Here is a 72,089-nt window from a genome sequence, read left to right as displayed (position 1 = left end):
CAATCCATTGTTGAAAGAGCAAAGGTCCCAGGCCTTCCCCTCTCTAAGAAAAAGATCAAAGTTGTAGGAGTTACAAATAACGAAATAACAAATCTTGTTTCAGAGTCGCTTTGTGTGAAAACAAGTTCATATGAGAAAGATCATCAATTCGTAGTATGTGATTCAAGTCCTCTGAATCTGTTAGGAAGAGACCTTTTATGCAAGGTAAATTGCACTATTTATTGCACTCTGGATCATGTTGAATTACAAATGCATGATGAAGATGTTGAATTTAAAATGACCCAGCAAGGAACAGCTGTAGGACTGTATCCTGTGAGAAGAGTAGAGGATTTACCTTCTGATTTGAGAGATACAGTAAACACAGAAGTATGGGAAATTTGTAGGAAAATACATTGGAATAATCAAGGGTATAGAGCCAGTCCAAATTACAGCCTAATGCCATCTTTCTGATAACAAAACCATATAATTTTACAACAGAGATAGTGCCTGAAATAATCCCAGTAATTGAAAGCATGATGAAACAAGGAACATTAAAAGAAATGCTTGGAATTCCTTGCAATTCTCCTATTATGGTTTTGCAGAAGCCCAATGGAAAATATAGGACCATGCAGGACCTTCAAAAGATTAACAGCACAGTTGTTCCATTATGTCCTGTGAAACCAAATCCAGCAACAATAATTGTTCAGATTCCCTGCACAGCATATTGGCAGAGACTACATTAATTTTTTATCAGATCTTGAAAAGGAATCTTGAGGTACTGCAGATGCCTTGCAGATCAGTTCTTGTACAGTGCTTTGATGATCCACTTGTGGCACCAAATACACAAGAGGCTTGCAGAAAGGAAAATATTGCTTTATTAAACTATTTGGCTGAGACGGGACTTAAGATAGATGTTTTCAAGCAAACTGCAATATTGTCAAAAAGAAGTCCAATATTCGGGACATATCCTCAAGAAGGGAACAAGAAAGGTGTCACAAGAGAGAGTGGAGACTATCCTTACTGTGAATCCACCAAGAACTCAGTGAGAAATTAAGATGTTTTGGGGAGTGGTTGGCTACTATAGACAGTGGGCACAAAGCTATTTCCTAGTGGCCAAGCCTTCATTGAGGCTTATGCACAAAGATGTGTTTGATCCACTTCCATGGGACAGTGATTGCTTGAACACTGTCCTAGAGCTGAGAAAAAGTCTCAGTTTTAGGGTCAAAACGGGGGGTTATGACTTATTCAGGAACCCCACACACAATGGAGAATATGTGAAAGAACTTTTGGATGCCTTAGAGTTGTCCCAGGAAATTGGCATGGTTAAGTGTGCAGCACATAGATCCTGCAATGATTATGTCTCAGTCAGGAATAAATAAGTAGATGAAGTTGCCGGTATTGTGCACTTGTGGCCTTCACATTTAATAGAGAATATGCAACTGAACCTTACGAGGACATTTCTTTTTCTATGTTGTTGTCAGTAGCTGATACATGGAAAGAGATCAAACGATTTCAAGAAAAGGTTTCAGAGGAGCAAGATTGGATCAGAGCAGGTTGTGTTAAAAATGAAAATGGCATTTGGGTTTCAGCTGATGGAAGACCAGTGCTGCCAGACAGACTGTTGTTTCCCATGACATGACATTTCCATGGCCCTGCCTAAACAGGAAGGGATGCAGTGGTTAGGCCGATTAGGCAGAATTGGTTGAATCCCTCATTCAGAGTTCTAACAGAACAACAGTCACAGATGTGTGACCTGCCAACAGATTAAAGTAGGAAAGAGAACACCAGTAACTATGAGTCATGTAGTAAGATCAGGGGAGATGCCATTATGCAATGGGCTAAGCTACATCGTGGTTATAGTGTGCATTTTCTCCCGATGGGTATAAGCCTACCCAACATGGAGAAATTACAGTCTCTCTGAAGATATACTGCTGGTACGTGAACTCATTCTGTGGTTCGGATTTCCAGTTTCTCTGGAGTCAGACTGACAGACTCATTTTAACAATGAGGCCTTAGAATGCCATGTGTGGCTCTTCAAATGGGACAGCAATTGCGCTGTAGCTATCATTCTGAAGCTTTAGGGATAGTGGACCAAGTATACAGAACCTAGAAGTTGCAGGTGTGCATGCATTTCTCTGAAATGGCCAGATGCTTTGCCATTGTTTCTGATGAGTCTCCAAAGAACTGACAGGGGAAAGGACTATCACCTCCAGAGATTCTCATGGAATGTGCAATGGAACTGCCTGCTGTACCTGCAAATACATTTGTGAACATCACAGATGGCATGATACTCGAATACTGCAAAGGATTGGCTAATGTGATGCATTCTATTTCTCACCAGGTTGGAGGTGTCACTGCCAGTCAACATCAGCAGCAGTGTCATGACCTTAGTCCCAGTGACTGCGTTTTGGTGAAGAAGCACAAGTGGAATTAGCGATTGGAGCCAAGGTGGAAAGGCCCCTAGCAGATCATCTTATTTACAGACACTGCAGTCAAGTGTGCTGGTATACCAAACTGGGTGCAGACATCGCACATGCAGAGAACGAGGTGTCCATATGAAGAGATAGTGTTCTGTAAGCTAAATCGTGAAACACCCGTGACAGCACATTCAGAAATAAAAGAGCTGAAAAAAGAATAGCAAGATCTCACACCAATGCAAGTTCCTAACGTGTCAGAAAGTGTTGGTGAAACACATCTTGAAGAAGAATGGAGAGCTCAATATAGAGAAACTGTTGGAGTTCTATCAAAGCTCTCGAATGATCCAGATGAAGGAATGAGTGTGAGAAAAGAAGGACCTAAATGGAGATTTAAATGGCCAAGTGGTCGTAGACAAATAAGATCCAGTGTGTCAGTGAACGTATACCACCAACCATCATCGAAGAAACAGAATCAAGCAGTATAAGTGAATCAGAAGGCCTTTAACTGATACCAAGAGATCCAAAAGAGCAAGAGTACCTTGTCGAGCGTATTTTGCACCTGAATGGACATCCTGTGCAAGAAACAAATCAAATATTTAAAATAAAAATCCAGATGAATTAGGTTCTGAGCTGTTTGAGCCTCAATGATAAGCCACACAGGCAAACAGTATTGATTAATTAAGAAATTATTTTGAGACAATCATTACAATTGAGGATTTAGAGAACATTGTTATTTGAACTTGAGAATGAAAGCAAACTTTGCCAACAAAAACTGGACTGTTATTTTTACAATTATGATATAATTCTTTTGAAGGTTCCTCTTTAGAAGAACACAAATACTCATCCACGAGGAAAATAAATGGGTACCGCTTTGTATCTCTTTAGATCCCTAACAGTAACATAAAGAGTTAAGGCTTATGAACAGAATTTGACCTGCTTAATGAGGCCATTAGAGAAGACATTCATTCTGACATTAGTAGAAAGAAGGGAACACATTAAAGATAGTAATAATAAAGGGGAAGATGTTTTAAAGAATGTTTGGAAAAGGTAAGAAGATGAAATCAGAAAGAAGATGATTTACACAAAATTCTAAAAACTAGACAGATGACAAAAAGGGAAGTTATGTGTTTACAAAATAAATCAATTTTGAAAAAGACACATAGGGATTAGTAGTTATGAACACACAATTGAAGCTTTAGGAGGTCCATGACAAATATTGCAAAGAGAAGTAGCAGTCATTCCAGACATTTATTTTGATTGCGGACAAGATGCCTATATTAAGTTACCTACTGCCTGGGAGTTTTTTGGCTTTATTGTTTGTCCAGAATGTACCATGTAAATAGCATAGATGCTTTGACAATGACATCAACACATAGACATACATGTAGTGTTTTTGATGGAGTACAACTAGCTAAAGATATTTTTAGAGCAATCATATCACCAGTAATAATAGTTTTGAATGATGAGAAAATTAGAAGATTGCTAACAGTGGTGGATAAATTGGCAACTGGTACATCAGGTGCTTCTCTGGTTCCTAACACAGAATTAGAATCTACTAAATCCATGGTTTTGCAAGATTGATTTCTTTTGATATTTTGTTAGCAGAGAAAGGAGAAGTCTGCAAATGTTGAAAACACAACATTGCTGTTCATCTAATCCAGATTAGAGCAAAAAGATCGAATTTGCAAGAAAGATTTCTGACCTGATACTTGAATTAGAACCTTTAGAAGCTACTATTGTATTAGAGAATGGAGGTAAAGGAGCATCTGGTATTGGTTTGAAACAGTAGGAGCAGACCTTTTTAGAGTCATTCTGAAACCTGCACTAAACATAGGTGTTTGTTTGATAACTTTATACGCTTTATATATATATATATATATATATATATATATATATATATATAAATAAATAAATGAGGAGAAAAAGAACAGGGAATATAAAAGGTTGAAAGAATTTGAAAAACTGAAAATTGCAAAGGATGACTCAACAGAGAGTAAGAGTACACTCTAAAGATTCATTTGTGAAGACAAGGTGGTTTTTCAAACTACCAGAGGAGGAACTGCTAACACAAATACAATTGCTGTCAAAATACTTTTATTAAATAATTAAAATGGTGTGCAGAAGATATGTTTGAATACTTAAATATGCAAAATGCTAAATTTGCAGTATGCAAATGTACTTAAACATTTTAGGCTTATAACATAGAAAATAAATGTTTGCTTTAAGGTTAGTCTAACTGACAATGTCATGCTATTTAATGAATATGTCATTTTTTTGCATTGAATATTTGCTGTGCAAGATGTTTTTCTCTTTGCTGCAGATGTTGCTGTTTTCAGAAGCTACTGTTTAATTAGTCAGTGAATAAACCTTTGTTTGTATTAGAGGACTGATAGTGAGGTTCTCACCCCAAAAGGATCAGGGGACAGGAAGTATGATTCATGGGTAGAAGACTGTGAAAAACAAGAATCATGTACTGCAACATTCAAGGACAGATGTTTGAAAGATGGTTGTATTCTTGTGGGAAGATGGGGAGTAAACCTGTTCCCAGCAGTGTGCTGAAGTCCTATTGGTCAACATGAACAATAAAAAGTAGAAATGTTTCAAAAATAGAATTTATGTGTTTTTATTAGTGTGAGTTCCTAGAGTAGTTAGACAAATCCTAGGACTCCTTTCTTGACTCTCTGACCAGAGACTCACTCTTTGATTTTCTGATGCTTTTCTTCGTGAGAAGTATGTTTCCTTAGATTTTTGCTTTATGATTGCTGTTATTTAGCTGAGAATACTTTCCAGCTTTTTCACATTCTCTGTGGTTTACAAACATTTAATTAAAGAGGTGAGCAAACCTCATGAATTCCAGGTTTTCAGACGTTTGGCAAATGTCAAAAGCAAAATGACCTGCAATAATAATGCCTTTTCCATGTCTTTTTTGTTTTGTTAATATCTGAGAGAACATATTTTGCTGAAGTTTCATGCTTATTCTATTATTTCTCTCATCAGATCTCTTTTATGGGTATCTGAACTGACATCATTGATTCCTTCCCACATTTAATTCTTGTTCATTGAGAATAGGGAGTTTCTTCATGAAACTCATTGTTTTATTATTGAGATACCAATTGCATCATTGATAATTAATCTGAATTAGCTTATTATTGAAAATTAATTAATTATATTAACATTTAATTATGAAACTGAAAAAAATTAACTCTTTTGATAAAATAAATGATGAACTAAAGGACTAAAAATAAAAACGTTTAACTTGTCATAACCCTCTTTTTGACTAAACTATAAGAAATATTATTGTATTGCTTTGTATATTGATCTTAACTTCAGCCTTCCCTCTCGAAATCAAAATTCCATTGACCTGTCCGTGGGATATGATTAAAGGATTAAGGTAGAGGAATCACCATGGTCTTGAACTGGTAGTAAATAAATGTAGGAATTCAGAAAGCAAACATACACACAGAAAGTTACCTGATTCAGTGATACTCAAACGTGGTGAGATGCAAGAAAGAGTGGATCCACCAGCATTCAAACCTGTGACCATGAGGCCAAACATAAATCCCTCCATTGGATGTATTACAATAGTAAGCCACAAGACTCCTACAAAGCAGCCATTTCAACACTATGTATTAGGGATAGATTTAGATTTTGCATTATGGCAACATTTTACAGATAAAGGGCATCTTAGGTTTGACCCCGTCTGTGGCCGGGGTCTTTTTTATTATCTTCCTTGTTATTTTTGTTTTTATTTACCATTCTGTTCATTTTGTTTACTAAAATCAAATTAATTTGGTTAACTAGTTTATCACTTATTGGCGATGGATATGTTTTATCGCTATCTTCGCTAGGTGGTGCACCCTTCTTTTTATAAGTTGGAGACTGTTGTTGTTTATCGGGAGCCAATTTAGTTGATCAACAAGTTCTTCTGGGCTGCTTAAGAAATCAGACCGATTTAGAAATGTTGTCATTGTATGTTTAGAACTGGCCTTTAAAACAGCTTTCAATATCTCTTTATATTATTGTTTTTCAAACAATTTCATATATAATACATACTTAAAAGGGCTCAGGTGGTCATCCATTGGTCCGGTAAATTGCCATTCACATTGTGATTCCTCCCATCACGGCAATGTGTCATCCCACTTTATCCATAGGCTCCCTTCACTTTGAGTGGGTGCACAAAACCTGTGCACATTGTTCACAGCCACCTAAAAATTGTGCCTTTCTCTTCAGAGACCATTGCTTGGCTTCACCGTCACTCTCATTTGCTAGTTTCTTCTTCTTCATTATTGTCCTTTAATCACCTTACCCGGTTTCTTAACCCAAATCCAATCTCCAATTTAAATATTCGTTTTTTTAACTCCATGAAGTTCATCATAACACCTCTTCATTTCAGAATGCCTTTCTTTCATTCTGTCTTGAACTGACTCCAGAGACCAATGCACTACATTAGGCTGATACAACCAATTTAAACTAAACTTGGAGCTAGGTTCGCATCCCCTCATTATAACAAATGGAGACAACTCTGGGACTTCATTCTTCATTACCCTGTATGCCCATACTGCCTTATGCAGTTGTACCTCCTAATCCATGCCACTAGCAAAAGCTGACTGAATCACTCCCTTTGTCACCCTGTTGAACCTTTCCACCATGCCGTTGCAAGTAGGATTACAAAGGGATGTAGTTTTATGTTGCACTCCAATCCTTTTAAAATAGTCCTTGGACATTCTTGACAAAATCTGAACCCCATTATCACTTAATACTACCTTGGGCAAGCCCTCAGAGAAAAAAACGTTCTCCAAAAATTCCAAAATACCCTTCGTATCTGTTCTTTACACAACTTCTAAAACAGGCCATCTAAAATAGGTCCACCAAAACAACTACATACTTTTGTTCAACCCCTAGCGGACCAACAAAGTCCATTGCTACTATCTCCCACAGCTGTTTGAGTAAAAAGTAGTCTCAGAAAGGTGGTCTCAGGGTTTTCAAAGTTTTATCAGTACTGGCACATTTGGAACAGTCTCTCACATACCTTTCCACTTCAACATCCACATTTGGCTACCAAAACTAATTCCTCACTACACCTTTGGGGCCGGATGTAGGTAGAAATGGGTTTGCGACTCGCAAATTGCGAGTCGGAGCGACTCGCAATTTGCGACTCGCAATCCCATATGCAGGATGGTGTCCCTGACACCATCTGCGAATCGCAAGGCGGTCGCAAAGACCCACCTCATTAATATTAATGAGGTGGGTAGCAATTTGCGACCCCCTTGCGAGTCCCTGCACTCACAGGGATGGTAGCCTGCTGGAGACAGCAGACCACCATGTCTGTGACTGCTTTTTCAATAAAGCAGTTTTTTTTTTTTGGTATTGCAGCCCGTTTTTCTTAAAGGAAAACGAGTTGCAATACACTCGTGAAAATGAAACCATTTGGTTTCATTTTTTCAGAGTAGGCAGTGGTCCATAGGCACCACTGCCTGCTCTGAAAAAATATTTTTTGCGCCATTCACAAAGTGGAAGGGGTCCCATAGGGACCCATTGCCTTTTACGAATGGGTTAGCACCCACTTCACAAAGCAATTCTGCGTAGCGATGCGAATCGCAAATAGGATGGGGAACACCCCTTCCTATTTGCAAGTCGCATTCCCATTTTGCGAGTCGGTACCGACTCGCAAAATGGGAATGTGCATCACGATGCGCGTTTTGCATGGTGCAAACTGCGAATTTCGCAGTTTGCACCATGCAAAACGTTTCCTACATCTGGCTCATAGTTTTTACTATTACAAAATGTCCTTCATGGCATAACTTGACCATTGTTCTCCTTGACCCTTTCGGAGGAACAATCCATTCTTCCCTCATAATTGTACCGTTCTCCACGGGCAACTGAGTCTTTGCTTCCCAGAAAGGCTTGACATCCTTTTGGAATTTGCATTTATTCCTTGCAAGAATTCTTTAATTGCTGTCAGTGTTTCATCCTTGTCAAATTCAGATTTCTATTCTTCCTTACATACAGCATGGCTAAGATCACCATGTACACAGGCTACTTGAAAATCGTTCCAACCTTCATTCTTCCAATTTAGTGGGCATTCTAAACAATCTGCTACTTGGTTGTTTTTCCAGGTACATACACCAGTGTATATACATAGTCTTGCATCCTTACTCATAGTCTAGCAATTCTTGACGAAGCATTCACAGTACCCTCTGTTGTCAATAATTTCACTAGAGGTTTGTGATCACAAAAATCGTTATAGGTTATCCCCATACAAAAGCTCAGAAGTGATCCAAAGCTCAAGCCAATGCCTCTTTCTCAATTATAGGATACTTTTCTTCAGTTGGCGACATCGCTCTGGAAGCAAAAGATATGATGAATGTCCTTCCTTCCTTGTCCTTCTGGCTTAATACCGCACCCAAATCTTTACTGCTAGCATCAGTTGTAATATAGTTATCCAAATTTGGGTCAAAAGACTGTAAAGCCTGAATCTTATTGATTTCAGAAGTAATGTGGGCAAATTCTTCTTGGCACTCCTTTGACCATTTAAATTTTACTTTGTTTTTTTAACAGCTGCCTGAAATGAAAACTTTTATCAGCAAATCTAGGAATACATTTCTTACAGTACTCAACCAATCCTAGGAAAGACCTGACATCATCCTTAGAACTCAGGAGCGGAGCTTCCTTTATGGCGTTCACAAGAGATGCTTTTGGTTTGATCCCTTGAGCTCCAATGTCATGTCCCAAATAAGTAACACTGTCTCTGGCAAGCTTGCATTTTGAAAATTCCACATTTGAAACAACTTTTTTCCAGTAGGTTCATCACAACCTTCAATCTAGAATCAAGCTCCACCTTGTTTCCTCCCTAAACCAGAATGTCACCTTGGAAAAAATTGATGCTGGTCTTATTCCCCTACAACTGAAACTGAGTCTTTGCAAAACTGCTGCAGCAGATGCCAAACCAAAAGGCATTCTGTTAACCTGGAAACACCCAAAAGGTGTAATGAACACTGTCAACTTTTTGGAGTCAGATGTCAATGAAATTTGATGATATAAAGCTGACAAGTCTATTGTTGCTAATATTTTTGCACCTTTGAGAGACATCACTATTTCATTTTTTCTTGGTAAAGGAAAATTATCAATAACAATATTATTGTTCAAATGGCGCAAATCCACACATAGTCGGACCTTACCATTACTACGTCTGGTCACCACCACTAGTTCATCCAATTCTTTTGACACTTCATCTCTAATCATAATCTGAACATTCTTTACCTTATGCACCTTTGGAACAGCATTGGTTTTTAGAAATACACGGTGTTCAGATCCCTTCAAGTTACCCAAAGTTGTGTTAAAAACAGATGGAAAGTTGCACAGTAACTCCTCAGCGGCATCCACTACCTCATCCACCACTTTCACCTGTTCGTCACTATTAGGATCCAAAATAATGTGCAATTTTCACTGATCAATCCAACCCAATACTGGTGGTCCCTTCTTACTTATATATATACAATTTGGCCTGTGTACACCTATTTTTGAATTGAAAGGTCAACCATCTATATCCCAAGATATCAATCTTCTCTCCACTATACCCTTGTGGTTGTATGTCTGGTTCACATTGCTCCTCACTAATCTTTCCTGTACATTTGCTCCTTCATATTCCTTCATTTATGATAGTAGAAAGGAGAACCATAATCTACACAAATCTTCATTTTAACACCATATATACTTATTTGACACTCTGGTTTATTGCAAATACACTCTTCATTAATATTTAAAATCAATTTGTTTGAAGAACTCGCAATACAATCACACCCATTCACAACACTCACATCACTTTCTCCATCCATATCCACTTGCTCGTAATTCTCGAATATGCACTTAACATTACTCTGTTTTTCCCTGCAGACTTTTGCAAAATAACCAACTAATCCACAGTTGCCACTCTTCCTTTGAAGTGCAGGACATTCTTGCTATACACTAGGTGATCTTTGCTACCACACCTGTAACATTTATTTTTTTCTTTTGTAGAAAAATTTGGATTGGGCATTGAAAGTCTTCCCTATAGGTTTGGGAATCACCTTACAAATTGTTTCAGCTCCGTTTTCCTTAGCTAATAACTCCTTAGCACACCTGTCCGACATCTCTGCTTTACGTACTATGTTAATAACATCTTCCAGTGGTGAATAACCATTTACCCATAAGCGTTCCTTAATATTCTGATTGCAGACATGCATTACCACTTGGTCCCTAATTAACTCATTCTGTAATGCTCCAAACCTGCAGTCAATAGCTATTTTTTGTTAAATCAGCCACATAATTATCTACTGACTCATCTTCGTTCTGCTTATGCTGGCAAAACGTATAGCTAGTAATGCCGATACAAACTTTAGGTATGAGGTAGATGTCAAGATCTTTTAATGCCGCCTCAAAAACATTAAAATCCCCCAAAACAGGGGCCTTTAACATTTGATTATAAACTTTTAACCCATGAGGACCCAAGGAATGTAACAAAATTCTCTTCTTTTGTTCCGCTGACATATTGCCAGATTCATCCACAGCTGCTATATAATTTACAAAGTTCTCTTTCCACTCCTTCCATTTAATGTTAGGGTTAGTACCTGCTGGCCAAAATGCATGTGGTGGAGATATACTCAAATGACTGCTAGAATGTGCTTTTGGTAAAAACAACAATGTGGATGCTTCCAGTATACCAACAGATTCACACTATCATTAGAATAGCATCCTCTTCATGTTACTTTATGGAAATCCTCCCAATGAATAAAGATGGCCGTCGCACACGAGGGACGTTGATATCCACAGTAATTTGACCTTTTGCTAGACTTTAGACTGAGCGTTGATTTGTCACCCACGTCAACTCCATGCACGTTTCACCATCACCGGCACAGCTTGTGCTGAATGGTGCTTGCTCACAGTGAGTACGTGTTTATCGGTTACTAAGTAATGCTTGCGCTGACTTACAGGCACGCGTATAAGCTGTTGCTTGCTCCAAAACAGTGAGAAGACTCCTCCACAATTCTCTTCCTTCTTCTTTCTAGCGCTACCATGATAACGTTAGGGGGGCGCAAGAAAAGTGGCACATCATTGTTGATGCACCACTTTCTTCTTTGCCCCTCAAACACTCCTCAGCATAGATGAAGGATTACACGCAAATAGATTTTGAGTGCTTTTTTGCAAAAATATTGTTGGGCAAGATTTAGCTGAAAAATTATTCCTCAGCAGGGGCGTACCTACCCATTGGTGCAGCAAGAGCAGTGCACCAGGGCCCAGAGCCCTGAAGGGCTCAGTGACCTCAGATAATTGCTGTACTTTAATACCCTGAAAGCAGTCAAAGGGGACTGCTTGCACTAGGGTTCATGGCATTCTTGCTACGATAATTCGACCCTTCAGTGATATTACTCCCATCTTCAAAATTATTATCTATCAAAAAATCTGCTTTTTTTCAGTTTTTCAAACAACTCTTCGCATTTATCTAGTTGAGTGAACCAAATCTTAGAAACCCCTGCCGCAAAGGGTAAGTAAAAATGAGATTCTGGACTCCTGCCTTCTGCAGGCATTAGTCTCAATACAAGAAGCATCTTTAATTATTGCGGACACGTTGCATACATTTGCAAAGACATTATTAATATGTCTTTGTGAATGTGAATCAGTTTTTGTCATGGGTGTATGATGTTTCAAACTTGATCTGCAAAGATGGGCGCCTTCACATTTCACACACATTTGGTTAGTTTCTCAGCAATCCCAACTTCAAGAAGTTTGTTTCAAAAATAATCTTCGCTAAATCGTTTCTTACTGGAAATTTCCTCTCACTAAAATTGTTTGTTTTAATCTATCGTCCGCAAATCGTTTTTTACACAACGTTAATCATTATAAGGGTGCTCGGGATGCACTTTCACAATTTCTTGCACTTCTAGGTGATAAATCTGCCTACATCTCAAACAAGAACACAAGAAAAACAGACCAAATCAAACTGCACAAATTGCAGTCTAGTGGCATAAAGCTATCACTCCGGCAAATCAAGACTTGTTAAATTCATAGTATGATTCCCGGAACTTTTGCATCGCCGTTTGTCGGCAGAACGCCTCAGGGCACACAACTGACAAACTTAAAGAGGAGCTATATGCAGCTATATGGAGGTACTGAATAATTTACAGCAGCGACGAGCTACGGAACATTCTGCATATTCATTTTCAGGGGTATCCAATTTTCTGGCAGGTAGCTCCAGGCTGCATACCTGTCATAGGCAAATGGATTCATGAGGTCTTATTCCAAGGCATTGTTGCCGACTTCAATGTGACAGGAAGGGGGCACAGAACATGACACAACTTCACAAGGCATTGGACAGGAGAGTGAGCTTGACAGTACTACAAGAAGGACTAAGGGAGTCAGATATTTCATTTCCAGGCCATCAAGGCTGGTATTTATGGAGGAGTTGCCAGCAAGGACACAGACAAAAGGAAGGGGATCCAAATCACTGAAAAGAGTGAAATTCATGTAATTTGATTTGTGTAAGTCTACAGAACTTCTGTAAAATTACACTAAATTATGCAAAATGCAAATCTGTCATGTAGTGCTATATGTTAGTGCAAAATGCGTTCTTGTGTCAATTTCTGATACATGGATGCATGTTGCGCAAAATATAGTACAACAAACTAAGATGTTATGTTTGTAGAGGTGTACAGAGTTCGAAAATAACTGATCAGTGTTTCTAGTGATAACGACACTCCTCTTTAAGCTGCTAAAGCGGGACTCACAACGCCACTGGGCTCAAGTATGCCCAATGTGGCTGCGGAGCTCACAGCGCTAACTAAATTTGCATCTCATTGATGACACTCAGTAAGGACAAAACATTTCAACGATTCTCCAGGTGGCTCCAGCTTGACTCTGTCTTTTGGAAACAAGAGTGATTTCTATATTGTAAATCTTACAGTAATGATGCATCAGTAGAACGATTACCCAAAGAATAACGGTTCTGATTGAGCCAAACATTTCCATTTATCACTTTATTGCTGTCTAATTGTTTTTCACTGTATACAAGGCTTATTCATTTGTGGCCCATGGCTGGGAGACGTGTGAGATGGCTATGTTTAGCCAGGATAAGGTGTTTTATTTCTAGAGGGATTGAAGGTTCCAGAGTATGTGATCTTCCTATTCATCCAAACCTGTAGTTGAGTTATTCTACATAACAAGAACATTGTGCTGCGATGCACCATGTCTGCCCAGTTTAAATCAGCGGTAATGACTGTCTCACTGGGCCAAAATGTACTATTCTCATCTTTGTGAAGCTTTTCAGCGTTCCAAGGATGCTAAGAAATGTAAATTATGCCTTATCATAGAAAAGGACCCAGGGATCAGGAAAGAACAGTGCACGAATGAATCCACAAAAGCAGGGATCAGGAAGGAACGGTACACGAATTAATCCACAAAAATGTTAAGAACAGTAGACATTATCAATTACTGTTTCTTATTCAAGCAGAGAGCAGAAGATATTAGGAATTACTGTTTATTATTCAAGAAAACAGGTTTCAGTGACTTAAATGGAAATCTGCTCATCCTTTTCTCCTGAATTAGTTTTCTATGTTTTGCTCGTTTTTGTTTTCCATGTCGTCTAACCTGCCATACTTTGTAATTGACACTATGATATGCTATTCTTTGGATGAAAGGGACACTCAATGTCGTTACGTTTTCCGTACCCTTCCTTTAGGTACATATTTTTTTCTAGGACAACGACATGTCTCCTTTATCTGATTATCTGATTCCTATATTGTTGCTGTTTTATAGGTCTCTCACATCCACTCTCTTGCCTTTGGTTAAATTGTCAGAGTGTCAGTGTCTTTTTCTGACTAATTTCTTGAGGTCCTCTATGTTGAGTATTTTATGCTCTCGCGCCATCTCATTCTTTGCATTCCAGATCGGAATGTTAAGATTTGAGAAATTACAATTACACCGGAGCGCTGGGGGCAGGAGGACGTGTATAGTAGATGGTGCTGAGTGAAATAAAGTTGTACTTGTACCACTTTATTGGTGATTCTTACTTTGCAAGTGAACCTTCACGCGAGTGACCGGCATCCTCAGAACTGGGTTTCCTTCTGCTCCAAGCCGCCTTCTGAGTCGCAATCTGGCATAGCGTTCCGGTGGCACTTATTACTGTGAGTTCGTTGGCTTTTGTCTTCACTTATATGGCTTTACTTGGAGCGAAGTTTGGAATTTGTCTTTTCCGTCATTTTGGATAGTTGGAACTGTGTGCAAGCTTATTTTCTTAGGTGCCGCTTTCCGTTCCTCCAGCGCATTACGTTAATTGTTTATCTGGCTACAGATGCTTATTTGTTACGCTCACACGCACGTCTCGTCGGTATTACTCATCAAGCAGGACTCTGTCTACACGTGCCTAGGTAATACCCTTGCACACAACATGACGCCACCATTTTTCAGGTCGAGAATAGCGCTGCTTTTCCGACGTGTTGGTATGTATCTGGGCTTTTAACAGTGCCCACCTGACCCCCATCACTATCACTCTTTCATGGGCTTGCACTTCAATCTTTGATAACATAGGTAAATCGTTCACGTCTGTCCCTCCTTGAGGAGGTTTTGTTACCCCATTGGCTATCGCCCCTGTTACATGGCTAATTGCACTTTTGCCGATAAGTTTGACTGTGAGCGAACTTCCTTTTCCTTTTGTGTCTCTCCTTATCGCTGATGTTCATGGCGGCTGTGGCGCTGTGAAGGGCTCGCTTATGTCAACTGTTTTACTTTTGATTTTAAAGTTATTTTGCAAGAAAAGTTCGATTTGGAGTTTACAGCGCTAATATGTCTATTGTCAGGGAGGAACCTGGCCTCCCATAAACCCCCAATATGTGGCTCTCTTGAGGGGGAAAGGTCGATTAGATTTGGAGCTCTTAATGATGGAGACCTCAATACTTAGATTTTGGGAAACTGCTGAGACTTTCACTTTTGCCTAGAGGCACATTTTGTCGATTTTGGGAGATAAGCAGGTTGTTAGGTAGCGATCCCTGGTTTAGCTGTGAGATGTTACTACTGCTAGGTGCCTCAGCATTTTAACCATGTAAAAAAACTACAAAGACTTTGCAACTTGCAATCGTTATGATCCAAACAAATTGGTTTTTCCTTCAGGTATTGACTTTTTACCTTAAAGGAATTTTACCTTTCTTCAGTTTCTCGAGGTTGGAACGTTTTATTATGAGATGTGATTATATTTTTAGGACTCATATTTCAAGATAACGGGACCAATTAATAAAAACATAAATCTCCCACCATCTATTTCTTTACAGATTATTTTGACTTCACAAAGAATTCCAGAAATACTAGTTGGAAAACCATTTTCAGTTTCTATAGGATACACACAAGCATGTATTTACTTACTCTACATTTATGGCTGAGTAGATGTTTAGTGAAACTGTTTTCCCACAAGCTAATTCAGTTGTCTTTTTTTCGCTGGAGAAAACACTTTTTCACTCAGAGAAATCACTTTGCCTACTCTCCAACAATGTGTCCTATTTCCATACATATACAGAGTTACTACTGCCCTCGATGGGCTTAAATATTTGATTATATACAAGGTAGGAGCATTTATGAAAGACAGCAAATTAAAAGTTTGTGGGTGTTCACCCATTCTGGAAGACGTTTCTGCATTGGAATGTTTAATGAACGCCATGGGAGTAGATTTAGCATGCAAACGAAAAATCAATTTTGTAATTACTCATAATATGTGCAAATTTGTATACCTAAGTTGACTGTAGGTACGCGAATGGCTCTATGAATCAAGTCCGACATTTCTTGATAAAAATTGTTGAAAGTATTATCACCTTTTCCATGTGGTAGATGGGTGTTTCTCTGTTTTCTTTGCCCACAATATTTTTCAGTTTACTTTATTTTATCCAAAGTGCCCCATTACTCTGCTTAAACATTCTTTATGGGTTGAAACACCAATAAAAAGCATCACGGGCCAGTCTGTGAGTATTGTGGGCTTTTACCCATGGCCAATGAAGGCCCATCACTTTCACTCATTCGTGGGCTTGCCTTTCAAAAATCCTTTATCATCATTGGTAAATGCTTTACGTTTGTCTCTCCTTGGGGCGGTTTTGTTACCGCCTTGCAAACTGCCCCTGTTTTAAGGATAATTGCACGATTGCCAATACGTTTGACTGCATGCAAACTTCTTTCCTTTTTGTGTCTCTCCTTCGCGCTCTTGCTCATGGCGGCTTTTGTCAACTAATGTTTTACTTTCATTTTCAATTTATGTGGCAAGAAAAGTCCTGTTAGGAATTAACAACTCTAATAACTCTAACGCGAGCAAATGCGTGGCCCATTGCATGGCAAATGCTTGTTGAGGAAGTTACCCATCTGCCCATTATTCATCTGTATGTGTTTTTGGTGCTTCCACTTCTGCAGTCTGATTATATTTGGAAGCTATATTGCAATTGTGCCTCGTTTCATGTAACTTTACTGAGGGATGAAGATTGGACACTCTTTCATTGAGTGAGCTATTCCCTTGGGCATATATATTAATTGAGATTATTTTTGTTTGAAGACCTATTATGGATGTGTTTTTTTTTAAATCTTTATTTTGTTGAATACTCGTGGGGTGAAGGTTGGACACAAGTTTATAGTGAACTAGTCCCTTGCGCTCATATTCCTACTGATACTATTTTCAGAAAGGATTTACAATGTGTTCACAAAATTTTTTGTTGCCTGCTCCACAGCCCTTTTGGCCTATTGGAAGTGTTCCTTGCATGAAATGGCTTGAGTGGAAAGCATTTTTCCTAAACTACATTGAAATGGTTGATGAACAGGGTGATATGTCACCAGAACAGAAAAACACATTATTTTACATTGTGTGGGTCCCGAGGGATTAAAGGTGTACTAGGTATTTTTAGGTCTTATCTGCCCCCGGGGGAGCGGGGGGGCAGAAACCCCTAGACACCAGGAATATATATTTGTTTAAGTTTACTTTTGTTTTTTATATGTGGGGAGCGACCTCTTACGCAAGGGTGGCTCCCCTGGGGGCCAAATTATATTTAGGCCATTTCTGCCCCCCTTGAGGGCATATCGGCCTATTTTTGTTAGGCCAATCTACCCCCAAGGGGGACAGAAACCAATAGACTCAGAGATCTTTATTTTTTTGCGTCAATTTCATGCAAGGGGAGCGACCCCTTAGGGAAGGGTCGCTTCCCTGGGGGGGGGTGGAGGGAATTTATTTTATGCCATTTCTGCTCCCCTTGTGGGAAGATTGGCCTATTTCTATTAGGCCGATCTGTCCCCGCAGTGGGGGCAGAAACTCCTTAGGTACCAGGGATTAGTGTGTGTGTGTATGTGTGTGCTTTGTTTGCGGGGTCAGCCACTTGGGCAAGGGTCGTTCCCCATGGGGGCACATTACTGTTGGCCATATCTGCCCCCCTTGGGGACAGATCAGCCTATTTTTGGAAGGCCCACCCTCCCCTCCTCTTATGGCAGCCGCGGCCCGATAGCAGGGAGCAACCGTTGACCCTGCTTCTGCAGACAGGTCGCTCCCCGCTCCGCCTTCCGCGCCACCTCCATCCCGTTTCCTTGCTGCTGTTTTTGCTTTTTCCTGCCGCTGAGTCCCCTGCGGCCCCTCCCCCCTCCTTCTCACCGCTTATTGGTCAATTTCCCTGCCGCTGCGTTCCCCTGCGGCCCCTCCCGCCTCCCCCTCCTTCTCACCACTTCTTGGTCAATTTCCCTGCCGCTGCGTTCCCCTGCAGCCCATCCCACCTCCCCCCCGACCTTCGCAAAACCAAAGACCTACTGGTCTTCAGAAAGAACCTCAAGACATGGTTGTTCGATCAGTGACCCTCCCTGACCCCCCCCCGTTTCCCCTCCCCCAGTGCCTTGAGACCCTCACAGGTGAGTAGCGCGCTCTACAAATTTTTTGATTGATTGATTGCCCCCAAGGGGGGGCAGAAAGCCCACCAGAGACCAGGGAAGATTTTTTTTTCAAAGTATGTGGCCATACCCCCACCCCAAATAAATGGGGCCAAAGTTGTTCTGCCCACCAGTGGGCAGATGCGGCAATTACCCCCCCCCGATCCACACCCCAGGGGGGCAGAAAGTCTACTAGATGCCAGGGAATAAAAAAAAAATAGTGGGGTGGGGGCTACCAACCAGTATGGGCCTGGTTATGCCCCCACCCCAGCTGAAGGGGGTAACAGTCTTTCAGCTCTCCCCCCGCACATTAAAACATCTTATCTCACAGCAAGCAAGAGGACATTTGATTATTTTAGGTTTTGGTTTTACATTTGGGCCATGAGAGCTTGGCTAACTCTCAAAATCGACCCACTTGGAATGGTGAGGGCTGCACTTTTTGGACTTTGGGACGCTGCCATGTAGAAAAAGACAAAGACACATCTGAAAACGAAACATCTGGGTGATTCCAGGGTGGTGCGCTTCACATGCACCCGCACCATTTTCTTACCCACAATGCCATGCAAACCTCCAACTTTGCTGGAAATCACACATTTTTCCCACATTTTTGTGATGGAACATTCCGGAATCTGCAGGAATCCACAAAATTCCTACCACCCAGCATTGTCTCATCTATACCGATAAAAATTCTGCTGCACTTGTCAGCCTATATTTTTTTTATCCAAACTGCACTTTTGGACCCACTTTGGTTCCCCCTCAATTTCAACATGTTTTTGGCTCTTCCCAGCCCACCTACACAAGTGAGGTATCATTTTTACCAGGAGACTGAGGGGAATGTTGGGTGATCCCTCACAGAAATGTGGGAAAAATGTGATTTGTTTTACCTAAATTTGAGGTTTGCTGAGGATTCTGGGTAAGAAAACACTGGGTGATCCACGTAAGTCACACCTCCCTGGACTTACTCGGGTGTCTGGTTTTCAGAAATGTTTGGGTTTGGTAGGTTTCCCTAGATGGCTGCTGAGCCCAGGACCAAAAACGCAGGTGCCCCCCGCAAAAACACGTAGTTTTGTATTTCAAAATTTTGATGTGTCCAGATAGTGATTTGGGGCATTTCCTTTCGCGGGCACTAGGCCTACCCACACAAGTGAGGTCCATTTTTATCGGGAGACTTGGTGGAATGCTGGGTGGCAGAAAATTTGTGGCTCCTCCCAGATTCCAGAACTCTCTGTCACCGAAATGTGAGGAAAAAGTGTTTTTTTGGCCAAATTTTGAGGTTTTGAGGTTTGCAAAGGATTCTGGGTAACATAACCTGGTGAGAGCCCCACAAGTCACCCCATCTTGGATTCCCCCAGGTTCTAGTTTTCAAAATTGCACAGGTTTGGTAGGTTTTCCTAGGTGCGGGCTGATCTAGAGGCCAAAATCCACAGCTAGACACTTTGCAAAAAAACGCTCTGTTTTCTTTGGGAAAATGTGATGCTCCAAGTTGTATTTTTGGGGCATTTCCTGTCGCGTGCGGTAGGCCTACCCACACAAGTGAGATACCATTTTTATCGGGACACTTGGGGGAATTCTGGGTGGAAGGAAATTTGTGGCTCCTCTCAGATTCCAGCACTTTCTGTCTCCGAAAGGTGAGGAAAAAGTGTTTTTTTGGCCAAATTTTGAGGATTGCAAAGGATTCTGGTTAACAGAACCTGGTGAGAGCCCCAGAAATCACCCCATCTTGGATTCCCCTAGGTATCTAGCTTACAAAAATGCGCAAGTTTGGTAGGTTTCCCTAGGTGCCGGCTGAGCTAGATGCCAAAATCTACACCTAGGCACTATGCAAAAAACACGTCAGATTTCAATGTAAAAATATAATATGTCCAGGTTGCGTTTCCTGTCACGAGTATTAGGCCTACCCACGGAAATGAGGTACCATTTTTATCGGGAGACTTGGGGGAACACAGAATAGCAAAACAAGTGTTATTGCCCCTTGTCTTTCTCTACATTTTTAACTTCCAAATGTAAGACAGTGTGTAAAAAAGACTTCTATTTGAGAAATGCCCTGTAATTCACATGCTAGTATGGGCACCCCGGAATTCAGAGATGTGCAAATAACCACTGCTTCTCGACACCTTATCTTGTGCCCATTTTGGAAATACAAAGGTTTTCTTGAAACCTATTTTTCATTCTTTATATTTCAGCAAATGAATTGATGTATACCCAGTATAGAATGAGAACCCATTGCAAGGTGCAGCTCATTTATTGGCTCTGGGTACCTAGGGATCTTGATGAACCTACAAGCCCTATATATACTTGAAACCAGAAGTGGCCAGCAGATGTAACAGTATATTGCTTTCAAAAATCTGACATCACAGGAAAAAGTTACAGAGTAAAACGTGGAGAAAAATGGCTGGTTTGTTCACCTCAATTTCAATATTTTTTTATTTCAGCTGTTATTGTCTGTAGGTAACCCTTATAGGATCTACACAAATTACCCCTTGCTAAATTCAGAATTGTGTCTACTTTTCAGAAATGCTCAGTTTTCTAGGATCCAGCATTGGTTTCAGACCCATTTGTGTCACTAACTGGAAGGAGTCTGAAAGCGCAAAAAATAGTAAAAATGGGGAATGTCCCAGTAAAATGCCAAAATTGTGTTGAAAAATGTGGTTTTCTGATTCAAATCTGCCTGTTCCTAAACGCTGGGAAGATGGTGATTTTAGCACTGCAAACCCTTTGTTGATACCATTTTCAGAGAAAAAACTACAAGCCTTCTTCTGCAGCCCCTTTTTCCCATTTTTTTTTAAAGAAACAAAATTGTTGTATTTTGGCTAATTTCTTGGTCTCCTTCAGGGGAATCCACAAAGTCTGGGTACCTCTAGAATCCCTAGGATCTTGGAAAAAAGGGACGCAAATTTGGTGTGGGTAACTTATGTGGACAAAAAGTTATGAGGGCCTAAGCGCGAACTGCTACAAATAGCCAAAAAAGGTTTGGCACCTGAGGGGGAAAAGGCCTGGTAGCGAAGGGGATAAGGGAGCAAGCTTTTTCACCACAAAAGACCTTTCTGCAGCATATCACCCGAATGTATTACAGGAAAGTTGCAAGAATTTCACTGCTTTTATCACACCTATAGGCTGCTATCAATATAAAAGGATGCCGTTTGGACAGGCATCAGCTGTTGCTGTATTTCAAAGACTTGTGCATTAATTATTTGGCAAGCTAACCAAAGGCCAGTGTTTTCAGGATGACATCCTAATTTATGGGAAGGACAAGGCTGAATATGATCAATCGTTGGAAAGTGTTTTAAAAATTCTAGACACTAGGGGGCTAGTGGTAAAATGTTTCAAGTGCAAATTTGCTGTACATGCTGTCACATATTTAGGGCATGTTTTGAGTGCAAATGGGGTGAAGCCTAACACTGAATTGGTAGAAGCAATACAGCTGGCTCCTGCACCCACCTGTAAGGATGATGTAAGGTCTCACAAAATTTATGCCAAGTACGTTAGAACTTTTTCATGTAGAACTTTCCATATAAGAAAGTTACTCAAGAACAAAAACAAATTTAACTGGTGTGAGGAGTGTGGAAAATAATTTGAAAATATTAAAACTGCTCTGGCAAGAGCTACTGCACTGTCAGGCTTTGATCCCAATTTGACTAGTAACATCACTCCTTATGCCAGCTCAAAAAGGTTGGGTGCAGTTTTGTCCCAAAAATTGGAAGGAGGAGGAGAATCTATCATAGCTTATGCTTCTAGGTCTCTCACAGCAGCTGAGGAGAAATATTCTGTAATAGGAAGTGAAGTTTTAGCTAATGTGTGGGTTCACAAGCATTTCAGAGCTTTTGTGTGGGGCAAATTGTGTGAAATAAGAAGTGATCACAAACCATTAGTTAAGTTACTCAATACTAATGGCATGATCAAAGCATCTGCATGCATAGCTAGGATGTCCATGAGGCTCCAAGATTTCATATACAGAATATTGGCCCTCATTATGACTTTATAGGGTGGCAGAGGCCGCCCACTAAACTCATGCCACCATCTGACCGTCAGTGCGGCCAGAACACTGCTGGACCTATTACTAGTTTCTTGCTCGGCTGGCGGGCGGAAACAGCATTTCCGCCTGCTGGCCGAGTGGGAAACAGGGCCTTAACTTTGATTACCAGCCAGCAGCAATGTGGCAGTGCGGCGGTGCAGCACCTGCCGAGCCTTCCACTGCCCGTAATTCGAGCAGTGGAAAGCACGACCGGGCTGTCCCTGGGGGCCCCTGCACCTCCCATGCCAAGTGCACCCATTCTGCCAGCCTTTCCATGGCGGTCCAACCGCCATGAAAAGGCTGGCGGATTGGGGAGACGTAAGCTTCAGGGCAGTGCTGCATGCAGCGCCACCCTGGCGGATCACAAATGCTGAGACCGCCAGGCTGTCGACTGGCGTCAACCTGACGGTGTCGGCAGTCGGACCGTGGCAGCTCCGCCACGGTCGTAATGTGGCAGTCAGACTGCCACGACAGCAGCAGTCTGACCGCCACCACCAGTCTGATGGTCTTAAGACCTACAGACTCGTAATGAGGGCCATTATGTGTGCCTGGTAAGGACAGTGCAAACATGGGAAGAAGAATATGTTAAGGACAATAGAACACAGAAAATACATCCTTGAGGGATGATCTAAAAAAGGTGTGTTATAGTCTGAAATGAGATATTTTTGGGAAGTCAGAAATAAATAATCTCAGGAGAATGGTATTCTATTGAGAGGAGAGAAGGCAATACCTCCCACAAACGCAACAAAATATAATACACTGCAATGCCATGAAGGGCATGGAGGAATTGTCAAACCCAAACAATCAGTCAAAAATGTTTTTTTTGGTGGCCATGTCATGATATTTGCGTTGTAGGTTGTGTCGGGAACTGCTGATAAAACTTTTACAACTTTAAAACGCAATATGGGAACACCTTTTATCCTGAAAAATCTGTGGGAAACAATTGCAGTAGACATAATGGGTCCTGTAGGTGTCAAATGTGATTATATTATTTCTGCAATTGATGTTTTTTCTAGGTGACCTGTCATTAAGACAGTCAAAGTAGACAAAGAAACAGTCCTTCAATTCCTTGACAAGATATTTACAGACCAAAGAATACCTATCCAAGTGATTTCTGATAATGGTGTACAATTTTTATCAGGCATTTCAACAGAGTGCTCAAGGAGGCCATGCAATCCTCAGGTGTTGAAAATGATGAATGGGAATTACAAATACACAAGACTGTATGGATGTATCATACTATTATTAATGAGATGACAGGGCGCACCCCTTTTGAGATTATGAGAGGAAGAGTTGCTAGGACTAAAAGAAATCCAGTATGGTTAGTTGAGAACCCCATTGTCGTCATGGATTTAGATACATGAAAGACAGATGGGAAAACACTCATGATAGTTACAAATCCATGTTTGAACATAGAAGAGGCCCGGTAGGGGGAACCAATGTCAAAGTAGGAATGTTAGTTAAAGAAAAGAAACCATGGAGAGTAAAGAAATGAGAAAGTCAATTTTCAGAACCTTTTGAAGTGGTGGAGGTTTTCAAAAATGCTGTGAGGTTAAGTAATGGTAAGATTTGGAACCTGAAACTCGTTGCCAACTTAAATGGAGAAAGGTGGGTGTATTCTAAAACACATTTTAATTATGTGGATGATTTTGACTATGACACAGATTGAACTAATAGAAACAAGGAAAGAGATAAAAATGTAGGTGTCAAAATTGATCAAAGAGTAATTTTGCAAAAGTTGATTAAGCAGGGTGAAGTTTCTGGAGTAGGAACTAGTGCTAGGTTAGATATTGAAGGTAAAAGAATCAGGAAAAAAACCTGTATGGATGTCTGATTACACTGTCTAAATTAGGTCTTTGAATATTCTGCTTTTATTTTTTTTGCTTGCTTTCTTCCACTATTTTAACTTACTAGAATAGTAGGTTATTATTCGTTATTTTACATTTGTCAAGTTCATATACATTATTTTCTGTACAGTAACATATAGTATATCAAGCATTATGTAGAGTTTTTATAAAGGGGAAAGATGTGTTGTGTCTTTTATGCTCTCATACCCTATCATTCTTACATTCCAGATTGGAATGTTAAGAATTTGAGGACTGACAGTTACACCGGAGCTCTGGGCGCAGGATGACATATATTGTAAGTGGTGCTGAGTGAAATAAAGATTGTACTTTTACCAGTTTATTGGTGATTCTTACTTTATACTCTGTTACCATGGCCTCAAAGATATAAATTGTGTTATGGTTAAGTTTAGGGTTGAAAGTATAATTGATTTAAAATGTCTTAGGGCAACTCATTTCCAAAGCAATTTCCATATTAGCCAGGTTTAGAAGTTTATCGTCTGTGTGAGTGGATTCTGGATCGGGTTCTGCTAAGGTGAACAGTGTGTCAATGTCATCAATGGTCAAGTTGCTGACTTTCTCTTTTTTGGGGGGGTTTGTGTTCCGAATTTCCCTTCAAAACAACCATTTGTGTAATTTAAGTTTCTGTGTAAAATGAAATGTCAAAGCGGCTACATGCATAATTCAATTTATTAGTCGACAAAATGATAATCCAAGGTTTAACACCTCAGTATTATTTAGAATACCAGTAGAGAAATTTACCATATTAGTAGTGTCATCCATCACTGGCCTGCCTGTAGTCCCATTGTGACAATTTTAATGGGGGATGGTGTTCCTGTTCTGTTTTCCTCTTCTGGTTTTCTTCCGACTTTGCCTTTACCTCTGCCTCTTCCTCTTACTATTTGCCTTCCTCTGTTCCAGTGTTGCTGGTTTCTTTCCTTTCTGATTAATCTGAATCCTCCCAAAAATGTGTTGGCTTTTTGGCAACACTACTTGTTGGGCCGCTGTCTCCTTCCTTAATCACATCTCCTTCGCTAAATTTGCTATTTTCACTTTTCACTGTGGTGCTCTTTGACTGAAGGTTATGCGTTGTTTTCTCGTTCCATCTTATTTTTCCATATTTCTGACTAAAGGTGAAAACTCCTTCTTGTCACTGAGGAATTCTTTTTTGTTTCTGGAGTTGGATGTCAGTCTCTAATTTTCCAATTTTCTCAGCAATTTCCAGCATCTGTTTCTGGTTGGATTCCGTGCTGTCTGAGTACCATAGCCCTTGTTTTAGCAATTGCAGTTCCTTCAGGATACCTTCCTGATCTCTTCATTCTTATTTTATGAGTATCTCTATCATTTTAATGGAATTGTTTGTACTATTTGTGGCCCTTTCCTTTAGCGTCTCTGGATTAGGGCATTCATAATAAGGGGCAAATAAGTATAAGGAGGCCTCTAGAAATGCAACAGCATTCCAAATATTTCATCAAGGTTACAGCTTTCCACCACTTAGTTATTTCTTGGAGCATTAGGGTTGAGATAAAGGGGGGTGAAATTTAGTGCGTTTCCAATGTTAATTCCCATAGGGAAAATTAAACAGCAATAGCGCCAAAACCACTGGACGGCATTACAACAAATTTGGCAGAAAGGTAGATCTTGGTCCAGAAAGAGCCCTTTCCATTATTTGGTGTAAATCCAATCGGTTGTTTTTGAGAAATTAAAGGAAATCCAAATTTGTATATATAGGGACGAGAAGGATTCGCAACCCCTCCCGATCTCATGCTGAGATCTCATTGGTTGGAAACACTTCAACAAGGAAGTGGTGGCAGCCATGTTGGGACTCGGCTTGAACTAAGTCCCAGACCAAAATGTAAAAATAAGTGGAATAGGGGCCAGGGTATACACCCTGATCCCTTAGCTCTGGTGTTTCTGGTGGTAGGGTCCCAAAGTGACCCCCCAGGGTAAAAAGCATTTTTTAAGCATTTTTGGAAGATCTACTGAAAAGTTTTTAGAAAATGAAGCACAGGCTCCTGCGCTTCATTTCCTTGAAGCCCCAGGGTGGGCCAAGTCCCAGGGCCATTGTTTTAAAGTAATGGGGGCCACCCCGTAGCCCTGGGGGACACCACCTCTCCGGGGCAATGCTCAAAATATGTATGTGGGGGCCTCTCTGCACCCCCACTCCCCGGGGACTACAACCTCCCCAGGGGAAAATGTTTTAATTCTGTGGGGGAGGCCCATTGGCCTCCCCCACAGCCCCAGGGACCACCACCTCCACAGGGAGATGCTGAAAATATGTACGGGGTTGTGCGCCCCCGTGCCCTGGGGACCACCACCTTCCCAGGGCAAAATGTTTTAATTCTGTGGGAGGCTGATGGGCCTCCCCCAAAGCCCCAGGGACCGCCACCTCCCTGGGGCTTTAATCAGAATTAAAGGTAACCCCCCCACAGCCTCAAGGACCACCACTTCCCCAGGGCATTCATAATATTGTGTGCAGGGGTTGTCAGGCACTCCGCAGCCCCGGGGACCACCACCTCTCCAGGTCTATATTAAAAATATTCATAGGGGCCCCCCTCAAGGAGTCACTGATGGCCCTGGGAACAGCCGCCCCCCCAGGGCCAGCTCGTGCTATGTCCCAGGGTACCCACGTCCAGGACATAGATGTTTGTTGTGGCTTGGCTGTAGTTTTAACAAGTGTAGACAAGTCACAGCAAACACTCCACTTTCTGACAGCAGGACCTGTCAAACAGGCAGTGTACTGTGCAAGGATGGGTGCTTATAGAGGGTTCTCCTCAGGGCCATGTAATGATAACTACTTTACATTAAAAAACATAGAAATTCATTAAATAAATCAAAGGTTACAAGGATGTTATAGTTAGGAAATAGAATTAAAAAAGCACAGAAAGTCACTTAAAAAGCAAATGTTAGAGAGGAGTCATAGTTAGGCTCACATTTTTAACATACAAATCCATGGAATTTCACCAGTTATAGTTAGAGTTATCTTAAATAACTATAGCTCGTGCCCTAAGGTAACTATAACTCACACTCTCAGCATGCACTGCCAATTACCCCACAAATTACGGCAATCGTGACATCTTTGATAACATCTTTGATAATATCACTGTAATATTTGCAGTAAAATGTTTGACAAAAAAACTGTGCATGGCAAGAATGCGAGTTATAGTTACCTTAGAGCATGAGTTATGATTACATGAGAGAGCTCTAACTGGTGAATTTCTAGGGTTTTGCACGTTTAACATGTGAGCCTAACTATAACGTCCCTATAACCTTTGGCTTTTTAAGTGAAAATATATATATCTATATATATAAATAAATATAAGCTATTGGGGGTCCCCAACAGGTATATTTAGGACCATGTTTCCATAGAAAAAGGTTTTTTTTAGTTGCCTGTATCTTTGGCACCGTTTGAGGACTCTTTGTGATTCTTGTTGCACATGGACATTTTCAGGGTGATCCATCAAGTGGGGGCTGAGAAAAAGGAGGAGTTGAAAAAGGTATGTTTCCCAAGTTAATTAGCATCGGAGTTTTGAACATGACTACCGCCCAAACCACTGGATGAAATTACACCAAATTTGGCAGAAAGGGAGCTTTGGTTGTGGAGATTGTGCATTTTGTTATTTGGTGTAAATCCATTTGCTAGCTGTTGCGAAATTAAAGGAAATCCAAATTTGTATATCTGAGGTCACAACGACTTCGCGAATAATGATGATCTCATGCAGAGATCTGCAAAGCTCTGATTGGCTGCTAACACTCCAGCCAGGAAGTGTTAGAAGCCATATTGGAACTCGACTTCAGCTGAGTCCCACCCAAAAAATGTGAAAAAAAAGAAAAGGTGCCAGGGTAGGGACGCCCTGACCCCTTAGCTCTGGTATTTGTCTCCCAGAGGGCAGAAAAATACTTTTTAAATTTGATTGTTGCTGCAAATTTGCAATGATGTGAGAAATTCACGGCAAAAATTGTAAAAAACAAGTGGGGGTTCCTGAACTTTTTTTACGAAGCTCCTGGGTGTGCCAGGTCCCATGGGCTTGATGAAATAAATGAGGGGGGTGCACAGGCCCCACTTCTAGGGCATTCAGATGCCCCAGGGACCGCCACCTGGGGATTAGATTATAATGCATGCAGGGGGTAATGTGGCACCCCCACAGCTCTGGGGAGGTGGTGGTCCCTGTGGCTTTAATCAAATATTTCCTCATGGGGAAAATCAGCCCAGGAAGGGGCCACAAGACCCCCTCCCCCTTTAAATAATTGACAGGCCCCAGGGGATGAGATCCCTTGGGCCAAAATTAGCTGGGGAGGGGAGCCGTGTTGCCCTACTCCCAGGTTTACAATTTTAATAGGCCTCAGGAAGGTGGTGGTAACCGGGGTCTGGTGGGACCTTGCGGCCTCTCTTTGGCAAATGTTAAATTTAGCCCTGGGGAGGTGGTACTTCCTGGAGCATGCTAAAGCCCAGGGGCGATCCATGTGGCCCCCCTCCATTTTTTAAATAAAGCCGCAGTGAGATGATGGTCCCCGGGGCTCATAAGAGCCCAAAGAAAGGGGATTTGTGTGGCCCCTCTCCAGTATTTTAAGAAAGCCTTGGGAAGGTGGTGGTCCCTGGGACTCCAATGAGTCCTAGAATGGAGGACCAATGTGACCTCTTTTTTTTACTATGGTGCACGCCCCTAGAACCTGGTCCACCGGGAGATACTCTGAACAAGAGTGGGAGACCGCACTTGTTTTTAATTTTTTTTTAACCAGATTTGCAGATCCTCCATGATTTTTGGTAAACATTAAAAAAAAAAAAAGGTTTTTGGCCTTAGTATGGTCCCTTTGGGAACCAACACCAAGGTTAGGGGGTCAGGGTATTACTACTCTGCCCCCTTTTCTTTTCTTCTCCAATGCTGTGTGTGGCACGGGGTTCGCTGCTTAATGGGATTTTGGCTGCAGGGCCTGGCCACAGGCCAGACACTGGTGCCAACCCATTCTGCTCATGGTACAAGTGTAGGGGGTAGGCTGCAGGGCCTGACTGCAGACCAGGCCCTCTGGCCAAACCCCATCATGCATTGTGTGGTTAGGTGCGTCTAGGGTGTAGGCCGCAGGGCCTGGCCGCAGGCTAGGCCCTGAGGCCAACTTCCGCCAAACATGGCCAAAGACCATTTGGGGTGAGGCATTGAGTGCTAACAGGGGGCAAACCCCCACCCCGCACAGCCAAAGGCCGTTTGTGGTGCATGGTTCAGTGCTTATGGGGGGTTGGCCGCAGGACTTGTTGGACTCATGCCCTAAGGTAACTATAACTCGCGCCCTCCCCATGCACTGCTAATTAACCCACAAATCACATCACTCATGACATCTTTGACAGCATCATTGATAATATCAATGTAACATTTGCCGTAAAATTATTGAGGAGAAAAAGGTGCATGGCGGGGTCGGGAGTTATAGTTACCTTAGGGCACGATTTATAGTTCTTTTAGATAACTATAACTGCTGATTTTCTGTGGTTTTATGGGAGAAAAATGTGAACATGATTATAACCTCCCTTTAACCTTTGTTTTTTTAAGTGACTATATATGAAAGCTGTTGTCTGTTGAAGTAACAGGTCACAGTTCTTGTATCACAAGAGACTGTATCATATACTTCAGAAGGTAGCTTTATTTTACAATATGTAGTCACTCTAATACATACAGTTTTTCAATACTAGATCCTATTTATTGATTTATTTATTTTTGCAGTTTTATATAGGAAAAACATGACCCTTCACAATAAGAGGACAAAATTACCAAAACAGCAAACTAAGGGCTAGGTATACTAAGATTGTATTCGCAAAAAGTGGTCCCAATTTGCACTCAAATCTTTTGTGAGCCCTATGTTATTTTTCAAACTGAGCTTTGTACTAATGGGTCGGTTCACAAAATACTTAATCACAGTTGGTCGCAATTCAAGCTATGTCATGAATATGAATGAGTTGGTTGCAATTTGTGACCCACTATGGGTTGCTGCCACCAAAGGGATGGTGCCTTGCTAGAGTCAGTAGACCACCATGTCGATGACTGCTTTTGAATACAGCACTCTTTTTTAAAAAATGCAGCCCATTTTCCTGAAATGAAAATGTGATGCATTTAAAAAAAAAGAGAAAAGTTTTTACATTGCCTATTGCAGAAATGTTTTTTACCATACACAAAGGGGAGGGAGCCCCTTGGTGACCATTCCAGTTTGTGAACTAGTTACCACTACCTTTAGCAGTTGGTAGAATATTAATGTCTTGTGATTAGATTTTGTCGCAGAACAATAATTCATACCCTAAGGAGTCGCTATTTGGAAGGAACGTCCTAAACACGTCCTTTCTAATTAGCTGTTCCTAATAGTTTCCAAAGCTCATTTAGTGATTTTGTAACATGTTATCGACATGTTATCAAATCGTTAACTGGGTTTCATACATTAGAAAAAATATATTTTTTAATGCAAACCCTCTGATTTATGGACTCACAGAGTTTGTGACAAAAAAGGTGTTCATACATCTGGCCCTAAACATTATTGGAAGAGTGAACTTTCTCATAGAATCGATATACATTGAAGATTTGATGAGAAAAAAGAATAGTAGGGAGGAAAAATAAAAGCATAGCGTCTTCCTGTAAAATCAAATATTTTCAGAGTCTTTCTGTATTTCAGGTGACAAGTTTCTTTTCTAAAGTTCATCAGGAGGGCATTTCAGTGAGAGGTAGCCTGCATGGTGAAGGTGTTGCCTTACTTTAGGCAACTTTGGAACACAAATTAATGGTCACTGCTTGATCTCAAAACATAGTTACATAGTTTGGAGTGCAACATAAAAATTTGTACTTATGAAAAAATGGAACAACTGCAATTAAAACGGGAGGCAAGACATATGCTACTCAAATCACAAAGATAAATTTATTAGTAGATTTATTGTCCTGCAAATTTAAATTTGCACCTCTTCAATGAGTAACTATATATACTTTTTTCTAGTTTAAATTTACTCCTGTGTGTAAACGTACTCTTTTCCACTCCCTTGTTAAGCCTTGTGGAACTGGACTTAGAAGTATACATTTTTTACTTATAACTTTTTGTAAAGTGTAGGAAAAGATTCAACATTTTAAAAAATGAATAACATATTTTATTATGAAATATTAATATAAAATTATTTTGCATATTACTTTTACATCTAGAATTATTCAAAGAAAATGCCACAGCACATTGACCTAAATGAGTATTATTATTTGTTTAAAATACATTCGTTAAAAATAATATCTCTAAAAGTTCATTTTAAAAAATCCTGCCTATAATAAAATGTTTTCATGTATTTATTCGTTAAGCTTTATGCACAGATTAAGTATATATACCAATAATTGTTTAACTAATATATTGGAGTTCTTTATAATTTTAATAATAAAATGATAGTATTATTATTAAATGTTCTAAATAACATAACAATTATTTATTATACATATTTTTTAAAACACAATAAAAGTACATCTACATTTTAAATGTCAAAATAACTGAATTAATTTAAATATTTTTTCCTAGGGGATTTTATTTTAGGTACTTAACATTATTTCCTACGAACGTGTGCTGTGGTACCTGTGAGTGGCCATGAGTTGTGCTGGGCCTATTCTAAGGCTGGGATGGAGTACAAATATAACTGTTTTGGAACCTTTTTGACTGTAATAATTGTAAATATGCAGTTTGTGAATAGCAATAGGTTTGCTGTTTCTAGGAATTAGGCTTTTATTTTTGCCTGTCCATCCCATTTATATGTAAGTACTCAACATATAAGAAACACTCCCTCTTGTCCCTCCTACATAGCTCTTAAAATGTAACTCTACGTATTCAGATATTTCTGCACTTATGGAGAACATCTCTGTATAGAAATGATAGGAGAGGTGGAGATGTTAGTATGTAGGTCTGTGAATCTCATTTTGTAGTACTTTGGTAGTACTACTGTAGTGCTATGAACCTACCACAAGCTTCAGTTTTTGAATCAGGGTTTTGGAAAGTTAATACACTTCTTTGCAGTGAGGCAGGCATAGACTAGCAAAGAGTAGAGACTTGTTAACATTTGTGGAGTCCCAATAGCCTTTGTGGAATCGCGTTTTGTATCAATTGACATCTGACAATGACCTAAGCCAAGCGTTCATGTAAATGCTTTTGCCTTAATTCAGTTCCAGTGCTGGCATTGGTAAATATCATTCAAGGGGGATGGTGACACTAAAGACATGATATATTTGAAGAGATTAGTCTGTTATGAATAGTTTTAAAAACATTCCCTATTGGAGACGTTAGAATTTGGAATCAATTTTTTTGGCAACATTTCTAACTAGGGTAATTGGAAGAGGACAGTCAGTCGCTGACTAGGGGCAAAGGTGGTGGGTGATGGAAAGCAAAGGAGGGCTTGTCATTAAACTCTCAGTTCCATTTGGATTGAGCTTCTGTATATTTTGTTTTAAATGATTTCAACAATCTGATCATGAATGTAGCTGACCTCATAGAGTGAAAGTATTGGTACATTTAGTCAGCATCATCACAATGTTCTTCTCATATGTGGTCATACAAGACCTTTACAAAGGTGTGGAATTAATGGATAAATAAAACAGGCAAAACAACTGATCAATGAGTGACACCCTAGATAACGGATCACTTCAGGACTCAAAAGGGAGAGTGTTGGCTAGCGTACAGTTGGAAATAAGTAACTCAATATATTCTCATGTTACTTGTTGGATGCCTACCTGAGCTAGTCATTTGAGGAGGCGTGATGGACTTTGGTGTCAATCGCAACTGACAGATTAAGGAAGATGGCTGAACAGACAATAGGTCCATCATTCTCTACCTTCAGCGTTCCATACACTAAAATGACCACCAGTATAGAGCTTATTCTAGAAGAAGGCCCTTCCTTGATGGAATCCAGTATACAAGTGGATGTTGGATATGTTTTAAGGTGAGGGGCAACTAAGCACACATGATGTTTCGAGGGTATGGTAATGGTAAATTGGGCAAAGGTTTCCCAAATCAATGGGATGTAGGAAGACTCTTTTTAAGAACTGCACAGCTCTCAAACTCTTGATTGCACAAAGGAGAATCTCTGAAATATGAGGACAGTTTTACACAATAATACAAATGTGGGTGATTGTTGGACCAACTTTCTTAACTCTTTTTATCAGACAAGGACCCAGAGGAATTCAGTGTGAAGGCTGGAACAAATCAAGTCTCAAACTCATTCCATTAAAAATAGTTCTGCATCACAAAATCAGACTTTAAATCACAATACAAGATTTTATAGCACAACATTTCACCTCAAATGATGATAACACACCTTAAAATAAAACAGCACAGCAAGTAAACTAAAAGTCTAACCTCACACTAGCAGATCTTACAAAATAAAAGGAGTTCATTTCTTCACTATGGAAGTCTATATTACAAAAGATTGTCTACATTAAAATATCAAGTCCTATCCCTCAAGACTTCCTGTATCACAATTGCAGGTCCTTTGTCCTCTAGTACAAAACCTCCTTCCATTACAACCGCTGAGGAATACATATCGTAGGAGAAGGAGGGCCAGGTCCAAAGTCAGAATTCAGGAAATCTACATACAATACATTTTCATACCATAAATCTAAACAGGAACAATTTATGTAGTCATTCGTTATCCTGAAAATCTGGCATAGATCTGGCCATCATGGCCTTAAGTTGGACAACCCTGGAGAATGCTGAGCTATAATTAGAGTACACAAATACATTCAGTAACACAACATCTGGTAATTTCTTACAATAGCTAGTCCTATATTCCAATGCTGGAACTTGTCTAAGAGAGAGTGTGCATCTTGCAATAGCTGATGATGTCTCACATTACTTCGTCTTGTCTTAAAATCACTGATCCTGTATTGCAAACTGGTACCTTGCTGCAGGAGATACTCATGCAAAAATGTAAGTATCATCTTTCACAATTGTGCCTTACTGAATCTCATCTTACAGTAGCAGATTGACTACTAAAATAGACCAATGGTTAGCACTTCTGAGCTGAAAGAGGAAGCATGAGGCGTTATGTAAGGTGTTACTGTAATTATTATTATCATTATGATTATTAATATTATTATTATTGTTGATGATGATGATGATAATAATAATAATAACAATAATAATAATAACACTTCCATAGCTGTTTTTATTATGTGTTTATTCATTTAATACAAACAGTGCACAAAGAAAAGAACACAACCGTAAAAATGCAATATTAGCCAAGACTAGGCACTAAGAGTTGGCAAAATACATTAAAGCCGCTATATGCTCTACAGAGCATAAATTGCAAAAAGATCAAATGATCATCTAAAGTTAGTATTGAGTACTTCATCACAGTACTCTGTAGCGCAGAGCAGGCACATACAGAATTGTGGAGAAACAGAACAGAGGATCTGTGATTAAAGACAGCGGGGGCATATTTAAGAGCCCCTAGAGCCACTGAAGCACCACTTTATGTGACTCTCCAGTGGCACTAACCTCTGCTCCATATTTACAAGGAGGTGTAACGCCACTTTTTGTGGCATTACACCTCCTTCTAAATATGGGCCCCTCTGACACAGTTTTCTGCGTCAGAGGGGCGTGCAATGGCCATTGCTGTGGGCAGTTTGATGCTGCCTCAGATTTACAAGATTTCATAAACCTGAGGCAGTGCCAAAATCTAACGCCACCCCAGGGGTGGAGTTAGCAAGGCACAATGAGGAGGAATACTTTATTTCCTCCTCGATTTTTGCTTTTTCGAGAGCAAAATGCCAGACATGATTACTTATGTGCGGGAAGGTGTTCCTTACTGCACATAAACAATCATTTAAAAATGACACTTAGGCACTTCTGTGTGTGCTGCATTCTGCAGCACACACAGAAGTGCCAAAACGCCATTAGTGATTGTTTATATGCAGGAAGGTACAGCTTCCCGCACATAAACAATCACACCCCTCAACGTAGACATCCTTGCACAATGGTGCAAGGATGCCTATGTTGCCACTGATAGCTAAATTTAGAGCCAGCGCACTGGATAACACAGGGGTGTGCCGTATTCAATTAAATATGGCGCATCCCTGCATTGTGAAACTGACAGAGCGCGGTGCTGCCAGTTTTGGAACAGCATCGCGCTCTGTAATTTTCCCATAAATATGGGCCCAGGCGTCCACAGTAGCGTTCACAGGTCTCTCCGTCAGTGGCAATATTACAGGTGCAAGCAATTAAATTGGTGTGGCTAGTAGGTATGTCCTCAACAGACACCATGAGGCATATTTAAGAGCTCCTAGTGCCACTGGAGTGGAGCTAACCTCTGCCCCATAGTTACAAGGAGATGTAATGCCACTTTTTGGGGCGTTATGCCTCCTTGTAAACATGGGCCCCTCTGATGCAGTTTTCTGCGTCGGAGGGGAGTGCAATCGGTGTTGCCGTCAGCGTGCCACAGCAACACCCATTGCATTTTGATGCTGCCTCATATTTCCAATATTTCGTAAATTTGAAGTAGCACCAAAATATAACACCACCCCAAGGGTGGTGTTCGCAAGGCGCAACGAGGATGAATACTTTTATTCCTCCTCGTGTTTTGCTTTTTCAATGGATGCTGCATTCTGCAGCACACATAGAGAGAGCAAAATGCCATACATGATTGTTTATATGTGGGAGGGTGTCCCTTCCTGCCCATAAACACTCATTTCAAAATGAGGCGTTGGCACTTTTGTGTGTGCTGCATTCTGCAGGACACACAGAAGTGCCAAAGCGCCATTAGTGATTGTTTATTTGCAGGAAGGGACACCTTCCCGCACATAAACAATCACACCCCTCAACACAGTCATCCTTGCACAATAGTGCAAGGATGTCTGCCATGGCACTGGCAGCTAAATTTAGCGCCAGCACAGGGGACAACACAGGGGTGTGCCATATTCAATTAAATACGGTGCATCGCTGCGTTGTGAAAATGGCGGAGGCAGGCTTGCCAATTTTGCTTCGCATCACGCTCCGTCATTTTCCCATAAGTATGGGCCCATATGTCTTTAAGCCTTGACGTGCATGACATTAACTCTGCGTGTAATTTAAACTGTTCATTGCAGTTTATTGGGGAACCCAACCAATGTTTATATGCCGCTGCTCCCCCCCTTCCCCAGCAACATGCCACAATCTTCTTGGCTAACAATAGTGCCAAGGCAGAACATTTCTTTTCACTACTGGGGATCTCCTCCACCCACCACAGAAGTGATATCTTAGGAGCCATCAGTGCCCCACAGTTGACCATTTTAGTCAGAGAGGATATTACCTAGTACCAATATATCCCTGCATGCAATGGCATGACCAGGCTAGGTGCAGAAAGTTTGCCACAGAGGCACGACAATCAGTGCAGTTTAAGTCTATCCTAAGCCTATATTTCTACAGGCTCTGGAGGGTGCTAGTGATTACATGAAGGACAGCAGGCTAGGCTGGGTGCCGCAGAACTTCAACATCTTATCTGTTATCGCCTCACCCAGCTCCTCTTCCTTCTTAATCTTAACTGGGTGGTCCACAACGGGTGCCTCGCCCGATCCAAATAATAAAGGAAGGTCTCGGATAAAAGCTTTTTAAAATTGCTAAGGATATTAGGCTCCACGGGAAAAGCAGGAATGCCGACTCACATGCTCAGTGAAGACAATAGTATAGGAAAATATCCAAAAAGATGCAGGACAAGCTAACTTTAATGTTTGCAAGTGTAAGGAAGCAGCCATGTTTATATGTCTCCCCATCTCAGGAGGTCAAATGAATACGAGTAATTGCCTTTGCTTTATGTGTCACAGGCAACCTCTGGTAGTGATGCAGGCTTATTAAGCCCTGTAATATTCCACATCAAGCAGGACAGGAACCTTCTAACCATATTCATCTCACATAAAGAGATTTAACTAACAGCATGCACTCATGGATAATCGGTCCAATATCATATTGGCCAGGATCACCAAGCAACTTTCTAGTGTGGTCGGTAGTAATTGGCATAATGCTCTCTAACGTAAGTACTGAAAAATTGCTGGTAATTATTCAAAGTTTTGTGAGAACCTTAATTCAGCATTTAGCTCTATTTTCATGGTGCAAACTGCACCCCTGCGTCGGAAATGGACCAGAGGGAGAATTTTGAGCTGAGAGAATAGCAATAAATTTTACAGGACATGAACAGCAATAGCCAGCAGGCACTCACTCTCTCATAGTTTATTGCTCCTCTGCTCCTGCTGGAGACTTTTCACCCCAAATTACTCTTAATTACTCAAGTTCGAGTAAGCAGGTAATTTTGGTAATTTTACATCATGAGTAATGTGTAATTACTGAAATTACTCCAGTTACTCTGTTGTAATTAAAATGTCCTCCAGACCTACTCGCTAGAAGACTATAAACTATCCAGATCTCAGCAGCCAAACTTATCCTCAACCTCCCACACAGAACTCACATCTCACTGCACATTAGGGAACTACAGTAGCTCCCATACACAAACAAGCTCAATTCAAACTCCTCATGCACACATTCAAGCCACTACATAACTCAGGCCATACCTACCTGAACAGTTGCATCTCTTTCCACCAAGAACCCAGACAACTCCACTCCAATAGACACCAACTCACACACATTCTATGCATACACAGAACCAGATCAGGTGGACAGGCTTTCACTTACATTGGTCCTAAAGTGTGCAAACTGCTCCTCTTTTCTTGAATTCCACAAGAAGCTGAAGACCTGGCTTTTCAATTAACCAACCTACCATAGGCCTGGTTAAACACGCATATGTTCAGTGCCAGGTGATAGTGAGCAGCATAACATACATAAATACCATACCATACATACATACCATACATATACATGCCAGGTATATACATAACATACATAACATAAATACACACATAACATACCATAAAATTGGCCAATTCACTCCAAATCGTTATTAATCATGTGACATTGGCCGTGCATTACAATAATGAAACAGGTCCCAACTCCACCCCTTCTACTTCTTACCTGCTCTGATGGCCCAAACCACTCAGGAAATTTCACTCTACACCAGCTAACTCCGTCCCTATCCCCCTAACATTGAGTGTATACCAAAGTTAACTGGGTTACACCTGCTGGAAGGCTCCTACCCCTACTAGGTAAACCAAGCGGGTCAGAAGGTAACTATTGAACACTCACCTCTACATAAGCGTGATATATCTTATACATTTGTTTATGTGATATCAAAGATTTAACCAAGTAGCAAAAGGCCAACAGTTTGCGTATATGGCACAGGTGGGCATGCAGGGATGGACTAATATGAAACTATAAAATAAGTACAACTCAGTAATGAAAATTATCCCAGGCTTAAGATTAAGGTGGTCATTATGACATTGGCTGTAAATGTTGCTTACCGCCGTGGTGATGTCCGCCAACATACAGTCGTGGAGGCAAACATCCTTTCACTATATTATGACACACACACATGAAACCAATAGAACACTGCCACAAACACAAATCCGCCAGACTAAAGGTCAGTGGTAAAGTGTTGGTACGAACATCCATACTGTTACGCCAACAAAACAACGGCCATCACATTATGACCCACGAATCACCATGGCGGACATTCCATGCAGTAAACCATTGGCGGTACATACCGGCGTGGTCAAAATGGCTACCCAAATACAAGACAACACAATATTGGCCAAAACTAAAATCACACACCTGACACTCATACACACACCACACCCACCCACCAGAAAATCACAGAGGCAACTACACACACACACCACAACCACCCATAAATCTGTCACGCACTCCACATCCAACACCCCACCACATTACCTAACACCCTCTGCACAATACACACCACACAATACCCATGTCCACACTAAGACACCCCTGTTTCACAGATGAGAAAGCCACAGCTCTTCGGAGCACAGGTACAACAAGTATCCATTGCAAAGAAGATGGAGCTATGGAGGAGAATCGTGGACCGGGTGAATGCTGTGGGACAGCATCCAAGAACAAGAGGTGACATCAGGAAGAGGTGGAACGACCTACAGGAGAAGATACGTTCCATAGCAGCAAGGCACCAGCTCGCCATCCAGTGGACCGCCGGTGTACCCCCACCTCCTCCCCCACAGCTGACAGCATGGGAGGAGCAAGTCATGGAAATCCTGCATCCTGAGGGACTCACTGGAGTAGCCGTAGGACTGGACACTGGTGAGTCAAAATTTACTACTTATCACCCCATACCTGCATGCCATCTTACCACCTCACCCTGACTCCCATCACTCCACTCCATCCCACACATTGCACCTACACATGTGACTAGCCCCAATGCCAAGCCCTGCATGCCATACAAATGCATGTACACCCCTCCCAGCCCTGCATGTACAACCACCACCAATGCATGCACAGCATGGAGAACTGACAATCCCACAATACATCACCATACACAAACAAAGATGGCAGGACCACAGCAATGATATAGGGGAAGCTAGGGATGTAGAATATGTCAGCGACATGAAGCATAATACATCACTTCAATCCCCACAGGTGCCCCAGCCAATCCTAACGGCGAGGAGGTACCACGACTATCCAGTCCCCCAAAAGAAGATGCCCCCAGTGATGACAGTAACTCTGGTCTTCTAGATCTGGATGACCTCCCTGGCCCATCAGGTACCACTGGTCAGTCAGCCACCCCAGCCCACTCCCGGTCCACCACAGAGCCTCCCCACTCAGTATCCAACACCATAGCACCCACCCAACGTCCCCACACCTCTGTCCCCCAGACATGTCAATCAGCAGTGTGCCCACCTGTACTGGGACCCCAGTCCACACCTCACAGACAAGACAGTCAGGGTCCTGGGGTCAGTGGAAGTGGGCACACCATTTAGGGGACACAGGCACAGGGGAATGGGGACACTCGGAGGACAACTGTGTCCCAGGGGGAGGACAGGCCCAGGGAACCGACTCTCCAGGAGGCACTCACTAATGTCCCGGGGACTTACCAACAATCCCAGGACAAGATGGGCCAGATTCTTAACAACATGCAGGAGAACCAACGGCCAGGAGGTACACCATCAGGAGATCAGGAAAGATCTGCAGGCCCTCAACACCACCATGGTCTCCATAGCAGGGGGCTGGAGGGAATATACAGCACACCAGCGGGCCCCTTCCACTAGCCAGTCAACTTAACAGCCCACTACATCTGCTGCAGCTAGTAGATAGGAGGCCCTCCTCAGACCCACAGGCCACCAGCACTCCTCCACCTGCAGAAGGTGAACCACCCCGCAAAAGGTCCCTGAGACCCAGACAGATGCCAGAGACACTTGCCAAGACCAAGACCACTGCCAGGAAATGAGACCCTACTGAATGTCCCCCTTGTGTTCCACTCTGTTACCTTGTCCACTTTGAACTGCCATTGCCCCCCTTCCCATGGCCCTTGGACACTGAACCTGTGCTACAAACAGACTGGTCAAATACCCTGAACTTAACTCTACCATCACCCCATTCCATTGCATTATTCCTTCTATATATTTCACCACAATAAACACCCTTGAACACAACTTGAGTGATAGTGCTTTATGTGATGAAAATGTTCAATTATGTTCACAATTACATCTTGTGCAATTGACCTGAACTTTGTGATAGCATACAAATAATGACGTGTAGCCGTCTGTAGTCATCACATCAGTGCACAGTTGTAATAACACCAAAATCTGCAAATTGAGAAGGCATAGGTGACAGTCAGTTGAGAGGCAAAGGAAGTGACTGCCATCCTGCTACAGCCACGCTGAAAACAATAATAATTAGAGGAATGGTCAGTTCCACTATCTCACCTGTGTGTCATTGGAAGTACTGTTGTAATACTGATGTTCTGTTGTCCACATCCTTACCCTCTGCCTCCTCATCCTCACTGTCCTCAGGGTCCACTGCTGCCACAGGGGCATTTCCAATCTCCTCCTCCTGCAGATAAGGCACATGTTGTCTGAGTGCCAGGTTGTGCAGCATATTACAACTATCTAGCAGACCTTCTCAGGGGAGTAGCACAGGGATCCACCTATCAAATGGAGGCATCTGAACCTGGCCTTCAGGAGGCCGAAGGTACGTTCTATGATTCGCCCAATTCGCCCATGTGCATCATTATACCAATTCTCACCCCCTGTCCTGGCATTCCTCACAGGGGTCAGGAGCCACAACAGGTTTGGGTATCCAGATTCACCTGAAAGAATTGAGGGACAAACATCAGCCTGACACAATAGTATGGGATATTACTCCAGAAGTCATACACTGACATATCTTGGGTGAGGCTCACCTATCAGCCACACCCTGTGCCTCTGTAACTGTGTCATCACATTTGGGATGCTGCTATTCCTCAGGATGAAGGCATCATGCACCGACCCAGGATACTTGGCAGTGGCGTGGGAGATGTACTGGTCAGCCAGGCACACCATTTGCACATTGAGTAAGTGGAAACTCTTCTGATTCCTGAACACCTGTTCATTGTGCCGGGGGGGGAGAGAAAGGGGCAAATGCAATATGTGTTCCGTCATTCGCTCCAAATATATTGGGAATATGTCCCATTGCATAGAATCCAGCCTTCACAGTGGCCAAAACTTCCACTTGGGGGAAAGCGATGTAGCTGAACATGCGTTTGAGCAAGGTAGACAAACCCTTGCCAACACAATTGAGAACATTGGCTGTAACAGTCCTGCTGCCAAGCCCACTGTCACTTGGAAAGAACCAGTTGCCAGGAAATGGAGCACTGATAGAACTTGCACAAGGGGGGGGGATCCCAGTGGGATGACGGATAGCTGATAGCAGATCAAGCTCCAATTGAGTACATAGCTCTGTGATTGTGGCCCTGTCTAGTCTATAGGTCAGTATTATATGCCTCTCCTCCAGTTTAGCCAAGTCCACAAGGGGTCTGTACATGGGGGATTGCCTCCTCCTTCTATTCCTCCACATTGGCAGGTACCTAAGGGACACAAGAGTGAACAATGGAACCACCCACCCAGTGCAACTGGGCATGCATGTAAACGGACTATGTGAATGGCAATATATGTACAATTCACAGCATTGACACAGTTTCAAATTTCTGATTGTTGTCCACCACCATGAAATGGCGACTGTCTATCCTGTAAGTATGGACAGGTGGAAGCGATGTAACTCCGCTGGCGTTGGGCGTCATGCCAGAAGGCGATCTTGCACCGCCGTTCTATTCCTCATTGGCTAACATGGGGCTCTATGGAGTACAGCAGCAAATGAGGATCATCGGCAGTGGTGACGGTGTACACCACAATGGACGTGACTGCCATTTTCTATCTATAACCTCACTTGATTCCTGACTTTCCACAGGACCACACCTACACTGCGTGTGCTGCAATGACCTGTGTCTGGATCCTTCTATGGCCCGTTTGACTGGGGAAAGGGCCCCTGCCTTCACTTCAGAGGAGTTAGAGCACCTGGTGGATGGGGTCCTACCCCTGTATGGACAGCCTCCAGACCAACAGGTGAGTACACCATGGGGATGATGCACACAACAGGATATGGGGTATGTTTGGTGGTAGTGTACATGCAGGGCTCAGGGTGATGTGTGCGCCAATGGAGATGAATATGTAATTTGTGGGCCATTTGTGTGACAGGCCAGATTGTCTGGTTAAGGGTGTCCTACTCTCTGTATTACCTCTGCAGGTCAGCACCCATCAGAAGAAGGGATTATGGTGTGCCATCGCCAAGGACGTGTGCACCCTGAGGGTCTATGGCAGGTGGAGCACCCACTGCAGGAAAAGGTGGAAGGACCTGAGATGCTGGGCCCGGAAGACTGCAGAGGCCAAGCTGAGGATGGATTCCTAACGAGAGCGGGGTGCCTGTTGGAACCTGACACCGCTGATGGCCCGCATGCTGGCAGTGGCCTACCCAGAGCTGAATGGGCAGCAGCCACAAGGGGGTGAGTACAGTGAGCATGACAACCATTGTTTTTGGCTGGCATTGGATCCAGGAGGTGGGGTTCAGTAAGTGGGTGACCCTTAATGCCGGCTCAGACATTGCTGTTTGGTCCAGCACAAGGTAAATGGGTGAATAGCAAAATCTTGTATTTAGCTAGGTGCCAATCCAGGCCTTAGTGGGTCCCAGGAGGGGTGCAGTTGGCGGTGGATGGCTATCATCTTGCTGGGTACCTAGCCAATGGAATGCCAGTGCGATGAATAGTGCCCAATCGTGGTCCCTGTGTGTGATGGTAATGTGTATGCCATCTGTGGTGTTGGTGCTGTAATTGACCCAGTGCTCCCTTTCTCTCTCTCCTCCCCTATTTTCTTCTGTCATCCTGTCCATGTGTGCATTAGCATCATCTGGCATAGGAGCAGGGGCACCAATGACTGAGGGAGCTTCATCCCACAGGACCCAGGAGGCAGAGTCCACTGATGCAGAGGGGACCAATGGGACGGAGGGCGAGGGGAGCGCCACGGCAGAGACAGAAGGTGACAACACTGACTCTGATACCTCCTCCGATGGAAGCTCCCTGGTGGTGGCAGACACCTCTGGAACCACCCCAGCTACAGGTACAGCTGCCACCTCCTTACCAGCACCGCCCTCCCAGCAGCCCCCCACCGAGTTGGCTGTGCCCGCTCACCCAGGAGGGTGGGCATCTCCTTCGCCCCAGGCACCTCAGGCCCTGCCCCAGTGAGCACTGCTGCCCTCAGTGAGAAGGCTATTGACCACCTGAGGTCCATCTCTGTAGGGCAGTCAACCATAGTGAATGCCATCCAGGGGCTGGCATCACAGATGCAGCAATGCGTTCCTGGAAGGCACCCACAGTGGGTTGCTGGCCCTACAGAGATCATTTCAGGCTCTGGTCTCCTCTCTGATGGCAGCCAGTGTCCCTGTTCCTACCGTCCCCCCTCAAACTACCATTTCCCAGTCCCAGTCGCCTCATCCCTAACCCATCCCATGCACACATACAGACAAGCATGCACACAAAACATCAGACAACAGTAGCACAGTCAAACACAGGCAGCACACTTCAGGTCACAAGCACTCACACAAACAACAGTTAATTGCACATACAACCACATTCACTGCCTCCACTGTTTCCCCTTCCTCCTCCTCCTCCCCCACAGTTACATCCTCACTCACACCTGCATGCAGTGCATCAACAGCCACCACCACCATCACCACATCATGCAGCACACACACCTCACTTGCAAACACCTCCACAACATCCATCCACGCGTCCCCTTTGTCCTCACCTGTCCTGTCTGCCCCCCCCAAGAGACACAAACGCACACACTCAGACTCCCAACAGCCATCCACCTTACACATGCGCACTGTCCATGCACCTGCACCCAAGTCCAGCAGACGTACACCTCCGACAACACTCCCTCACCTCCACTCCCATCCCTCCTCCCACATCCCACCCCAACGTACCTAAGAAGCTTTTCCTTGCCCAACTTGAGCTCTTCCCCCCTCCACCCCAGTCCTGTCTGTAAGAGCAGGGTCCCAACGATTCAGCACAGCACCTCAGCCAAACAGTCTGCCACAGCTCCCATCAAATCCTCAGCTGCTGGCACAAAGGGGCCCCAGAGTGTGACTGCTGCCACTCCTACTGTGAGCACACCTCTTTCTCAGAAAGGGAGGACTAGGTTGGTGACAACCAGGGGACAGGAGACGGTGGAGTGGAGGCACCTCCATGTCCTGGAGACATAAAAGGGAAAGTTCCCACTCCACCACCCAAGAAAAGGAAGGTACCCACTCCACCACCCATGAAAGTGAAGGTTTCCACTCTACCAGCAGTGGGCAAGGTGCCCTCACCTCCAACACAGGCAGCCAGGGTAACACCTCCATCAGCAGTGAGCAAGGAGCCCTCACCTCCAGCAGAGGCAGCCAGGGTAACACCTCCACCAGCAGTGAGCAAGGAGCCCTCACCTCCAGCAGAGGGCATGTAGGCCACCCACCAGGGACAATTGGGCATGGAGCCCCCTCCAGAACCAGTGGGCATGTTCCCCACTTCAGAGACTGTGGCCTTGCTTTCCCCACCAGGGACAATTGGGCGTGGAGCCCCCTCCGGAACCAGTGGGCATGTTCCCCACTTCAAAGACTGTGGCCTTGCACTCCCCACCAGAGACAATTGGACATGGAGCCCCCTCCGGGACCAGTGGGCTTGTTCCCCACTTCAGAGACTGTGGCCTTGCACTCCCCACCAGGGACAATTGGGCATGGAGCTCCCTCCAGAACCAGTGGGTATGTTCCCCACTTAAGAGACTGTGGCCTTGCACTACCCACCAGGAACAATTGGTCAGGTAGCCCCCAGAACCAGTGGATATGTGCCCCACTTCAGCTAAGGTACCCCCGCACCCCACACCCCTTCCCCCCGAGGTGCCTGCCCATTTCTAACATGATGCCCCTGCACAGTGGAGTCTGGATACTCAGGAGTCAAGTTGGGCCTTGGACTGTGCCCTATGGCCATGTGGGCCTTTTGGACTTTGGACTGGCCATTGGCCCTTTATGAACATTGACAGATGCTTTTGCTTTCTCATGGACAATATGGTGGCTGTTGGCATCAAATAACAGTGTCAGTTAAAGCTCAATCTGGTCCTTGTTTTAATTAGACGTGGTTCCTGTGAAATTGGTTTTACTCTGCAGCTGGTTGTGTGTATGATGTGTGTGTGTGTGAATGGTGTGTGTTGTGCGTGTGTGTCACTTGCCTTTTCCTCCCTCCCTCCCTCCTTTGTGTGCCAGGTGGCTGTACTCACCGTTGTCGTCTTTGTTGGCGTTGGTGTTCCAGAAGGACCATAGCGTAGAAGCGCATCGGGAAGACAAGAAGTTCCGGTTCCATTGCCGCGGCGGAGTCCTCTGTGTACCTGTTGGTGAGTCTTTCATTTTCTGTGTTCTGTTTCCACCAGGCTTTTAATGGCATTGGTACCGCCCCAGAAATCATGGAGGTTTGCTGTGTCATAATATGGTGGGTGGTACCTTGACTTCCACCTGGCTGTTGTTGGCTACCGCTGTCGTCAGTGGTATTAACGCCCTGGCGGTTGGTGTCGTACATTGGCTGTCTATGGGAGGAATCATCGCCATGCTCATAATTTGGAGGTATTACCGACACTTTAACAGTCACTGTCAGTGTCATAGTGAGGACCTATTTAAGTCACGTCATTCTAGTCCGTGCCACTGAGCATGGAAGATGATGATTGCGGATTGTTATGGTTGTGGAGTTGCTGGCTTGTTCAGAGCAGTTGCTTCAGAAATGTGAATGCCTGTTGCAGTGACTGAAATATGTGTTGCTTGTCATGGTGGGTGACCTTTAGCCAGTATAGTGTATTGAATACCATCTTTCAGCTGCTGCCTCTTAATCCGAACAAACGTCCTCCTTCCCTCTTGCACAGCAATGCTGAATTCTGGGAACAGGAAGATCGAATGGCCATCAAATGTTATGGTGCACTTCTCATGGACCAGCATGAGGGCAGTGTATCTATCCCAGAAATTGAGAAACCTTGCAACTTTGGGGTAGGCACTGGCTGCAGATGGGATCTCAAAATAAGTGACATTTGGCTCTCTCCACCGCTAAGACGTGTTAGAAGGCCCCTGATCCAAAAACAGTCAGCAGCAGCCATTCCACGTAGTCCTCCTGTCTTTTGGTAGTGGTAAATTTTGGGAGGCTCAAAATGTGAATGTAGTTGCATCTGAATCTTGCCTTGAGATCCTCATTTTTGGCACTAATGACATTGTGCTGCATGGGCTCTCATTATCCTAATGAGGTTGCTTGATTTGGGCAGCAGCATCACCTAAATTGTGGGGAACTGAGTCCAATCCCACACCATTAAAACAATTGTTGGCCTAATCCGTTACCGGCCAACTAGCATCTCTGTCCAAGAGCATGATGTAATGACTTCTCAGGGAAATCGTGGTGAATCAGATTTCATCCTTTTCTCTCAGTTACATTAGTCTCACATATCCAAAGATAAACAGAGGCAGAAAAGGGTTCAATAGGATTTATTGACTCAGCTGCGTCTTAGATAAAAAAGTATGAATTGCAATAATTAAAATGATGAAACATGCTTGAAACAAAATGGTGACAAGAAAAGTGAACCAAAGGAAACATCCCACCATACTGTCACTATTCGGTTCCTTCCTTAGCTGTGTTAGAGCCTAGCATGATAAGCCCTAATCTTCTCTTCAGGACCCCCTTGGGAAGACATCATCCCCCATACCTGAGTAAGGAAGTCTGTTGTCGACAGAGATACCATCCCCATACAGGCCTGAAAACCGGTAGTCCCAACAAGCAAATGTAGCAAAGTCAATCAGAAAACGGTCGTGGTCATCTGGTTGGAATCTCCCTCTAACATGCATGGGACAGAGAAGTGTTTTTATAATAAAACAGCTGATGTTCTAGGAAAATGTCCACATGTAAGGATGTATGTGTGTCTGTGAATGTTGGATACACAGTGTACCGCTTTGCCGTCCACCCTATCTGGCTGCAGCCTTGAGGAATGCACAATGTGAAAGGAATGTCTTGCTGAGAAATTCAATGCTTTCCTAGGTGAAAGAACAACTAGATAAAGAAAATAAAACAGCACCACAAATGTGGCTGATTCTGAAATAATTAAATGAAGCCCAATAAAATATAACTAGGCTAAAGGGCACAAGCAACAGGTCTACATGCTAAAATAACATACCCACAGACAGCATTAAAATGGCTAGACAACAATTGAGCATCTTTTCATATTTAGTAGCATTTTGTCTTTAGTATTGAGACTGCGTTCTGCATCTCTATTTCACTAACTCCAACATCCTGTCATGATTTTTCAGCTTGTGTGAGATAGAGTCCATTGTAAGGTTAAGGGTGTCAGTCTCAGGGCCTGATTATGAGTTTGGCGGTCTGAGGTTCACCACAGTGGTGGCGGTGGTCTAACGGCTGCAGTGTTGGCGGTCTGACCACCGGATTACGATACATGTAGAAGACAGACCGCAATGGTCCCTCCCATACTGCCAGCAAATCTAGACTGACACGTTGGTGATGTAGGCCAATGCGTCTACCGGAGAGTGGGCTGCCAGTCCAACCACAATCCCAATAACAATCTTGCTTTCTGCTGACGTGACAAAGGCGGCCCAACTACCACACTTGAGCAGGCGGAAACAGAGGGATATATGGCCGAAACGCACCTTTAGACAGTGTCACACATCCTGTGCCACCATGGAGCAGATACTATAAGTCCTGCTGCTGCTTGTGCTGCTCAATGGTGCACTAATTGAGCATTGTGGTGGACAGAACCGACGGTAAGCCAAACACCTACCCATTTCCTCCAACTCCATAGCAAATCGATGGGCCGTTATTGACCTGGTATGTGGACTGTGCTCCGTGGCCCAAATATATGTCATGTGTCTTGGTTCAGAGTTGTACACAATGTATGTCCCAATCACAGCCCCATGGAGCTCCCTTTGGCCAGGGCACTGACATTGCACTGCCACACTCTACAAAATTTGATATGTGTGCACATCCCAGTTTTAGGTATAGTGATGTGTTCGTAACAGTGTGTCACACATCCTCATCAATATCATACATCTAAATTGAAGTGACACCATCACATTATACATATGCCATGGCCTGTCGTGACAGGCCATAAACATCTGCATGGATGTGTCATCGAACCCAAACATACCTTTCCTGTAAAATCCTTGTAATGGACTCACACATATCACCCACATTGCAAGAGAATGTAGGGTAAATGGGCTGCAGAATAATTGGTGTGACAAACATCCAAGCACACAATGTAAACAATCCCTGCAGAATACGGATGGTAGCATCAGGGGGACCCCAGGAAGGCTGCTGCCCTGGGGCACATTTCACTTTGCACATGCCTCAAAACCACTATTTGCACAGGAACAGTGGCGTGATGAATATCAGTGACAATCAAAAGCATAATCAAGTGTCACACCCATGTGGCAAAAGTGCAAGTCTAGGAAGCAAATACACCAGTAACAGCATGGGTCACACATTTAGATAAAGTATGTGTAAGGTACACACATTAAAATGGACACATGTACATTCAAACGTATAGGAAGATAGCACAATTGAACACCCTCCATGTGAGGAAAACAAACCTCTAGCTTGCACACGTTAAACAAATGTCCAATCTAAATTAGGGGGAGAAATGTAACACTATAGATGCTGACATTGGCCAAGCCAATAAGAAATATTTACCATATGAAACAACAACCAATGCAATGCCAACCCAATTGGATTACATCCCAAGCATCCATCCATCTAACATTTCCTTGTCCTGGGTGACACCTGCACTGGTTTCAAAGTCAGATGTTACCAACCACATCAAATGGCTCTTCAATCAGGGTGAAACAGACACAACTGTAGTCATACATCACAAATTATTCATGAACATCAAAAAGGTAGAAAATTAATTGCAGTACCAATGTATAGCAAAACAAACAACTGAACTTTGTTTACAGCATTTCAAAAATGGAGTAAACACCAATGGAGAATCTTTAGTAAAAAGTGTGCTGAGCACACTGTTGTGCCCCACAACTTTGCTCACAAATAACTGCCACCAAAACCTCCGCAAAAAGGGGCATCTAGTGGGCGTTCTTGGCACCTCAATGATCACCCTTGGGTGGGGCAGGGTTTTGGATGGGTGGGTTTGGTCTTGGGAGGAGTAGGCTTCACTTTGGGGTGGATGGGCTTCTTTTTGTGTTTGGGGGGGTAATGCTGGTTTCAGGGGGCAGGTGTCACAGGGGAGGAATTGAATGTGGAAGGAATGTGGTGGGGTATGGGCAGGGTCCTTTTTGCTGAGGGAGTTTGGGCTTCACAGGGGTAAGGGCAAGGCCAGACAGGAAACTTTCTTTGGAAAAATGAGGAGGGTGTACAGGAGGAATTAGGGGTTGGGAGGTTGAAGATGTGCTGGTGTCAGTGGTGGGTTTGCGTGTTGGTACAGATGTGTGTGTGTGTCTGAAGTATGTTTACATTTTGTTGGGATCTGTTGTGTGTGTGAGTGTTTGCGTCTCTTGGGCTGTGATGTGGATGTGATGGGTAAGGTAGGAGTGGTGGATGTGTCTGTGTGGGTGTGGTGTTGTATGGAGGTATGGTGTGAGTAGTGGCTGTCTATGAGTGTTGGGGTGGTGTTTAGGGGTATGAGGGAAGTGGTGTCTGTGGGTGTTTGGGTGGTGTCCGTGGGTATGGTAGATGTGGTGTCTTTGGTTGTGGAGTGTCATATGGGGTATGGTGGATGTGGTGGCTGTGTCTGGGTGTTGGGGTGGAGTCTGGGGGTATGGTGGATGTTGTGGCTGTGTTTGTGGGTGTTGGGGTGGTGTCTGGGGGTATGGTGGATATGGTGGTGGTTGTGAGTGGGGTGAGTGACTGTTGAGTGCTTGCGTACTTGTGTGTCTTGTGGTGTTTGTGTTTATGTACTGCTTGTGGCTGTTGAGGTGTGTATGTGTGAGTGTGTGAGTGTGCTTTGGACAGGTATAAGAATAGGGAAATTGGATGGGGAAGATGAAGGTAGTGGGGGGAGGATTGTTGGGGATAGAAGGCTGCTGTGAGGGAGGAGGCCAGAGTCTGAAAAGATGTCTGTATGGCAGAAATAGCACTGTGAATGCCTTCCAGCAACACAATGATTTGTTGGAGCTGGGTGCCATGTACCTGGATGGCATTCAGAATGGCCCACAGAGATGGTCCTCAGGAGGCCTATAGCCTCCTCACTCAGGGCAGCAGGGGTAACATGGTGCAGAGGTGGGGTGCCTGACATGAAGGAGATGGTTACCCTCTTGGGAGCGGGCCCAGCCAACTGGGGTGGGGAGCAACAGGGAGGGTGGAGATAAAACTGGGGGTGGTGGACAAGGATGGATCAGGTATAGGTCCTGAGTGTTCTGTAACCACTAGGAAGAGTCCATTGGAGGTTGACTCAGAAGAAGATGATGTGGAGTTGGTTTTCTCTGTCAACTCCTGTCACACTCTGGGCCACTGGGTCCCTCGGTGTCTGATGTTTCATGACTGGAGGTACTAAGGCCAGCTGCCTTTCCACTGATGCTGGCACTGTCTACTCCGCTTGCTGAAATGACAAATACAAATAGCTCTAGGTAGGCCACCACCAGTATGAGGGCCATCAGTGGGGTCAGAGTCTGGCATTCGCGCTGCACACATTGGGAGGACAGACCCAACTGGACCTCCGCAATCTTCTGGGGGCAGCGTCTCAGGTTCTCTGACATTTTTTGACAGTGGACCCTCTGCCGGCGATAGACCGCCAGGGTCCGCACCTTCCTGGTGATGGCTCTTCAAATCCCTTGCTTCTGATGGGTATTGACCTTTATGGATGCAATAGACAAATGAAGAGGTCACAATTGCACTTTTTTAGGGTACCTGGCTGTTTAACACACATTTAGGAAACACCTAGCATAATCATTTTGCAATTATCAACAAACAACATGTGTGAAGCACACATGGTGTTAAGTACATGGACATAAATACACACTTTTAGAGTCATCTGCTGACTATACACAAACCTGGCCATGGCCTACACTGACTATGCAAGCCCACTGACATCATGTAGCCCAGGGCCCAGCAACATGTACTGTGATGTGAGCCACTAAGAAACACAACACACCTTTGTGACTTTCTGAAGGGTAAACTAGTTGTGCATGACTGTAAAGATACCTTTACAACCAGGCACATTGACTCGCTGCATACGATCCATACAGGCAACTTCCATGGTAAAGACTACACTGTAAGACGTAGGTGACAATTGAAGGGCTGGAATGGATGTCACTGAAAGCTTCTTCTTTATGGATGTGTGGAAATATGATCTACATAATGGAACCTCATACCACTTCTGAGTGGCTTCGTGTGGTATGTACTGGTATCACAGGAAACACCTCTTACCATATGTGGCACTCCTACATTCAACATACCAAGGTATTGTTGGTCTGTTTGGTTCCATGTACCAAAGCTAGTGATTCAAATGTCATGATCTCCCCTGCATTGACCAACTATCTGTACTTTGGGCTTATCACTTATGAAATAAACAAGAGGATCCAAAAATCAGTGCCTGACCAAACGTTGGAGGCGCCATGATGCATGGGCTCTCATTGTCCTAATGAGGCTGCTGGATTTAGGTGGCAGCATCACCTGAATTATGGGGAACTGAGTCCAGTCCCACACCATGTGATAACTGTCGGTCTAATCTGTTTCCAGCCAACTTGCAGCACCTCATCTCCACCCAAGTGTAGGGATGAATTGTGGCAACCAGGCGCATGACATAATGACTTTTCAGGGAAATCGTGGTGGATCAGAGCTTATCCTTTTCTCTCAGTTACATTAGTCTCAAACGTGCAAAGACAAACCGAGGCAGAAAATGGTTCAATAAGATTTATTGAATCAGCTGCATCTTAGATAAAATGGCATGAAATGCAATAATGAGCATGATGAAATATACTAGAAGCAAAATGGTGACAGGGAAAGTGAAAAACAAGAAAGTTCCCACCATACTGTCAATATGCACACTATATGCGATTCCTACCTAAGCTATGTTAAAGCACAGCAGGACAAGCCCTAATATGCCCTTCAGGATTCCCCCATGGGAAGAAATCATCTACCATACCTGAGCAAGGAAGCCTATTGTCTATATAGACACCATCCCCATGTAGGCCAGGGAACTGGTAGTGTGAGCAAGCAGCTGTAGAAAAGTCAATCAGCATGCGGTTGTGGTCATTTGGCTGGAATCTCCCTCTAATGCACATGGAACAGAGAAATGGTTCTATAATAAAACAGCTAATGTTCTGAGAAAATGTCCCCACATAATGATATATGTATTTCTGTGAATATTGGAGACGCCGTGTACCACTGGTGCCTGCACCCCTAACTCACTCCATCCTTGAGGAAAGCACAAAGTGAAAAGAATGTCTTTCTAAGGAACACAATGCTTTCCTAGGTGAAAGAACAACTAGATAAAGAAAATAAAACAACATCACAAATGTGGCCTATTCAGAAATAATAACAAGCATTTGCAATGCAACGGGTCTCGCGTTTGCTTGTGTTAGAGCTTATAGCGTTGTAAACTCCTAACCCGACTTTTCACTGGTAATGAAACCTATTGGCAAAAGTGCATTTATGTACTAACCAGAAAAAGTGCAATTGACTGTGTAACAGGGTCCATATTATGTAAAGCCCTCGACTTCTGCCAAGCGAGATCGCGCTGGGAAAATAGAGAAAAAGTAGTCCACGAGCCGGACAGAAAACAGCGAGCCTCGCATGTTTTCTGTACTTGGTCAATGCGCTTGAGGAGGGCTATCCACCGGAAAATGCATGACGTATGCATGCCTTCCACTAATGAAATCAAGCAGATTCTAATAGGCAAGCCCACAAGCCAATGACAAACACTGACGTGATGTGGACAGGGCTCCGAGCCCTTTTTAATTACTAAAGCGTCTTGCTTAGCGAAACGCATGTGCAAGCGCATGCGACGCAGGCCCGACCCTAAAAATGAAGCAGAATAAAATGTAACTGGGCTGAAGGGCACAAATGGCAGGCCTAAGAACTAAAATAAGGAGCCCATAGACATCACTAAAATGGCTATAAAACACCTGTGCTGTACAAACATGTCCTCTGGAAAGGTGACAACAAATGTGTGGTAGTAAGGGGCCTGTCATTAGGCAATGGCACAAATTGTCAAAGGCGGTCAGTGGAAATAAGTACCAGGTCAGGGCCTATTTTGACCACATCCAAGGATCAGAAGGTCAACAAGGAGTGGGACCATTACCTTAGTTGCATAGCCATAGTTACTGTGCACCAGCCTGGGCTATGTCCCATACTGTGAAAAGTCTTTGACCATCCTTTGTCTCTGTAGGCTGAGCACACAGAACCTACATGAGCAGCAAATTTCCATCACTTCTGTGTATGACAGTACATCCTGTGGCCATCCTATATGTAAGTTTGGGGTTGTGTAGTACTCTGAAGGGCTCAGTGAGTTTTACATTGGTCTGATACCACAGTTTGCCAAAACCTGATCTGGACTCAGTGATTTGTGTGACTTTACAAATTGCTAACAACATCCTCAACTGACTCTAACAGTACACATACAAGGCTCCTGCTGTAATGCAAATATATTTACTGTTTTATTTACTATCATCAGATATATCATTGTTTAGCTGTAACGTTTACTTGCATAGATATATGAATGCAACTCAAGGAGGATCTATAGCTTATCACACATCACACAACACAATGGTCATTTGACAGAATCAGAGTATACAGGGCGCCACAATCCACAACCTGTACATCATATGTATGGACCTCAGATTGTGACAATAGGCATCCAAAGAACTCACTGGGAATCAGAGGCAGATTGTAGCCTATGAGAAAGAAAAGGATGGTTTTGAACATCGTCAAATATGTATGTGGCTCTGGTGAGCCATAGATCTGAATATACAGGGGAAAGGCTTCTTCAACAAGTTTATCCAGCTCCTCTGGAGAAAAGGCAGGGGCCCTGTCACCTGCTTGGCCTGGCATGCTTGCTCCCAGAGGTGGAACACAGTAGCTGAAGTGGTGGAAGTGTTGATGGCAGCAGTGTCAGGAGGCAAGTGAGTTATTTCCCAAACCTCGTGGAACATGTATGCCACCTACGCAGTCATCACCATTGATGGGCACAGCCATTGAGCCTCCATCATCACAGTCAACAACCTTAGCCTATGTCTGTCCCCACAACAGTTGCAACTGCCTACCACGTGGTCAACTTCTGCCTGCGACTGGAGGTTCCTAAAGTCCAATAAACAAGGTCAGGCATCTGCCATTTTGTACACTGTACCACACCGGAGACAATAGTTTTGGTGGTTGGAATAAACTGTACAATATCAAGGGTGACATGTGGAGCAGATAGGTGTGTTATGAGCATATATATGTTGCAGACACACGTCTAGACAACCATGGGGATCATAGCTGGACCTTGAGTAGTAGACAGTTTTGATGTGTAATGTGTGTAATGTATTTCCAGTCAGTAATGTGTTGTCACATGTCTTTGGTCTTACTCGTCAGATATGTTGGTCTGGACACAGTGACTAAAGCTACAACTCATTTCATTCCACAAATAGGCACCATGGGAGGGGGAGGAGACAACAATCTCCAGTCTACCATTCATTTCTAGACCTCCAGACCATGAAAGCATGTGACATAATAAAGTAGTTCTGTCTGAATAGACAAACAATCCAAGATCTAAGTCATCAGTTGGAGCCAGATCTCATGCCTCAAAACAATAATCCAACATATATACCACCCATTGTGAGACTCGTGGCAGTATTACACTTCCTGGTCACAGGGTCATTTCAATATTCAGTGGCTACATCTGATGGTGTGTTGCAACCCATGTCTAATGGTGTTTTAAAAGATGTACTATCAGCAATGGTGAAACACATTGACAGCGATAGCAGGGTCCCCAGATGTGAGGTTTTAGCCAGTATGAAGGTTGACTTCTATGGATTAGGTTGCCTCCCACATGTTGTGAAAGCCATTGATGGCACCCATATTGCATAAGTGCCACCTTATACCAGTGAACAAGTCTATTGCAGTGGGAAGCCCTTCCGTTTGATCAACGTGCAAGTTGTCTGCTTGTCAGATTTGTACATTTCAAATGTCTGTGCCCGGTTCCCAGGTTCAGCCTATGATTTCTTTGTAATGTGGAACAGCACCATACCCCAGCTGATGGACAGCTGCAAATAGAGAGGGCCTGGCTAGTTATTAAGTCACATCTGTTGTGATCTTGTGTGTGCAATGTCATGTGCTACAATCAGGAAATTTGTGACTCATTGTGGCACCTTTTCCTACTTACAAAACAGGAGACTCAGCATATCCAACAGCCCTTGGTTTTTAACACTGCTAAGGAATCCAACAACACCCGGGGAAGTCCGCTTAAATGAGGTTCATTGAAGAACATGGTGACCAGTTGAGTGGGTTTTTGGGCTCCTGAAGGCCAGATTTCGCAGCCTGGACAAGAGTGGGGGAGCGCTCCTCTACTCATACGGGAAGGTGTTTCACATCACCGTGTTGTATTGCATGCAGGGTCAGATTGGTAACACGGGCATTCGGGCATCGGCCGGTGGGCCAGTGCCTGAGGCCCACTACTGGGCCGATTTTTTAGGTGCATTGATGATGCCCGTTTTGAAGGGTTTTGGGATCAGCTATGTTGTCTGGCATTGCCGAGGCTTTGACTCTAGGGGTGCTAATCACCCTTTCTGAAAGCCTGCAGCAGGGAAAGACGTTCTCTTCCCCATCCCCTGTGTCATTGTCTCTATCTGTCCCTTGTTGACCCTTGCTGGGTCAGTTAGTGTTGGGCTGGTTTGGTCCGTATACGGCCACACTTGATGAATGCAGATTGATTCCTGTGACAGGAGAGCAGAGAGAAAGAGCCGCCTCACTGGAGCACAGGTGTGAAGAGCTAGTATCACCCCTCACCTCTCTGTAGGAGGCCTAAAGTGTTCTACCTCTGACCTCTCCCCTGCCTAGCTCCCCATGAAGAGCATTGTGGTGGGGGGGCAGGCGGTCCTAGGCAGCCTCCCTGTAGCGTGGGTGAGGTGGGCCATTTCAAATCCCCACCTTCCCCTAGGAGACTGGATTGGTACTGCCCTGATCCCTGCCCATTGGGACTTCCTGGACAAAGGCAGATAGGCAGATGGAGTGAGACGTTTACGAGTGAGGGGGCGAAGAATGGGTAGAGGACAAGCTGAATGGGGAGAGATAGACAGGCATAGGGGGTGAGCTATGGTATAGATGGGAAAGAGACAGAGCAATGGCAAGAGAAAGAGAGGCAAAGAAAGACAGGAAGATCAAAGATGAGAAAAAGAAAGTGCTGTGTGGGGAGATAGAACAGTTGTGCTGCAGAACGGGGAAAGAAAGATAAAGAAGAAAAAGAAACAGAAGTGAGTGGAAGAGAAATCGAAAGATTAGAGACAGTGAAAGAGGAGAATGAGAGGTACAGAGATAAAGAGTGTGTGAGAGGTAGAGAATTCTGTTGCATAAAAAAGGAGAGTGAGAGATCAGACAAAAATGAAGCAGGCCTTATGCCTCACTGGTGTCGCTCATTGGGGGTATACAACTGTTGGGCATTCTTTTTCTGTGATGCAAGAGCTGCAGCTGCATGTCTAGACATGATATGACTACCTGGTTATCTGTACTGTGTGTTTGTAGAGGATGGCCAAGTGCTTTCATCAGCGCTTCACTTTGCATTTTGCTAAGCACTATCTGGACAAGTGTCACATTTACCCCATTTAAAAGTACTCAGTATTCCTAGATCAAGTTTGTTTATCCTTTATTAGGACACTTGACCTGCGCGTCGCAACAGATGTCAGCAACAGTCACAACTCCGCGAGCCCTCTTGAGTACATTACTAATAACAACAGCAACCATTCCCTTGACGCCTTCATGGGGCAGTTCACAAGGTCTCTACACAAACTGCTGCTTAGGTCCTATAGCTCAGCAGTGAAGGAAGTTGAATATAATCATTCCCCATCTATAAGGGTGCGCAAGGGCATTTATAATAGGCTCAGTACATCCAGTGAGTACTGCCACATTTGAGCAGGTATCACTGGCTGCCACTTCAAAGAGGTTTGTAATAGGAAAGCTATATCACTTCTAAACATATTGGTAATACTTCAATGAGGCAATACCTGCATTTCTACTAAGGGTCTTAAAAATGTTGGGTGATGTTCTTCTCTTCTCTATGATTAAGGGACATTCAAGCTTCCCGCTTCACCTACTGATGGCTGGGCACCCTCCGCACTCTCCTCCCTATAGCTGGGCAGTTACCTTTCTCTCCTCCCTATAGCCAGACACCCTCTGCACTCTCATCCCTATAGCTGGGCACATTCCTATCGCTTCTCTCTATAGCTGGGCACCCTTCTCTCTCTTCTCCCTATAACTGTGCACCTTCCTCTCTTTCCTCCCTATAGCTGGGCACCTTCCTCTCTCTCCTCCCTGTAGCTGGGCACCTTCCTCTCACTCCTCCTGTTGTGTAGCCATTTTAGTTATAGCTCCATGCACGTTATTTGAGCACACTAGGCCTGCTGCTGTGCACTTTAACCTAGATATATTTTATTCAGATTTGTTTATTATTTCAGCAATAACCACATTTGTGGTCTTGTTTTATTTCTCTCTATCTAGCTTTTCTTTGCCTAGGCCAGCACTGCGTTCCTAAACAAGACATTTCTTTCACTCTGTGCTTTTCTCAAGGCTGCAGTAAGATAGGTTGCCGGTAAACTTGGTATCGCTTTGTCTCTAGTGTTCATAGAAACATACAGATCCTTACCTAGGGACATTTTACCAGAACATCAGCTGATTTATTATAAAACACTTCTCTGTCACATATACATTAGAGGGAGATTCCAGCCAGATGACCACGACTGTATGCTGATTGCTGAACGCTTTGCTACAGCTGCTTCTGTAGGCTACAGGCCTCTTGCTCAGGTATGGGGGATGATGTCTTGCCAGGGGAACCTGACAGGCAAACCTAGAGCTTAACATGCTGTGCTCTAATGCAGCCTAAGTAGGAATTATTTTAATGACTCTAGTGACAACATTGTAGCTTTATTTTTATGCTTTACTCTCCTTGTCACAATTTTAATCTTGTCATGCTTCATCGTCCTGGTTATTGCAGTACATGCTTTATTATCTATGATGCAGTTGCTTCATTAAAACCTTATTGACACATGTACTGCCCCTGGTTGTCCTTGCATATGTGAGACAAATGTAAATGAGAGAAACGGATGCGATCTGAGTGACCACGATTTCCCTGAGGAGTCAATTGTGTCATGCGCTCGGCTGCCCAATCATCCCTGCTCTTGGGTAGAGATGAGGCACTTCTAGTTAGCTGGAGCAAAACCCGGATTAGGCCGACAGTAGTCACCTGTAGTGGGTTAGACTCAGCCCTCCACACCGCAGGCCATTCTGTCGCTCAAATCCAGTAGTCTCATTAGAATAATGAGAGCCTACGTGACAGAATGATCGTAAATTCCAAGTCACAGGCAAAAATAAACTTGTGCCAGCAGGAGGTTTGTGCTGTAACCAGGACCTAGTGAAGCACAATCTAACATGCTATGCTCTAATATAGCCTAGGTAGGTACTATATTAATGACTCTAGTGACAATATAGTAGCGTTATTTTTATGCTTCACTCTCCTTGTCACAATTTTAATCCTGTCATGCTTCATCATCCTGGTTATTGCAGTACATGCTTTATTATCTAAGATGCAGTTGCTTCATTAAAACCTTATTGAAACATATACTGCCTCTGCTTGACCTTGTATATGTGAGCCTAATGTAATGAGAGAAACAGATGCAATCTGAGTGACCTGAGGAGTCGATTGTGTCATGCGCTCGGCTGCCCAGTAGTCTCTGCTCTTGGGTACAGATGAGGCACTGCTAGCTAGCCGAGCTAGGTGTCACCTGTAGTGGGTTAGACTCAGTCCCCCACACTGCAGGTGATTCTGCAGCTCAAATCCAGTAGTTTCATTAGAATAATGAGAGGCTATGCAACACTCCCTATGGCTGGGCACCTTCCTCTCTCCCCTCCCCATAGCTGGATACCCTCTGCACTCTCCTCTCTATGACTGGGCACCAGTGCTTAATTTGTAAATAAAAACGTGTCAGTGTCCAAGGCCCTCCTCTTAAACACATGGCTGCTGCAATTAAATGTGAACACAGAATACTGAGGCATCGTAATCCTGAAGCCATCTTGGGCCTCTTCAATTCATTTAAAGCCACTCCCTGCCCCTTCAGCTTACTCTTGAAGCTTTCTGTTTTCTGCTTTCTCCCATTGTGACGCTTTTTAATTTTTCTCTTCCTCCTTCTTTCCCATATATGTCTTTTGCTCACAGTAAATGCTTGAGGCAGAAAAATAAGTCCCAGCCCTCAAAAATAAGTGCTGGTGCTCCACACCAGAAACAACAAGCACAAATTAAGCACTGCTGGGCACCTTCCTCACTGCATTGTATCTTCATTGATGACAATTGCAAAGGCCCAAACCTCCCAAAGTCCTCCTAATAAAATGAGCTCTTGCTCTCTTTTCTCACACCTTTCACTCCCTATGTCAGTCTGTAACTGTGTCTCTCTTCCTTTCTATGTCTCACCACTTGCTACCTTTCTCTCTGCCTTTCTTTCTCCTCTTACCCATCTCCTGTTCTAGCATCTTTCACTATTTGACATCATCCTTCTTTAATGAGCTCTCTTCTTCTTTGTCTACTTTCTTCTCACGCTTTACCTCACCTCCCTCTATTCACCTTACCTCTCTCTACCTCTCCCTTCTCATTGTACTACATCTTTTCTACTTCATCTCTTTCTACCCCTCTTTGTGCGCCTCATTTCTTTCTACCTCGTCGGTCACCAAAATTTTCCCTCTCTCTTCACTGATATCTAGAATGTATGTGCCTACCCCAATCTCTATTTCAGCCCTTTCTACCACATTTCTGTCCACAACACCTCTTTCTTCCAAATATACCTCTCTGAATCCCACCTGTCTCTACCTCTCTGTCCCCTACTCTGTGTCTAACTCCACACCCTCCCTACCCTGACACTACTGCACCCTTTCTCAGCACCTGGCAGTCCTTTTCATATTACTGAACTGTCTTTCTCCTCCAACTGCTTTGCCTCTCTCACTCTCTCTGCCTCATCTGTTTCATCTATTTCTTTACCTCACCACTCTATCTGTATGTCTCAGCTCTCTCTACCTTTCTCACCTATCTCTCTCCCTCATTTCTCACTCTACTTCACATTTCATACACTCCCTCATCTTTCTCCCGTCACATTTCTCCCTCTTTCACACTTCCCAACCTCTCAATTTTTCGTATCATTTGAACACTCCCTCACCTCTCCACTTCTTTCTAACTCTAATCCCATTGTGTTGCTTCTCTCACAACCGTACTCTTTTATCACGAATTATTTCACTACCTCTAGTCATCTTTTTAAACTATCATTGCTTTTCTCTCTGTCTTTAATCTCTTTCTCTCTGGTCCACCTTTAAACACGCCTTCTGTGCTTCACATCGTTGGCTCTTTCTTTTTATATCCATCTACTTCACCTCTCTCGCTCTTCTTCACACTTTCACTCTTTATCGATCTCAACTCCCACTCTTTTTCTCCACCTCACCTCTGTCTCTACTTCACTTCTTTTTATTACAAATAATCTCCTTTTCTTACGTTCACTCTTCTCAACCTACCTTTCTCTCTACCTAACAGCACATTTTACCCAACCAATCTTTCTGTACTTTTATTATCATTTTGCCCCTCTCTCTACCTCACAGCTGTCTCTATCGTGCATTTCCATATATTACTGCCTCATATTTTTGCCTGGGTACTCCTACAGCAACCCTCTTCCTACATTACCTTTCCCTCTACTTCACCCTTCTGTGTACCCCACCCTCTTACTTACATTTCATTGTTATTAGCTCCCTCTATATATAACTACCTCTCTGCCTCACCCCAAAATCTTATATATCACTCTATATCCCTTTTCCTATCTACCTCTTCCTACATCTCCATATCTTTTTTCTGGTCTCCTTATAATTCCCTTCCTGTGTGTCCTCATCTCTCTATATCATCTCAGTTTTACCTCCCTTGTCCCTCTACATCTCACTAGAACATTCTCATTACATCTCTGTCCTTTCAATTTTGCTTACTCAGCATAGGAGAAGCTTACTGTCAAACCAGTGAAAGAAAGGAGGGACAAGGCAGGGGAAGAGAATTAAGCAGAACATTATTTTATTTCACCCAATATAACAGTGAAAATCCTCAGAGTAGTACTTTGATTTTCATGTCTGCAGCGGAAAAGTGGTGAAGAGAGATTTATGTAGACTGTAGATATTCATCAATCAAAGCCACAATCTGAAGCACTATGTGCATATATTTTAATGTTATGCCCTGGTCCACCAAGCCCCCCTTACTGTGCCTTTTCTAGAATGAGAGGAACTGGTGGATTAGATAGTGATTTGCACATGAAGAATTGTTTTTGCATGACAAAACCGTTTCTTTTTGCAGTTGAGCGTACATTTTTTATCAATGCTTGTTCAAACTTCATTTTGATACTATTTGGCTGGCAGATACAAGGTAGCTCAAGCTTTTGGCTGTGTTACTGGAAAGTTAACATGTAATATAGTGTTGTTTGACATGATGAAGGCTTACATTAACTGAAAATTGATTTTAAAAAATCACAGCTGTCCTAAATAGGTGCCCCAAAATAGGTTCTGCCTGGGCCCCCATACATCCTTAAGATGTAACTGAAAATAGAAGACATGGATGGGGTTTGTGTGTCCAGGCTGTCCCGTCACTCCTTTCTCATTCAGTCAGCAAAGTGCGGTTTCTGTAGGGAAGAGAAGGGATAATTAAATATGTCCTTCCTGCCTCCTAATTTCTATGCCTGCTTTTGCCAGGCAAGAGCAATAAAGCACCTGGATTCTACAATTACAACTACCAGCAGCATTTAATCAAAACATTGCAGGAGGAGAACTAAGAAAATAGCTAATCAGCCCTGCAGGTCGACAGGAGAACCTGCTTCAAAAGACTGTGTTTCCGGCCATTTCTTCAACTCCTTATGTCCAGTCATCTCCTCCTTCTGAGAAAGGAATCCTGGCTTGAACCAAGGCCTTCAGTAGCCTACTCCAGTTCCTGAGGCCCAGGCAGAAGGCAGGCCACAACTAACACCTCCAAATCTAATCTGACTTACCTAGCCCTGTGTTTTCTGTTACTCTGTCAAGCCAGAAGGACCACAGGTCACCAAACCCAGAGAACAATCACATTCACCTATCATCCCCACTCCCGTACCCAGAGGACTAACCAATGCAAGCTGTCCTAAACCCTTACGTCTTGGGTTTGAGCTGGATTTCTATGATTGACACTGCAAGTATGTATTCAGCTTTTAAAGATACAGTATTTCTTGACCAATGTTGCTACCCACTATAAGCTCCAAATGCTTTATCTACCACACATATTTGCAAAAATGAGCCCCCCCTGATATGAATTCATCATTATTTCATGAAACACTGTGATCCGCTAATGTGGGCCACTATTTTTGGGGTACCCGGACTGTTTTTTTTATCCCAATCCGACCCTGACTGCATGCTCTATAACTTCACCCTGTGAGGAATGTCCCTTACATCCCAGAGGAGGGGGAGCCTGTGGAAGCCTGTGGTGTCCGGAAATGCCAAATTCCTCTCATGAGTGTATGTCATGATTTTGACTGTACAATTAACTCTTGTTGTGATGATGTGAGGACTATATTTGTTGGAAAAGTTCAGAAGCTGAAGCTCAGGCAAACACTAGCAATGTGTGTCTGATGAGGAAGCTTTTGACACATTTACATTTGGAAGGTGTTGCTTTGTGTGTGATTTATAACATGGACTGTGTTCTCCATACGTTTGCTATGTGAATTGTGTCATATGTATGGTTGCATAACTATACTTGTTTTTGCATTTGTTCAGGTACCTTCACCATGACATCTTCATTGGGACATACAAAGTGAACATAGATTGTTCCTGAGAGTGTAGGTCACAGACTTTGGGTATACAATACCTGTGCCAAGACAGCTTGCACAGTGATAGGATGGAATTGTCAAAGACTTCATTGCACTTGTTCCTTGTCATGTGGTAGCCCTATTGCATCATGTGTCATCATGGGGTCAGAAAATATGTAGTCCTAAGCCAAAATCATGTTAGGTTCCCTTTACATTGGCTTAACACTTATTTTTTATTAACTATATATAGTTGTTGATGTGTTTCATCACTGTAGGCCAAAGTGTCTGTGGCACATCACTGACATTTGGTTGGGTCATACCTCCAGATGCAGAAGCACTGGATTGTAATGATCCAGTGATCAGAAACTGTTGTACTGCCATCTGTCTGAGTCTGGCATTGTATGATGTTGGATTCCTTTTGTGAGGTAGGCGATATGGCTCTAGCTGATGACGTCATCCAATTTCATGTTTGCCTATTCTACAGGACAATGTTTGATATATCCCTTCCTTCCATGGTCTGGAGGTCTGTACATGTAAATTTGATCATTTACCCAGTGTGATTCATTATGTACGAATTGCTATGTTTCAAACATATTGACAGCCTATGAACTGAACAAAGTAATACAATTTCTTCTTTGACAAGACATTTGCATGTATGTGTTTTTGTGGAATAGCTGTTATCCTGAGCTGGACACAGTGTACATGCCACATATCCCTGCTTCCACAAGTATCTTGTTTTTTAATTGTGTGGTTCACGTGTTCTTACATATCTACATTGCTAAATGTGAAATTTAAGACAGACAACAATGACTTTGTGACTTTTTAATTTATGACAGTGTTAAGGGTGAAAACAAACCTGTGGCAAAGGGTAACAAATGAAAAGTGAAGAGATCGGTCATGGTGAATTAAATCATAGGAGTAGATGCCACACCATCGAAAGTCCGAAGACCAGAATACTCCTCCCATCAGAAATGGAATGGTGTTTAAGATCAGTCCACAAGCTGAATGTGTGACACACAAAGGAGGACATTAAGGATGAGGTTTCTTGCTGGCAGTTGTGGGTGTCTTGCCATCCTCACCTCCTGGATTTTTACATGGAGTTCCTGCTTGCGAGGGCAGGGGGGTTCAGCTGCTGCAGAGGCAGGGGTGTCTGAGGATGGTTGGTCTGCTGGCAGTGTTTCCCTTCCTATGTCTGCTGCAGATGTACTCGGGCTTGATGTAGTTGGCAAACAAAAGGGGTAGATGGTGGGGGAAAAGCCTTGCTCAGGGTTGTATAGATGTCCTTCATCACTCCTGTTAGGGTGGCCATATTAAAACAATGGTCCTCCATATGTTGGTTCATGTCCTTCTGCTGCTGCTTGATTTCTTGAAGTTCGGTAAGCACATGTCCCATCACACCTTGGGACTCCTGATAGACCCCCAAGACTTGGTTGATTGTATCCTGATCACGAGTCGACACAGTGGCCTCACTCTGCTGACCCACTCCATCCCTCCCAAGGACCCTATCCCCATGAGCATGTGCCCTTGGCATATGGTGCACTGTCCAACTGTGTCCTGGACCCTGTGTCAGCATTGTTGATTTGCACCTGAAGATCCAGGACGGGGGGGCACACTATTGTGGCACCTGTGCTAGGTGCACAGGTTGGGGGGCACGTTGTTGTCTGTGATGTTGAAGCAACTAGGGTGGGAGATGTTGTTGTGGGCACAATGAGACTCACAGTCACTGTCTGAACAGGCGGCCCAGATTGGCCAGGACCGACATCCATGCCCATATGTCCAGAAGCATCATCATCACTGAGGGCTTTATGCAGAAGTGGCGTGGGGGTCTGGTCGATGGACATGTCTGACCAGGTACTTTGCCAGCTTGACCTGTTGAGAAATAGAGTTGTTTGGTATTGGTTGAAGTGGGTAATCTACATCCACAAGTTTTGTGTCACTGTAAATAGAGACCTTGACAATATTAACTGGTAGGTTTGCTGATTGTGCTATGTTACCATGGTATTAAAGTTGTTGACATGACAAGTGTGAAGCTTGCAGAAACTATTAGACTCAAGCAGCTCATTAGATGTGCTGATTGGTTGCACTTTAGATGAGGGAATGAACGTGACATATTGGAAACAGTTGATCCAACACAATGGAGAGGAGACATGTGTATTTGATCATTCCAGTGCCTAGTTGTATGAAATACAGGTGGACACACAACTTTGTTGTATATGTAGCTGTAGCCATCACATGAGCAGTGCTGACTCGCTACCAATCTGATGAAGCAGGTTAATGCTGTAGGAATACTTGATGTCCAAACTTGGTAAGGTGTCATTCCTGTCCTCAATAGTTTCATTTTGGGATACCAGGACATGAGCAAGCTATGTAGATCGTCATGTCTCTGAGTTGAGCATGATATGTAGATTGCTCACTCTCATGTGAGTGAACATCATTTGAGAGATGGCACACAGGTGTGTTTAGACAAGTGCAGAATGGCCCTTCAGGTTTGGGGTACAGAAACGGGGCCTCCTGCTGGCTGTAGTCTTGTCACTTGCTGACTTCCCACACTACACAAATGCTAAACTCCCAGGGAAGGGTACAGCATTTGGGAGTTGGCACACAGGTGTATTTGGATAAGTACAGAAAGGCCTGTCGGTTTGAACTACAGAAATAGGGCCTCCTGGTTGTTGTAGTCATGTCACTTGCTAACTCCCCACACTACACAAATACTACACCCCCAAGGGAGGGTACATCATTTGAGAGATGGCACACAGGTATATTTGGACAAGTGCAGAAAGGCCTGTTGGTTTGAGATACAGAAAGAGAGTCCTCTGATAGTCGTAGTCATGTCACTCTTTGTACTTCTCAACACTTGACAAATGTTTAGTCTTACATATCTATTGAGACATGTCATGGGTCCTGGGATAATCTTTTGATATTGAAACACTTACAGACCCCATTCCAACATTTGGCGTGTAATGGGGATTGATCCATGTGATGTTATGTACGACAATGTACACTGAGAAGCTTACACCTCTGCAACTCTGGGTATTGCATGTTGGGAACATAGATGAACAACACAGTGGCAAAAGGTGATATGTGAGCATACTGGACATTGAAGATTTGTGACAGTTTTTGTGTTGTAACTTACCAGACTCCACTCCTACAATTATTCCTTTCAAGCTATCAGGATGCTGGATGGCCAAGACCTTCTCCTCCCAGGGAAAGAGTTGTAATTGGACACTGGGAGGCCCACCACTCATCTTCAGGGACTCCATGTGTTGTATGGCGGGCACGGAATGCATCTTCCCCATCAGATTGTTTTACCTCTTACTAATGTTCTCCTTTGTGCACAGGGTGGTGCCTGCAGCATTCACTCTGTCGACTATCCTTTGCTACATTTCCATTTTCCTACTGAGATGGGTATGCTGGACTTGTACTCCATACAATTGTGGCTCTACTCGTATGATTTAATCCACCATGACTCTCAACTCATCTTCAGAAAAATTGGGATTTCTGGGACGTGACATGGATGTAAATTAAAGTGGGTGAAAGGGATTTACTTAGCAAAAAAAGTGATATAGTGTGTAAATGGACAAAAGTGCATTAAAGGTGTTAAATGGGATGGCAAAAAAAGGGGTGCCTTATCTATCAATGAGGAGAAAAATTGGTGGACTCTGGTCTCTTTCTTCCTGTGAAGAGGCAAAGGATCATGGTATGGGAAGGGGTGTGTTTTATCGTGTGATTTGCAGTTGTGTCCACTGGGTCAATGTATGTCAGCTGTGTTGTTTTTTAATCCATCCAATGGGCACTTGTCTGTTGCTTTGCTGAATGTGTACCGCAGTTGCTGACTGCCATCAGCTGACCACTGTAAGGAGACTGCCATGTCGATTGTGTTTTTGTAATGGGCTTGGCAGTTTCATGTGGCCATGACAGTGACGGAGTATGCACCGCCAAGATTCCAGGACACTGCACTGCTGGCAGCCAGCCATTTGTTTTGACTGTTGGCAGTTCAGGCTGCATACATCATAATAAGGCGGTCTGGAGACCACCGTGGCATCAGTATTTTTGGGTCCTCGGCCTTGGCGGTCTGGTGGTCAGACCACCAAACTCATAATCAGGCCTTTACTATCAATGGAAACAAGGTGTTCCTGCATAGGTTGGTTTACACCTGAATCAATGGTAGAAACATGTGTGTTTCCAGAGCTGCATCAAAACCTTCCATCATTGAACCTAATCTGGGTCTAAATTGTAGTTCAGGCTGCTTGGAGTCCACCTTTCCTATGTTTGAGGCAATTTGTGTAGTAGCTTTGTCAAAGTTCAGGGGCCCAGGGTATGTTACCCTTATGCCGATCACAGTCATATTACAGCTGATGGGGGAATCTTAGAGATTGACTGATCTTGTCCCAGGGTTTCAGTGGGAACCTGGGTATAGACTCCAAGGTCACAGTCCATACATTATTCTCCTGTCCTTGTGTGTGACATAGCTCAATCTGTGAGTAGTCCTTTTGTGGGGGGGGGGGGCTTGCAATTACAACAGAGGTTTGCCTTGCAACCTGACAATACCATGAGGCGGCATCATCGGCAAAGCCAGGCTCACACGCTAGGCCACTACAGGGCTTCAGCACCTATCCTTTAAGTTAGCACAGGCCAGTCACAGCCCTGAGGCACTGTGTCTCCAGCATACCCCGTCTTGAGAAAGTAATTGAATCCAGTCACTCACCAGCTCAAAGTGAGGCTGAGGAACCTCATGCAGCAAGGCCTAGGCCAACCTCCAGACCAGGCCATGTGATGAGGGGCCTAACAGTGTCCACCTGACAACCCAGCAAGCCAAAGTCTTCTTCTGTGGCACTGCTAGATGGGGGGAGAATGGGTGAACTTCCAGCCGCCATATTGTTTTCCAGGGCGGCCGGAACAGAAAAGTCATTCTTGGTGCCACAATCCTTATTTCCATAGGCGTTTGCCAATCTGCAGATGCCAGGAGACAACAAGGCCTGAAGGAGATGGTTAGGCTGCCTAAGGGTGGTGCAGGAGGACAGATTTTATCAGATTTAGCCCTCCAGTGGCATGAGCTTCACAAAAGTGAGGGCATCTTGCTAGCCCCCTTATTATTATTATGGTATGGTATTTAGTGCATTCTGACATTAGCTGTCCATATTTAGCAGCAGCTAGCATGATTATTGCAGCGTTGGTATCAGCCGCCATTACCATCCAGGGACATTAACTCTAACCCACAACTATTATACTGTTTTTTTCTGGTGCTGTGTTGTGCTTCAGCTTACTGCTAATTAGATGCTTTGAAAGAGCAATGAAGTACACCGGTGTTAAAGCAAAAATATTTATATTCTTTGAGTGCTGAATTGCTTCTGCGCCTGCATGCATCTTTATGAAAGGTAAAGTCATTGTTTGCAAAGTGATCTTTATGACTGTAGACACTGGGTGCTTATTATGAACAGTACATCACAGGTGTTATTAGTAATAAAACATGGCACTGTTATTAAGAGCGATATATGAGCTTGTTTTTGTTTAAAGGGACTGCAAAATGAAAACCCATTAAACCCAACATAATCCAAACAAATTCAAGGTATTCCTGCTGTTACAAATATGATCCAAATACAGAAGGTTTATGATGCACCTTCCATGTTTGGGCCCCTTAAGGCATGTAAAGGGCCTTAGGCCAGAGCCCTACCCAGCAGCAGCCACTGCAAATATCAAGGGGAGGGGCGGGCGATGGACGGAAAAATAATAAAATAATTTTTAAAAGACTTACCGTTCCCTTCACTGCTGTCTCCTGCTGCCTCCCTTGATGCTCCTTTCCTGTTTTGGTGTCCCAGCATTCTTAGCCAGGGGGGTGACGCTCCTCTGTCATTGCGGAAGAGCCACCGCTGTCCCTTTCACTTCCTTGAGACCACTGTCCTCATCGTCACCACCCTCCTCCTCTTTCAATCACCTTCCTCGTACAGTTATGTACAACTCAATCACAAATGCTTGGAGGGGGTGCAAATAAGCAAATCCATGGTTGGCTACTAGGATTGCACTTCAATATTATTGATGGTGTAGCAGTGCCCCCAGTGGTTAGGGTTCTATTCCTGGACTCCAAATAGTATTTTTCTGGTAGCTTTATAGTTTCAAGGGGTATGGGCTTTGTTTGTTCTTTAGTAGACTCCACATAGTGTTTTACTGGTGGTTTAACAGCACCACCAGGGGTTGGTCTTCTCTAATAGCTGCAGACTCCCCCCCCCCCAACTCCCCCGAAAAAATAGTGGGATCTCTCTCCCTGACATATGTGAAATCATGGGAATAACATCTTGAATTAGGAATTGCAATAAAGACTTGGATGAGCACTAAAACTGACAAATAGACAAAGAGAAGACCTTAAGTCATAATAGTTTGAATATACTACCTGTATAGCTATGACTCACACTCATGGTGATTCTGTCCAATCTGCTTAATGCGTAAGATGCTTCTACATGCAGTCATATCTAAGAGCATATTTACAAGAAAATGGTGCATCAGTCCCTATTCACCACTTTTCTTGAGGCACCCCTGCCACACCAAACAACACCATGGTTGTACAGTATTTACAATACAGTGCTCCATGAAGGTCGTTAGGACACTAGCGTCAAACTTTTTGATGCTATCATGGTGCTTTACTGCACTGGCATCAAACATTTTGACACCAGTGCAGCAAAGCACAGGGAGGCCCATTGATAAAAATGGGTGCATAATTTTAACGCCTGCTAAGAGCAAGCATTAAAAATGACTGAAAGAAATGATGCAGTGGAATGTTGCAAATTTCCATTTTTCCGGCCCTCCCTGCGTTGGAATGCCCCCCTTGCATACATTATGCCTGGGGCAGGCATAATGTGGTGCAAGGGTTTACAAAGTGATGCATTGCAGGCATTGCACCACTTTGTAAGTATGGTTCAAGGGAAAGGCCTCCTAGGGCGGTGTGAGGTGGTGCTTGTAAATATGTCCCCAGTCTGAAGCATGTTCTTTGGACCGCACACAAAACACCAAAACTCAATACTAACTAGATGACATTGCCAGCAACAATATTTCATTATCAATGCCCTAGAAATGTGGGTAACTACGTACAAGGCCATTTGGAGAGCCCTTTGCAGTCTTGATAGGTTGGGAGGTGCTATAGGAATGGCTCAGTGAACTAAAACACTGATCACTCCTTCTTTGGTGCTTTTCAAGCTCCAAGCACAGACATGTCACTGAAAGAGGTGTGATTTTGCCAGGGAGCACCCCAGAAATTTGAGAAAGTGGACGAATTGTACTGCAGCAAAGATGGCAAGTAGGGTTATCGATGTTGAACAAGAGGATAATCTATAATCAGATTTTCTAGACTGAGTGAATAGTACTAGTTGGCTTCAGTACTCAGAGGTTGAGTTGGATGAGCTGAGTGACAGAATGGTCTTTTTTGCACATTTAAATTTATATTTTTATGAGTGCAATATCATCCTTAGGTCTTATGATCAGGCCCTTAATTTTTTCCACAAATTTTGATTTGCTGTAGGCCCCATAGCGTAGGGAAATTGAATGATAAGGAGGCATTGCCACTTATTATACTGTAAAAAAAATTGGTTCATTGACTGGAATGGCTTTCATGGAATAAAGTGAGAGTCCTTATGTAAGGTCCTGACTTTTTCTGCTAGGAAATAGGAGAATCAGAATAAAATAGAAGTAGCAAGGGGCAAAGTCCAAATTCCTAATGTTGATGTCATCTGGAAGCAATGCTTAATTTGTAAATAAAAAAAAATAAAACAATTATAGGGTCCTACATTTGTCTCTTAGGAGGCTGTCAGCAATGATGATACATTGCAGAGTTGCTGAACACCAAGCCTACATATTTTTTATTCAACCTCATTCTTTCACACCCAACTCTTCCAGGCTCTTTAGCTCCTTATTACATGTCTTGCTGATCATTGTGTCCTCCAGACCTGTGGAGAGGGGACCCTCTCTGAGCTGGCATCTCCCCTGCAGCCCTATTACAAGGTTTCCACTGGGCTGACCGACAGAAACCACTGAAATCTGAAGTCAGCCCATTAGAAGCCATGCCACGGCATTGGCCTCTGCCGTAGCAGACTGTGCGCATTCTGAGGGTGCTGGGCTGAGGGGACCCCTGCACTGGCCCCAGCACTGGGTTTCCGCCAGCCTTTTCATGGTGGGTTCCCTGCCATGAAAAGGTTGGTGGGAAATGGACTTGTGATCAGAGCGGTGGTGCTGATCTCAGCGCCGCCATGGCTGAGCACGACTCTGACCACCATCAGCCCATTGGGAACCATGTTTCTGGTGGGGACGGTGGTTCCCTGGCAGCATGACCACTAAGGTTGTAATGTGGCAGTCCGACCGCCTAGACCGCGGCAGTGTGATAACACGTCAGAACCTTGATAAGTAAACTTACAAGGAGACACGTCTAGGCCAATTAACCTTTTGACCACGTTTGGAGACTTCCCCGAACAAGATATACTTTTAGCATCACAATCAATATGTCAT

Source organism: Pleurodeles waltl, chromosome 3_1 (genome assembly GCF_031143425.1).
Source record: "Pleurodeles waltl isolate 20211129_DDA chromosome 3_1, aPleWal1.hap1.20221129, whole genome shotgun sequence".
Classification (NCBI taxonomy): domain Eukaryota; kingdom Metazoa; phylum Chordata; class Amphibia; order Caudata; family Salamandridae; genus Pleurodeles; species Pleurodeles waltl.
This window is presented reverse-complemented; position numbering follows the sequence as displayed.